Source organism: Budorcas taxicolor, chromosome 5 (assembly GCF_023091745.1).
Source record: "Budorcas taxicolor isolate Tak-1 chromosome 5, Takin1.1, whole genome shotgun sequence".
NCBI lineage: Eukaryota > Metazoa > Chordata > Mammalia > Artiodactyla > Bovidae > Budorcas > Budorcas taxicolor.
The window spans coordinates 140,683,145-140,755,233 of NC_068914.1; the positions used below are offsets into that span (position 1 = coordinate 140,683,145).

Genomic DNA, 72,089 nt, shown 5'->3' on the forward strand with positions numbered 1-72,089 from the left:
ATCACATGGATGGCATCCTATATTGCAAGAAATAGAACTGTGCTTTCTTGAGCTGACTGGGCTCCTAAAGAGGAAGGAGAATGAAGCCAATGATGCCCTATTTATTATTCCAGAATTTACCAATCAGATTAAGTCACCCTCTCCAAAGACACAGGAGATGTCCTAAACTTCTTGCCACCTAAGATGTATTCATGCCCTAGTGTCACCGTAACAAATCACCACAAATACAGTTGCTGGAAACACACATTCATTCTCTTAAAGCTCTGGAGGTCAAAAGTGCAAAATCCATTTCACAGAGCTAAAGTCAGGTGTTGGTTGGGCTGGCTCCTTGTGGAGGCCCTCAGGGGAGAATCTGTATTCTTGCCTTTTTCAGCTTCTATAACCACCTCTTCTTCTTGACTCATGGCTTCTTCCTCCATCTCCAAAGCTCATTACTCCCATCGGTGCTTCTGTCATCCCATCACCTTCTTCTCTGACTCTGAGCCGTCTTGTACCCATCTTATAAGGACCCCTGTGACTACCTTGGGACACCCAGGTAATCCAGAACCACCTCCCTACCTCAGGATCCTTAACTCAAGCACATCTAGAACATCCTTTTTTGCTGTAGAAGGTAACATATTCACAGGGTGTGGGGGTCAGGATGTGGACATGCTTTGTTGTCGTTTGGTCGCTAAGTTGTGTCTGACTCTTGCGATCTCAGGGACTGCAGTCCACCAGGCTCCTATGCCCTTGGGATTTCCCAGGCAAGGAGACTGGAGTGGGGAGCCATTTCCGACTCCAGTGGACATGTTTGGGAACCATTATTCAGTCTGTGACAGAAGTTTCATTTCCCTCTTATGCCAACTAACTTTGTTTGCTCCCAGGGACACTGGTAGGAAAGAGATTTTGCTCATGAAAAAGTTCCAAAAGAGTTCTCTATTAATTAAATTAATGGTTTAGTGCCATTCAGTATCCAAGGCTAAGTTTTCATTCATTTTTCTATTACTTTTCATTATGCCTATCCATGCAGTCCATATAGCATATCAGAGGATTATCAATGAGATTAAGTAAGTAAAGTCACTCAGTCGTGTCCGACTCTTTGTGACCCCGTGGACTGCAGCCCACCAGGCTCCTCAGTCCATGGGATTCTCCAGGCAAGAATACTGAAGTGGGTTGCCATTTCCTTCTCCAGGGGATCTTCCTGACCCAGGGATCGAACCCAGGTCTCCCGCATTGTAGACAGACGCTTTACCGTCTGAGCCACCAGGGAAGTCCTCAATGAGATTAAATAACAAAATTATACTAGTCTAATAATAACATGCAAAAGGAAACTTGGAAATAATCATCAGGGAAATGCAATCAAAACCACAATGAAATATCACCTCACACCTGTTAGCACAGCTTTTACCAAAAAGACAAAAAGTAACAAGCATTGGTAAGGATATAGAATTCAAACCCTTATGAACGGTTGGTATGAATGTAAACTGGTACAGCCACTACGGGAAACAGTGTGGAAGTTCCTCAAGAAATTAAAAATAAAGCTAGCATATGATCTAGTAATTTCATTCAGGTATTTATCTGAAGGAAACAAAACACTAACCTGAAAAGATATATGCACTTGATGTTTACTGCAATATTACTGACAACAGCCAAGACATGGGAGCAACATAAGGGTCCACCAACGGATGAATGAATTTTTTAAAATGGAAGATAAACAGACTATTAAGCTAAGTGAAATAAGCCAGACAAATACCATATGATCTCACTCACATGTAGAATTGTTTTTAACGAATTTATAGACAGAAGAGACTGGTGGTTGCCAAGGTGGGGGGTTGGGTGAAAGGTGTGAAGATAGTCAAAGTTACAGTCTTCCAAAGATAAGTCTTAAGGGTGTGTATATGACACAGTGACTATAGTTAATAATTGTTGCTTTTTAGTTGATAGGTCATGTCCAGTTCTTTTGCATCCCCGTGGACTGTAGCCTGCCAGGCTCCTCTGTCTGTGGGATTTCCCAGGCAAGAATACTGGAGTGGGTTGCCTTCTCCAGGGGATCTTCTCGACCCGGGGATCTTCTCGACCCAGGGATCGAACCCGTGTCTCCTGCATTGTCAGGCGGATTCTTTACCACTGAGTTGCCAGGGAAACCCATAGTTAACACTGTATAGCATATTTGAAAGCTGCTAAGAGAATAGATCTTAAATGTTTCATCTTGAGAAAAAAAATTTTGCAACTACGTGTGGCAATGGATGTTACCTAGACTTATTGTGGTGTTCATTTCACAATATATACAAGTATCACATCATTAGGTTGTACACCTGAAACTAATACGTCATATGAATTATACCTCAGTAAAATAAGAACATCGAAGTTTTTCTTATAACCAAGTTTTTCATAGTCTTTCTTCTCAGAGTCATGATTTTAATAAACCAAGAAGACCTAAAAAAAAAAAAAGAAAGAAACTTCAATACAATAACATAATGCTAATAATGTTGAGGGGGAAAAAAATTTTAACATAAACCTCTTCCCTTTACTAAATTTCTAGGATGAAATTAACATCCAAAAAATGAAATCAAAATCATGATATTAAAGTTCAAAGAAAGTAAAGCTCAGTATAAAATTATCTTGCTTTTATGAGTTAAAATTCAAAGAGATTAAAGTCCAAAATTCATCCCCCCCATCTTGCTGTTCTGCTCTCAGCTGGAGAGGATTTCAATGCCTGAGTGGAGTCAGAGATCATCTAGCAATTTAACAATTCATTGACCAGAGACGTATTAATACCTGAATGTTTCGATATTCACTTACATAACAAACACCAGCCACAGGTGTTCGTTTCTGCAAAAATCCCCCAGTCAATAATGTGTTAAGCTGCATCTCTTTGGAATGGGGACAGTTCTTACAGGGCCTCTCAATGAGAAAATAATAACAATACCAGCCGAGTCTGTGATGTACCTTCTTTCCCTAAAGATAGATTTAGTAGAACATACAGAAGGACCCAGGTGGTGCTAGTGGTAGAGGATCCGCTGCCAACTGCCAATGCAGGAGGCGTAAGAGACATAGTTTCGATCCCTGGGTAGGAAGACTCCCTGGAGGGCATGGCAACCCACTCCATTATTCTTGCCTGGAGAATCCCACGCATAGCGGAACCTGGCGGGCTACTGTCTAGAGGGTCACAAAGAGTCAGACACGGCTGAAGCAACTTGGCACGCACGCACCAAAGGACTACGGTACTAGCTCCACACCCTATTCAGAAAACAAGCCACTTCCTTGCAGGTATCTCAAACAAAAGACATACCCAGAACCAGTACTCCGGATTGTCAAAGACTGTTGGAGAGATTGCAGCTTCACTGAGTTCCTGGTTGATTGATACCAAGAGTCCAGATGCTGTGGTCTGTGCATCCAAATCTATTCAGGAGAAATCTCCTAGCGACGGGTTCATTTCTGCCGTAAGCACCTTGCATGTACATATGTGGCAGCTCCACCTATGTACACGGTCTCCTCTCTCCAGCCAGGTATTCGCAGGGATGTTGTCTTGCAAAGTTTAGAAATGTGCAGGAGCAACACCTCAGTCATCAGATTTTATTGAAGCAGCTGTTCTTTCCCACTCAGATATTCAAAACCTTTTCATTTTCACAGCCTTTTTCATCTTGAGGTGCCTGCACCACAGGGCTGAGGGGAAGGTGAACCCTGTCTAACAGAGCTCCCACAATAACCAGTGAACAATTCTCTTCCCGCACTGCAACGGCTCTTTCCATAGCCTCTTTTTGTGGAATCCTTAGAGGCTTCCCCAGACTCAGTGGGTAAAGAATCCCCCTGCAATGCAGGGGACACAGGAGACATGGGTTCGATCCCTGCATTGGGAAGATCCCCTGGAGGAGGGCATGGCTACCCACTCCAGTATTCCTGCCTGGAGAATCCCGCAGACAGAGGAGTCTGGCAGACTACAGTCCATGGGGTCACAAAGAGTCAGGCACGATGGAGTGACTACACAGGTAAACCATTACCTGGGGAGGATTTCTCTATCGTATCTAAATAACTAGTTTCTAGTAGCCTTGAGGACAAAAATAGAGGGAATAATTCTTGGGCCACAGGAATTCAAACTAGGTCCATCCACCCACCCTCTTTTGCCCTTGAAGATGGTTCAAAACAACATAAAAGCAGAATTTAAAGTAGAGCTGTTTGTTTATCTTACCTGCCTAGGCCTAGCACTAGCACATTGAAAACTAATCTCTCACTAATGCTCTGTAGTCCAGAGAGTAGCCAGCTGCCCTGCAGTTTAAAAAATGGCAAATATTTTCCCACTCCTTTAATATCTAAAAGGACAGTGGATGAAGGGACTGTTTCTTTCTCCTTATAATTGAATCCTTGCCCCAGCTGTAACTGCTTATTAAGGCCTCTTCAGCTTGCTGGCCCCTGCTAAGTTCCTCTCCTGGTTCCTGTGCCCCTGCCAAGGCCACTTACAACCTCTGAGTGCCTTTTCCAAGGTCTTTTTCCCCAGCCACAGCTCTTAAAAGCCAACTGCACCATCAGAAAAAAAAACAACTACCTGGTCCAATATATGCCTACACAAACTGCCAAGAGCAAAATGTCCTTGGAGAACAGACTAGTGACAGCCAAGGGTGAGGGGGTTGGGGGAAGGATGGAGTAGAAGGTTAGGGTTAGCAGATGTAAGCATATATATATATATATATATATATATATATATATATATATATATATATGGAATTGAATGGAAAAACAACAAGGTCCTACTGCATAGCACAGGGAACTATATTCAGTATCCTGTGATAAACCACAATGGAAAAGAATATAAATAAAGAATGTATAGGGACTTCCCTGGCAATCCAGCGGTTAAAAGACTTTGCCTTCCAATGAAGGAAGCTTGGGTTCTATCCCTCGTGGAGGAGTGAAGATCCCACATGCCTCACAGCAAAAAAGGAAAACATAAAACAGAAGCAATATTGTAACAAATTCAATAAAGACTTTAAAAATATGGCCCATATAAAAATCTTATGTACATATATATGTATACATATTTGTTGCTATTGTTCAGTTGCTAAGTCAGGTCCGGCTCTTTGGGACCCCATGGACTGTAGGACTCCAGGCTTCCCTGTTCTTCACTGTCTCCTGGAGTTTGCCCAAACTTATGTCCATTGAGTCAGTGATGCCATTCAACCATTTCATCCTCTGTCACCTCCTCCTCCTCCTACTTTCTTTTTTTTTTTTTAAATACCCCTTTTAATGGCTCAGTGCTTATTTCAGATATGTGGAGCTGTATTTTTTGCACATCTTTGAAAATTAGGCAAAGTAGTTAACGCTACAATGACCGTGATGATACAACCCTGGCTCAGGGAACAGATTTAGCTTTAAGTCTTCAAGAATAAAAAGCTGACACTCCTCATCTCATCTATATAGTCTTATACTATGTACATATTAACAATCTAATTCAATGGAAAAAAAAGGACAGAAACTTCATAAAACTATTTAAAAACTCAGGGCATAAAAGTGTAAAGAGACAAAACATTTAATGTACAATCTATTCCATTTGGCAGTGTGTAAATTATACTCAGATAAAAACTTATCTACAGATAGAATATAACAAAAGGAAAACGTGATTTGAGAAGTGATCTCAGGTCCATAGCTCTTCAGTTCTTCCAAATTTGTAGATCAGAGTGCTAAAAAATATAAGTGCATTTTGAAAAAACACAGCTAGTCCTGGATAACATCAGTATTCTGGGTAACATAGGCACCAAAGAGAATCCACATGGAAGCAATCAGTGACCCAAACATCAACATGAAACCAATGAAGAGCCAAACTCGAGCACCTGTTCTTCCTAAACAGCCGCTCTCGTAACTGTCACCTCTCACCTGAGCGTTGGACACAGCGTTTATCATGAAGAAAGCCAATGTGGAAAACACACCACATGTGTGAAAGGCATGGTTCAGCTGCTCTGGCTTCGGATACACTACAGCTGCGCCGATCATTATCCACCAACCGGTAAAAAACAATATGCCTGCAACCAGAGAGGCCACAGCGTTTCTTCTCTCACTCCAGTCAATGCACTCACATTCCGGCCAACGGAAATTGTCTAGGAAGCCCGCCATTTTCACCACTTAAGCATGTATTTTTCATTAAATACTATATTCCGGCTTCCCCGACGCCCACGCCGACCCCCCGGACGCACACGCAGAGGCGGAGGCGGCCACGCCGCGGCCGAGCCGGCGTCCTCCGCGCCACCTCAGCCCCCTCTCCTCCTACTTTCAATCTTTCCCAGCATCAGGGTATTTCCCAATGAGTCAGCTCTTCACATCAGGTGACCAAGGTGTGTGTGCGTAACTGAATCATTTTGCTGTAGAGACGTAATGAAACACCAACACTGTAAATCAATGTTCAATTAAAACAAACAAACAATCACGATGTCCTGCACACACTCAAGAACGAGACCCCAGGACCAACACCAATCTTTAGCCACTCCGGAAGCCTTGATCACTCCACATGTTTTCATTTGCTTCTCCCTGACTGTTCTTATTTCTCACATATCAGTTTTCTAGTCAGTGCCTCAAACGTGGGAACACTGAAGGGGCATCCAGTAGAAAGCACCCTTCCTCCTTTTCTGAGTTCAACGCAAATTTAAAAAATGAGATAACAGAATGGAAGAAGAAAACCAAATGACCACTTAACTCCTGATAAAGCTGGGTTGCAGGATTCGGTTTACTATGAGAGAAGAGCTTCCTGACGCCAAGTCCTAGAGCAGGATCCAGCAACTCTGATTAAAGTACACTTGTCTTGATGGGAATGGGAGGGTCAGCTGCTCCCAGAGCAGACCTCATGCTGGCTGGTGCTGAAGAGGGAAGGGGACCAGAATGAGCTGAGCAAGCTTACTTTACTCCCCACAAATGTGCCAATTAAACCATGCCCTCCTTCAGTTCAGGGCAGAGTTAAGAAAGGGACCCCCAAAAAGCCAGGTGTCACACTAATGCAACTCCCTTCACCCACAAGGCTGTGTTTAAATTTTCTTTTAAATAGAAGCTGCTACATGGTGGGCTGTGGATGCTACAGTTATAATCTGGAAGTCTAAAGTTTAGATTTCTCTGGCAGCATAAGGAAATGATTTCCTACTCTTTCAAATAGTTTTCTGTGCCTTTATGAAAACACTTGCACTTAAAACACAATTCACAATTTGTAGCAACATTTAAATACAAGTTTTGCAACCCAATGTTCATTGCAGCACTATTCACAACAGCCAGGACATGGGAGAAACCTAAAGGTCCATCAGCAGAGGAATGGATAAAGAAGACGTGGTCCATATATACAGTGGAATATTACTCAGCCCTAAAAAGGAATGGAATTGGGTCATTTGTAGAGACATGGGTGGACCTAGAGACTGTCATACAAAGTGGAGAAAGAAAGAAAAACACATATCCTATACTAATACATGTATGTGGAATCTAGAAAAATGGTATGCAGTTCAGTTCAGTCCTTCAGTCGTGTCCAACTCTTTGACACCCCATGGACCACAGCATGCCAGGCTTCTCTGTCCATCACCAACTCCTGGAGCCTACTCAAACTCATCAAGTTGGTGATGCCATCCAACCGTCTCATCCTCTGTCGTCCCCTTCTGCCGCCTTCAATCTCTCCCAGCATCAGGGTCTTTTGAAATGAGTCAGTTCTTCATATCAGGTGGCCAAAGTATTGGGGTTTCAGCTTCAGCATCAGTCCTTCCAATGAACATTCAGGGCTGAATTCCTTTAGGATGGACTAGTTGGATCTGCTTGCAGTCCAAGGGACTCTCAAGAGTCTTCTCCAACACCACAGTTCAAAAGCATCAATTTTTTGGTGCCCAGTTTTCTTTAGAGTCCAACTCGTACATCCATACACCAAAAAATGGTATAGATGATCTTATTTGCAAAGTAGAAATAGAGATAGTCATTGAAAACAAACATATGGACACTAAGGGACGAAGGGGATGGGGGGATGAATTGGGAGACTGGGGCTGACACACATACGCTGCTATGTATAAAACTGAGAACTAAAGAGAACCTACTTTACAGAACAGGGAGCTCTGCTTGGTGCTCTGTGGTGACCTAAATGGGAGGGAAGGAAATTCCAAAAAGACGGGCTATATATATATTTACAGCTGATTCATTCTGCCATACAGCAGGGGAAAAAAATATTGTAAAGCAACTACAATCCAAAACAAATTAATTTTAAGAAAGATTTAAATACAAGTTTTTCTCAGTTACAGACACAAATGTCTTTAGCCTTCTCAGCTTCCCTCCATTACCTCTCCTGTCCTTTCTTTTTGCACCTACCACGAAGCGATGAGGGTACACTGCAATGCCTGCTTTGACAAAACCAACTAGAGTCACTCCCCACTTCCAGATTTGAATGAAGTGGCCACACCACATGCTGTGAAGTTAATTTCCCAAATGGTCACAGAGTGGCCAGATTCTGCCACCTGGGAGATCAGAGGACTGAAGTCTTCCTAGGGTGAACTTTGGCCAAGGGAAAGGGAAGCGGGAGGAAGCGGGCTAACAGATGCCCTCTCCTTGCTCTTTTTCTTGGACTCCCCTGAGGAGTAGCTTCTTCCTGCAACCTTTCTGAAGAATTCCTGAGTTCCGAGCAAATACCCCGAATGAAAGACCTGCTATTCAAAGACTGCTTTGCATCCTCCCATCCGTTTCCCCTCACTCTGACCACCTGAAACCACTCAGGCTGTTTAGGGTCATCTTGCTCTTGCCTTTGCCCAGAGGACTAGCCTCGGCTTCCTGCAACCAGTCTGCCACAGATCCAGTGCTTACTGAGTGTTCCTTAGGGAAGCAAAGAGAAGACTGTTGTTGCTGCTGTTGTTTAGCCGTAAAGTCATGTCCAACTCTTTGCAACCCCATGAACTATAGCCCACCAGGCTCCTCTGTTCATGGGATTTTCCAGGCAAGAATACTGGAATGGGTTGCCATTTCCTTCTCCAAGGAATCTTCCCAACTCAGGGATTGAACTCACATCTCCTGCACTGCAGGGGAATTCTTTACCACTCAGCCACCTGGGAAGCCCTATAGAGATGACATTACATATTACAGAGAAAAACCTTCCTTTGAAATATTCCTTGAGTTTCTTTCCTCAAAAACTCCACAGCTTAGGGTTTACCCATCTCTACTTCCTCTCCTCGTCAAGATACTAATAATATTTTCTTCCTCATTCTCTGGTGGGTAAAACAATTCGGTCTCCTCTCAGCATTTTAATTCTCCTCACTGCCAATCACCCTGCTTACTTCAACAAAGGCCCTCTAGTGAGCAGAGTACACAAAGCATTCATTCTTCCTTGTGGACAAGAAGCGAGGTATTGCCAGGACACCCTTTTAAAACATTTTCCCCACGTCACACAGGCATAAAGCAAAATTCCAACCCAGCAAAGAGCGGAGGGAAGATAAATCTATGTCAGAGTGAAGCCAGCGTGGGTCTAGGTAGGGACCAGTTTGCAGTGGTGTCCGGTGAAGGGAAAACTTCAGATCAGGAGCATCACTCTTGATGCAGAGCAGATGTGACCTCAAACTGGGTTCAAGTGAGGCCACACCACCTGTGAGCAGGAGGTGGGAAAGGCTTTTCAGTAATATCACTGGCAGTGGGCACGGTTTAATTTAATACTCAGTAAATCTTATACTCGATAAACATCACGGGACTTCCCTAGTGAGAATTCGCCTGCCAATGCAGGGGACACAGGTTCGATTCCTGGTCTGGGAGGATTCCACATGCCGAGGGGCAACTAAGTCCATGAGCCACAACTACTGAGCCCATGTCGTGCAACTACTGAAGCCCGTGCACCCTAGAGCCCGTGTTCTGCAACAAGACAAGCCACCACAATGAGAAGCACGCCCATGGCAACTCGAGAGTAGCCCCAACTTGTCGCTACTAGAAAATGCCTGCTCCCAGCAATGAAGACACAAATAAATAAACTAAAAAATAAACATCCTGTTAAGTTTGCAGCCATAGAACTGATCCCAGTGGCAATGATTCTGAAAATGGACAAATAGATACCCTGCCCACAGTTGAAGGTTGAGGGACCAGGAAACCAAGTAGTTCCCTACTCAATATTTTCTCGTTATGCTTAAGAATAATACATTTTCAAAAAAAAAAAAAAGAATAATACATTTTCTATTGCCCCTGTAACAAATTACCACGAACTTGGTGGCTGGAAACAACACAAATTTAGTCTCTTGTTAGCAGTCTGACACCCATCTCATTGGGCCGACATCAAGGTGTTGATGGGGGAAATCCTCTTTTTAAAAATAAAATAAATGATTATTTATTTAACGTGGCTGCACCAGGTCTTAGTTGCGGTATGCAGGATCTTTAGTTGCAGCATGCAAACTCTTAGTTGAGGCATGTGGGATCTAATTCCAAGACCAGGACTGGAACCTGGGCCCCCTGTATTGGGAGGATGGAGTCTTATCTACTGGACTACCAGGGAAGTCCTGAGAATTCCTTTTCCTTGCCTTTTCCAGCTTCCAGAGACTGCTGCATTCCTTGGCTCATGACCCTCCCTCCATCCTCACAGCCAATGAGAGCAAATTGAATCCTCTCATCACTTCACTCTGACCTCGTCTGCCTTCCTCTTCCACTTTTTGGGACCCTTGTGATGACACTGGGCCCACCTGGATCACCCAAAATAATCTTCCTACTTGAAGGTCAGCAAAATAGCAAACTTAATTCCACCTGCAACCTGATCTCCCTTTTGCCATGTGACAAAACATAGGCACAGAATCTGGGGGTTAGGATGCGTGCATCTCTGGGGAGTCACCACTCTACCTACCACGTGGTGAGAAGTACTGTGGAGAAAAACAGAGCAAGGATGCGAAAGAGGGAGGGACCACTCTTTCACTGTCATGTAACCTCTGACCACAGCTGGAAAGGTTCTGTTTTTCCTTTAAGGATTCATTTGATCATACTGAGCCCACCTGTAAAATCCAAGCTCTTCTCCCCATCTCAAGATCCATAACACTAATCATGAAACATGAAGACCCTTTTACCACTTAAGGTAACATGTTTTTAGGTTCCAAGGGTTAGAATATATTTTCATGCATGCCAAGTCACTGCATTCACAACTCTCTGCATCCCTATGGACTGTAGTCTGACAGGCTCCATCCATGGGATTCTCCAGTCATGAATACTGGAATAGTTGCCATGCCCTCCTCCAGAGGGTATTCCCAACCCAGGGATTGAACCCAAGTCTCTTATGTCTCCTGCAGGCAGGTTCTTTACCACTAGCACCACTTGGGAAATCCATAGACCAACCATTATTCTCCATGCCACATCTTATCTGTGATGGAATTTTCTAGGTTTGTCAATGACTGTGAAATTTCCAACTTGTGCTGCAAAAGGTCAAAAGCACTTACAGAGAATTCAACGGGTAGGTACGACTATTTCAATATAATCAAAAAACAGAAGTTAAAATTTCTTACTATTAGCTCCCTAGAATGCAAAAATGTGTGCATCTTGACTCAGAAGTGAAGGAGCAGTATGCCTCCATCAATACCAAGGTACAACAGAGTGGTATTAGCTCAAGGAATCTCCTAGTGTTGCCTCTGTGTAGCCAGCACATTGTGTCACACCAAGCCCCCAGCAACAACTGATCCATCTCTTTATTTCTGCTTTCTGAGAAAGTTACCTAAGTGGAACCATATGATCTGCAGATCGTATTTGGATCTGGCTCCTTTCACATAGCAAAATGCATTTGAGATTCACCCGTTACTGTATCTATCAATAGTTTTTTCCATTTTTATTGCTGAGTAGTATTTCATTGCATACATGTGCCACAGTGTATCCATTCAATTGTTGATGGACATTTGGGTTTCCAGTTTGGGTGATTATGAATGAAGCTGCAATAAACAATCGTGTACAGTCTTTTTGTGTGAACTTAAGTGTTCATTTCGCTTGGGTGAACACCTAGGATTACTGGGTTATATGGTAAGTGTATGTTCACCTCTATACGAAACGGCCAAATTCTTTCCCAAAGTGACTGTACTGTTTTGCCCTCCTACTAGGAATGTATGAGAGCTCCAGTTGTTCAACACCCCTGCCAGCATGTAGTATTGTCAGTTTTTTGTTTTGTTTCAGTTTGATTTGGGTTGGGTTTATAGCCGTTCTAACAGCCGTGTGGTATTATTTCACTGTGGTTTTAATTTACAATTTCATTATTACTAATGATGTCCAACCAGTCCATTCTGAAGGAGATCAGCCCTGGGATTTCTTTGGAAGGAATGATCCTGAAGCTGAAACTCCAGTACTTTGGCCACCTCATGCAAAGAGTTGACTCATTGGAAAAGACTCTGATGCTGGGGGAGATTGGGGGCAGGAGGAGAAGGGGACCACAGACGATGAGATGGCTGGATGGCATCACTGACTCAATGGATGTGAGTCTGAGTGAACTCCAGGAGTTGGTGATGGACAGGGAGGCCTGGTGTCCTGCGATTCATGAGGTTGCAGAGTCGGACACGACTGAGTGACTGAACTGAACTAATGATATTGAGAATATTTTCATACATTTATTCACCATTCATGAAGTACCTGTTCAAAATCTTTTGCCCAGTTTTAATTGCATTGTTTTCCTTTTGGAAGTTTTTAAAGTTCTCATATATTATACATATGTCTTCTGTCAGGTATGTGATTTGAAAATATTTCTATTAGCCTGTGGCTTGTCTTTTCATTCTCTTAACAGTGTCTTTCACACAATAAAAGTTGTTAATTTTTATGAAGTTCAACTGTGAATTTTTTCCTTCATGGATCATTCCTTCAGTGTCATATTTAAGAATTCTTTCCCTCATCCAAAGTCACAGTGATTTTCCACCTATGTTTTCTTTAGAAGTTTTATAGTTTTAAATTTTACATTTAGATCTGTGATCCATTTTGAAATGATTTTTGCACAAGATAAAAGGTATTATTGGTTGCAGGGTTTTTTTCCTCCTTCTCTACTTCCTCTTCCTCCTTCCCCATTTTCTTCCCCCTCATCTTTTTTTTCCCATATGGTTGTTACTTGTTCCAACACCATTGCAAAGACCATCCTTCCTACATTAAACTGGATTTCCTTTTTGGTTAAAAACAGGTTGACAATACATGGATGGATCTATTTCTGGACTGTGTATTCTGTCCCACTGGTCTTTGTGTCTATCCTTTTAATATACATCACTCTCCCAATTACTTTAGCTTTGGTTAACAGGTAAATCTATTTTTTTAATCCAAAAATCTCCACCACTTGAAACATGTCATCTTGAGCAAGTTACACAACTTCTCAGAACTACAGTTTTCTTAACTGTAAAAACAGGATCTTCGCAGGAACTCTGTGAAACTGACAAGGCATGGTGGGCAAGGTGGTGGATGTTGCTCATTTTGTTTGTCCAGCTCTCCTCCTTTCTTCCAGGGTCAGCCCCTCTGCCTTTTATGGAACAGCTCTTCCTACTCACTTTAGAATACATACCCCAAGCATAGTAACACCAGCCTATACATCATGTTTCCCAATCATCTTCCTCCATGCCTTAGTGCCTTTGTGGATTGTGTTCAGCCCTATGGACTATCCTTCTACATTTTTGTTTGTTGGGTTTTGACCAGGCAAATTCCTACCAATCCTCCAATACATAAAATCACATTTCCTCAGCCAAACCTTTGCAGTTATCTTTTCCCATTGTATACTCTCACAGAAGGTTGTTCAAATTTATTTTATTGTTCATAATTCATTATACTGTGGTTTCACACACACAGTTCAGTTCAGTCGCTCAGTCATGTCCAGCTCTTTGTGACCCCATGAATTGCAGCATGCCAGGCCTCCCTGTCCATCACCAACTTCTGGAGTTCACTCAAACTCATGTCCATCGAGTCGGTGATGCCATCCAGCCATCCCATCGTCTGTCATCCCCTTCTCTTCCTGCCCCTAATCCCTCCCAGAATCAGGGTCTTTTCCAATGAGTCAACTCTTCACATGAGGTGGCCAAAGTATTGGAGTTTTAACTGTAGCATCAGTCCTTCCAAAGAACACCCAGGGCTGATCGCCTTTAGAATGGACTGGCTGGATCTCCTTGCAGTCCAAGGGACTCTCAAGAGTCTTCTCCAACACCACAGTTCAAAAGCATCAATTCTTTGGCACTCAGCCTTCTTCACAGTCCAACTCTCACATCCATACATGACCACAGGAAAAACCATAGCCTTGACTAGACGGACCTTTGTTGGCAAAGTAATGTCTCTGCTTTTCAATATGCTATCTAGGTTGGTCATAACTTTCCTTCCAAGGAGTAAGCGTCTTTTAATTTCATGGCTGCAATCACCACCTGGAGTGATTTTGGAGCACAGCCCAAAAAAATAAAGTCTGACAGTGTTTCCTCCTCTATTTCCCATGAAGTGATGGGATCAGATGCCATGATCTTAGTTTTCTGAATGTTGAGCTTTAAGCCAACTTCTTCACTCTCCTCTTTCACTTTCATCAAGAGGCTTTTTAGTTCCTCTTCACTTTCTGCCATAAGGGTGGTGTCATCTGCATATCTGAGGTTATTGATATTTCTCCCTGCAATCTTGATTCCAGCTTGTGCTTCTTCCAGCCCAGTGTTTCTCATGATGTACTCTTCACACACACACACACACAAACACCATACACTTCTGAGTTCCTAGAGGGCTTAAATAATGTGTGTGTGTGTGTGTGTGTGTGTGTGTGTGTTTTACCTAATGCCTAGCATACAGTAGGTGCTCAACACATTTTCTTAAAGATTTATGCATTTATTTATGGCTGTGCTGGGTCTCTGTTGCTGTGTGGCCTTTCTCTAGCTGTAGTGAATGGGGGCTACTCTCCAGCTGTGGTGTGCAGGCTTCTCATTGCAGTGACTTCTCTTGTTGCAGAGCACAGGCTTTAGGGTGCATGGGCTCCTGTACCTGCAATGCATGGGCTTAACAGTTGTGGCTCGTGGGCTCTAGAGAACTGGTTACATAGCTGTGGCCCACAGATCTAGCTGTCCCATGGCACGTGCAATCCTCCCAAACTAGGGATGGAACCTGTGTCTCTGGCATTGCCAGGTGGGTTCTCTACCACTGAGTCACCAGGGGAGCCCTCAATAAGTTTTTATTGCAACCTAAAAGGAAAGGAGGAGAAAAGGAAAACTGACATAATAGAACTCCTTCTCAGATAGATATTTGCCTGAACTTTGTACGAATGGGCCTCCTTGCACCATGTGTGAGCACCATGGACGTGTTATTTTAGCTCTGTTAATGACTCAATCATATGGCCACAGAATAGATTATGCCAAGCACTAATGAAGCTATATCACACCAGCATGGCCTGGTTCTCATGGTGGCTCAGCCGGTTAAGAATCTGCCTGCAATGCAGGAGACCTGGGTTTGACCCCTGGGTTGGGAAGATCCCCTGGAAAAAGGAATGGTAACCCACTCCAGTATCCTTGCCTGGAGAATCCCATGGAGAGAGGAGCCTGGTGGGCTATAGCCCATGGGGTGGCAGAGAGTTGGACACGACTGAGGGACCCGACTGAAGCACTTTCATTGAGTTTAGGAATGAGGCACTGGCCCTAGGAAGCAGGTCTAACACACCAGCCACGAAGAAAACATGCTTCAAATTCTGAGCATGGGCCACGTTGTATCAGATTATTAAGCAGTGTTACAATACGCCCCCCTCATTTCTGAATTGTTCTCCCTGTTCCTCAAGTAAAGAATAATGTGTAGCCTCCAACCAGAACAGAACCAAGGAAAACAAATACAATGCTCCAGCTGCTAAAACTGAATGCAGGAATGTCTATGAATATACTATGCAAATTAAGAGAGAGCAAGGACTGACGGGAATAGATGCAGAGGCAGAACAGGGAACAGGTAGGGGAGGGATATATTTTGAAAAGTTGCCACCCACTCTTTGGGACCCCATGGACTATACAGTCCATGGAATTCTCCAGGCCAGAATACTGGAGTGGGTAGCCATTCCCTTCTCCAGGGCACCTTCCCAACCCAGGGATCGAACCCAGGTCTCCTGAATTGCAGGCGAATTCTTTACCAGCTGAGCCACAAGGGGTTTGGTTGCCAGAGAAGTCAGCTGTGTGACCAGATGGTTGGAATCTTCAGTCACACTCCCCTGACCTATGGGGGAGGGGAGAGGCTCCCCTCTAACCCTCCAACCCCAGACTGAATCAATCACCAGTGGCCAATCATGTAATCAATCATGCCCTTGTAATGAGGTCTCCATAAAACCCCCAAAAGATAGGATTCAGAGACCATCCGGGTTGGTGAACACATGCAGATTTGGGGAGAGGAGCATGCTGGCAGAGGGTGTGGAAGCTCCACCCCCTTTCCCCGACCTTGTCCCCTCTCTTCCATTCGGCTGATCCTGAGTTACATCCTTTTATAATAAACAGGCAACCTGGTAAGTGAACTGTTTCCCTGAGTTCTGTGAGCCGCTCTAGCAAATTAATGGAATCCAAGATGGAGTAGGAGGAGAAGGGGACAACAGAGGATAAGATGGTTGGATGGCATCACCGACTTGATGGACACGAGTTTGGGTAAACTCTGGGAACTGGTGATGGACAGGGAGGCCTGGCGTGCTGCGATCCATGGGGTCGCAAAGAGTCGGACACGACTGAGCAACTGATCTGAAGATGGGATAAGATAGATGTCCTCTCCTTGCTCTTTTTCCTGGACTCCCCTGAAGAGTAGCTTCTTCCTGCATCCTTTCTGAAGAATTCCTGCTGCTGATCGCAAAGAGTCGGACACGACTGAGCAACTGAACTGAAGATGGGATAAGATAGATGTCCTCTCCTTGCTCTTTTTCCTGGACTCCCCTGAAGAGTAGCTTCTTCCTGCATCCTTTCTGAAGAATTCCTGCTGCTGATCGCAAAGAGTCGGACACGACTGAGCAACTGAACTGAAGATAGGATAAGATAGATGTCCTCTCCTTGCTCTTTTTCCTGGACTCCCCTGAAGAGTAGCTTCTTCCTGCATCCTTTCTGAAGAATTCCTGCTGCTGCTGCTGCTGCTGCTAAGTCGCTTCTGTCATGTCCGACTCCATGAGACCCCATAGACGGCAGCCCACCAGGCTCCCCAATCCCTGGGATTCTCTAGGCAAGAATACTGGAGTGGGTTGCCATTTCTTTCTCCAGTGCATGAAAGTGAAAAGTCAAAGTGAAGTCGCTCAGTCGTGTCCGACTCTTTGCAACCCCATGGACTGCAGCCTACCAGGCTCCTCCATCCATGGGATTTTCCAGGCAAGAGTATTGGAGTGGGGTGCCATTGCCTTCTCCAGAAGAATTCCTGAGTCCTGAGCAAACCACCCCTAGTGAAAGACCTGCTCTTCAAAGACTGCTTTGCATCCTCCCATTCCTTTCCCCTCACTCTGACCACCGAAACCACTCAGGCTGTTTAGGGTTATCTTGCTCTTGCCTTTGCCTAGAGGACCAGCTCAAGGCTTCCTGCAACCAGTCTGCCACAGATCCTGTGCTTACTGAGTGTTCCTTAGGGAAGCAAAGAGAAGACTGTTGTTGCTGCTGTTTAGAAACTAAGTCGTGTCCAGTTCTTTGAAATCCCATGGACTGCAGCCCACCAGACTCTTCTATCCATGGGATTTTCCAGGCAAGAATACTGGAGTGGGTTGCCATTTCCTTCTCCAGGGATCTTCCCAACTCAGGAATGGAAACTGTATGTCCTGCATTGGCAGGCAGATTCTTTACCACTGAGTCAACAGAGAAGCCCTTAATAATATTAATTATATTATTACACGATGCTATAATGTTATTAAATTATATACAATGCATAATAAAATGTTGTACACTATATATTTAAATCAGAGTGAAAGTGTGTCCAACTCTATGACCCCATGGACTGTAGTTCGCCAGGCTCCTCTGTTCACGGGATTTCCCAGACAAGAATACTGGAGTGGGTTGCCATTTCCTCCTCTGGGGAATTTTCCCAACCCAGGGATCAAACCTACGTCTCCTGCATTGGCAGGCAGATTCTTTACCAATGAGCCACCTTGGAAGCTCAGAGGCAGGCCCACAGTTCTTCCTATCTCAAGTCAATCAATCAAGCAGCCAACCAATCTCCTTGTTTGGGCCCTTCTCTGTTTCTCCTACCTTCATCCCTTAAGAAGGGGCTTCCAAATCTTAAAATGTCCGGTGGTAAGCGTAGCCTGCCCCTCAAAGTGTCTACTAATCATAGCCAAGCAGCATCCCTGGTTTTCCTTCTTCCCAAAGCCACTTTCTAAAGTGATACCATTCTTTCCATCTTGCCGGAGGAAAGACAGGTACAGAGAAACAGTGGTATTCCTGTAGACATTCCAAGCTCTGTTTCTGTGTCCAGTGAAACAATTATCAAGGATTCAGCAATATCATTTTTCCGTAGGCAGCAAGATACTGCTGGCCAGAAATATTTAATCACAAGACCGTCTTCCAATCTGGCAGAAAGTGAAAGAGAATGATTGGGGATCACGTGTCACCCTGAGCCAGTTGGCCTTGTTCATATTGAGATTATTTACAAGAACAACAAAAAAAAACCTCTAAAGACAGCCTAAGAGTCAGCAGGACCTAAATTTGAGCTTTTTTCAGCGGTTTAATGTGACCTCGAGCCATAGCTCCCAGAATCCGCTTTCTCATCGATAAAGCTACTTCTCAGAATTTCATCAGGATTAAAAGAAATCATGAGGATAAGTGTCTTAACACACAGTTTCATAAATGTTGGCCACTGTTATTATTTAACTTTAGAGAGAAAACATCTGCTTATCAGACTACTGGGGGCTTTTTCCTGCACGCAGGTTGAGCAAAATGCAACCCAGGCACTTTAGGGAGGTGTAAAACAAAACCTAACATTTGAACTCGTTTTTAATATTTCTTCCCACTGTAAACTGGGAATAATCCTATGTGACTATTAAAGTTGAGTTGGTAGAAAAAAGTATGGAAGTTTGCAACAAATGGTCCAGGCTATAGCCTAATATTTATTCAGTTGCTTGCATTTTAGGTGTATTTTTTCCAAAAGAGGGGAAAGAGTGGTAAGACATAATTCATAAGCAAGAATTTTCAGGTAATACTGGGCACACCAGCCCTTCCACATGCAGGGGGAGAAAGGCTGAAGGCCACTGCCTTAAGGGACCTTGGCATTTGCAGTTGTGTTATGACTTCTAATTCCCTGTTCACGTCAGATTTAGAAGGAACTTTGGAAATGCCAACCCATTTTTAAGGAAACAGAGATTGTGATGTTGTTAGCACATCTGGTTCAGAGGAAAGCTGTGTTATTATATAGCTATATTCTCATGTTTATAATCCATGTAAACAATAGTTAAACGTCCTCTAATCTAAGAGGTGTGAAATTACCTACCCAACTTCAAGGCGAAAAGTTTACATGATGAGGCAGCTGCTACTGTGTGATTACATGAAGCTCAGAGTAAGTTAAGAAAATATAAATTTCCCCCTTTAGAAACTTTTAGCACATAAAATTATCTTTTCTCAGCAAAGTACTCCAAGATGTATTTTTAAAATACTGTTTACAGTTGCTATCCAGTAGTGGATACATTTTGAATCCTGGTTAGACAATCACATGTAACAAAAGTTCCCTTCCTTGAAAATGTCTGCAGGAGTTCTGAAAAGGTGGTCTAACTTCACTTTACTGTAACACTGATACTGTTTTCCCATTCCAGTTTTCACTTTGTTTCTTTTTAAGACACTACCCATCTTCTCAATCTCCCAAGCTTTCAGGCTACTGGACAAGAGCAGAATGCAAATGACTCAATAACTACCTATTTAAATAACAACTATATAACTGGAGTTGAGCAGAAGTGTCCTGGGAAAAAAGCAAAACCAATGATCCTGTGTAAGATCAACGTGTATTCCCCTCATTCAGAAGCTCTCCCCATAATCTGTCCCCACCTGCCAAGCCAACTTTATCTCTTTGTATGCCCCGGAACCCCCGCCTCCCCAAATCCATCTCTCTCATAGCTACCAATCAGAATCGATTCCTTCCTCAAAACTCCTCAAGGACTTCTATATCAGTTAAGCTTTGCATTTGGCAGTTAGTAACAGAGCCCAGAAATAAGAGTGGCTTAAACAAGATAAAAGCTTCTTTTCTTTTAAAGGAATTCTGGAGATAAGCGAAGCAGAGCTGGTATGGCATCGCCTAGAGTTCCTGTATCTTTCTGCTCCACAATGCACCTTCTATCCTCAGGAACAAAGGATGCCTCAAGTTGCATCCATCTTATCCACCTTCTAGGCAGCCAGAAGGCGACAGATAGGCAATATGTCAAACTTCTTTTCAAACACCTTCGGGGCCTAACACAGTCCAGCATACTTCATGAGCCCTCTTTAAATAACTGCCCGATCCACAAATGAATTAATTTGGCAGCGGTACAGAGGTAGGACGATTTATCAGTCACAAAACCTCAGTAGATTGTAACAGTATACCCAGGGCACCATATTAGAAACTATAAGGTATAATTGTAACTCTTTAAAATGCTTTAAAATCTCTCTATAACTGGTTTACCACAGCACCTAAAATCCCCAGGTAGAGAATTATTCTGGGGTTTTCTTTACTTTTGTAATTGAAGTATAGTTCATTTTATGTTAGTTTCAAGTCAACAGCAAAGTGATTCAGATATGTATCTTTCTGTTGATGTTTAGTCACCAAATCGTGTCTCTTTTTCAACCCATGGACTATAGCCCACCAGGCTCCTGTGTGTGTGTGTCAAAGTGAAAGTGTTAGTTGCTCAGTCATGTCAGACTCTTTGGGACCCCATGGACTGTAGCCCGCCAGGCTCCTGTGTCCATGGGATTCTCCCGCCAAGAATACTGAAGTAGGCTGCCATTTCTTACTCCAGGGGATCATTCCGACCCACAGATCGAAGCTGGGTCTCCTGCATTGTAGGCAGAATCTTTACTATCTGAGCCACCAGGGAAGCTCAATATATGTAGAGGAAGAGAGAGAGAGATTTATACTGTTAAGACACTATAATTCCAGTAAAATCCACTGTATTATGCTGATGGAGCTGGGAGAGTTCAAAGAAGTATAAGTCAACTTCTAACAGGGGCTTCCCAGGTGGTGCTAGTGGTAAAGAACCTGCCTGCCAACATAGGCAACATAAGAGACGGGGGTTTGATCCTTGGGTTGGGAAGATCCCCTGGAGGAGGGCATGGCAACCCACTCCAGTATTCATGCCTGGAGAATCCCATGGACAGAGGAGCCTAGTGGGCTACGGTCCGTAGGGTTGTAAAGAGTCAAACATGACTGAATCGACTTAGCACACCTGCACAACTTTTAACACACGGAAACTTACAGCATACACACACACACACGTACTCAACACTATCCACAGAAGCTTACAGCACACACACACACACACACACACACACACACACACACACTCAACACTATCCAGCAGCCTAGAAATGCCAAAGCCAGGAGACATTGCAGAGAAGGATAAAAGTCTACAAACACCTTTTGGTAAAGTTGTGACTCAAGTGATTTGTTAGTGCCCTAAAAAGGCCAGAGCAGTTGAGGAAAAGGAGAAAGCCGGCCCCAGAGCTGGTCAGAGAAGTTGCCTGGTGACTGTGCTGAAGGGCCCAGGTTCCCTGAGTGCAGCAGGGGAGACTGGGGGGCTCCAGAAAACTGGTGACAGGCGACCCCAGAGACGAGCAGAAAGTACAAGTAAAAACCATCTTTTGCACACTGCAGACCAAGCATAGTGCAGGTGTTATACAGGAAGGGCTGGGTCCAGGAGCTCTGGGTTTCAGCCCTGCCTCAGCCACCAGCTGACTGCGTAAACTTGGACCACTGACAACCTCTCTGGACCTCGGTGTTCTCAGAGAAGTATGGGCTAGACAAGCTAAGCATTAATGAGCATTAAAATGATCATTACTTGATACTAACATTAGCATATTATATGATAATAATATAACTTGATACTGACACTTGTGCTTCAGTCAATCCAGAAGAGGTTATTTAAGTATGAGAATGGGGACTTCCCTGGTGATCCAGTGGCTAAGACTGCGCATCCAAGGCAGCAGGCCTGGGAAAAAAGATTCCACATGCTGCAACTAAAGATTCCACATGCTGCAATGAAGATCGAAGATTCTGCGTGCCACAGCTAAGACCTGGGGCAGCCAAATAAATATTTTTGTTAAAGAAAGAAAGTACAAGAGTGAATAAAGGAGTGAGAGTAGGTTAGACCTGGGAAAACAGGAGATGGGGCCACTGTGTGGAAGAAATGTGGCACACCAGAGGAACCTCTTCTGCTCTGCTCCGAAGAGCTGGAGACGTTGTTCTAGAGGTGAGCTTAGAACATACTCTAGTGAGCACAGGAAGGCCTTTTCTCATGTGCAAGGCTTGCAGCGTTGTAGCATTATAGAAGGATGTAGAATAATAATGTAGAATAATAGCATTGTAGAATAATGCTTGTAGCCTTATTCCAGAGTAAAAATATAATCCTAAAAAAGCAAACACACACACAGCGATTATTTTTACGTGGACCTTGTTCTAAGTCCTTCGCATTATTTTTTTTCACAGAAAGGTGTTAAAAATCATCGATAGAGAGGAAAAGCAAGAAACAGAATTAAGGTACATCACCGGTTTGGCTCAGGGCCTGGCACTCAGCAGGTACAAATCATGGTTTTACACTGTTGACAGACAAAAGGTCTTATGGAGACAGTCCCCTTCTCCTACCACATAATTCCACTCTACATTCTGCAGTGTCCTTGGTCTCCATTTACATACAACTCACGTTCCCACGGTTGCACGTTTCCATCGGAAGATGTTAATGGGATTCACAGCTCTTCTCATGTATATAACCCCAACCCTGGGCCCCAGGCCTCTAGAGCCAGGGAAGGATGAGCTAGAGATAAGAGTTTTGTTCCCTCCTTCTCACTTTCCATCAGCAGTTCTCTCTTTTGAGTGAAGATGTGTTTTATTTCACTGGCAGAGAGGAGGAAGAGAGGTAAAAAGCAGAAGAGAGGAAGGAAACAGAAGACAAGCTGTGGGAGGTATTTCAGGTCTGGGTTTTGGCTGCAGCTAACACTTAGGGCTATTATTTTTCAGAAATATGGAAGCCTAACACCAAAGACTGAAGCAGAAACGACTGTGATTGGGGCTGTTACTTAGACTAGTTCCGAAAGAACCCAAGTTGGGAGCTGAGATCATGAATAAACTGTGAGGAATCCATTTGCTAATACCTGTGAAAGCTTAATGGCCACAGACCAATGCTACGTTATTAGACCAGTTTAACCAGCAGAGGTCTCTGTTTTACTGATCTTCAATTGAAGGCAGGGCAGGGGAAACAATCCTGGGAGTTGTCCATTTCTATTATCCCTCTTTTGAAGTCTCTTTTCAAAAACAAATATGTAAATAAGGAATCACTTGGCCAAAGTATCTGTGAACACTGGATCTGGGTGCTCAGTCCAGATGAGCAACAGATAAATAAATAAAATGCTGGCATATGGAATCACTGAAGAAGTGATTCCATATTCATCCCTAGCTGTTCACTAGCTTAGAAGCTTCACACCAACTGTACCAGCAGAGGGTAAAGCATGGATTGGCCCATAAAACAACACGCACAACTCATCGTGACAATGAAGAGAATGCAAGCTGAACCCCCAGAAGGTGGAGTGGAAGGGGGTCAGTTAGTTGATCACCCAACACCAGGCCATAGCACTTGCTTGGGTCCTTTTCAAAACCAGAAACAAATTGGTTGTGACCAGCATGTGCTCTGATGGTACGAGGACTTCACATCTCTTTTACTTACTGACATCAAAGCTTTAAAACCTTGTTTACATTGTGTGTGTTGAGCAGTGGGCTTCCCCAGTGGCTCAGTGGTAAAGAATCTACCTGCAGTACAGGAGACCTGGGTTCAATCCTTGGGTCCAGAAGATCCCCTGGAAGAGCATGGCAACCTCCTCCAGTATTCCTGCCTGGAGAATTCCATGAATAGAGGAGTCTGGTGGGCTATGGTCTGCCGGGTCACAAAGTCAGACATGACTGAAGTGACTTAGCAAGCATGCTGAACACCCTCTCAAATAAATACAAAGGTGTGAGCCTGCAATTTTTTCCCCCCACACCTACTGGAACAATCCCAGTATGAGATTAAGGGTTTTGACTAGAATGAGACAAAAGGAGGAAGTGAGAGAGTTTCACTGAAGCTTAAATGAAGTCTCTCTCTTCTGTTATCCAATGGTTCTCCATCGCTCTTGACGTAAAGTCCAAAATTAAAAGGCGATCACCATGTGGACTTGCCTATCACTCCAGTCCAAGCCCTTAGCCCTGCCGTCCCATTGGCTACATACTTGCCACAAACACCTTCTTTCACATCATCAAAAGCCTTCCTGGATTTGGGGCCTTGGGCAGGGCTCTGCCTGGACCACTCTTCTTTCAGCTGGCCCCCACCACTAGGTGAGACCCTGTGTTCCAAACAGCATCCTACAGGGCAGCCACTAAACACAGGGGGCTGCAGAAGCACACACACAGGGATGGATTTCTAAAGGCTTGTTTCTTTTTGGCGAATACAAGGCGGCCTGGGGAAAGTGTATGGACTTCTGCTTCCAGTCTGATCCCTCAACTGGACACCTCTGTGCAGAGCTCAGACTGTCGAAGCACAGAGCAGAAGCTCTGAAGTCCCTTCATAGCACTTCTTGTTCAGAACACTCACAGGTAACTGTGGTTGCGATTCCTTATCCTAACTTCCTCTAGCTTCATGACAGCGAGGCTCCTATCTATCATGTTGAAGACACAAAGCTTGGCCCTTAGAAGAGGCTCCATGATATTCAGCCAGCAGTGAAGCAGTGTTTGGAACCACCAAGCAACCATTACATTGTACCTTCACATGCCTTTTTCTGCTAAAATAATAAGTGTTCAGTGTTCAGGGGACTTCCAGCACAGGGGAAGCAGGTTCCATCTTGGGTAGAGGAACTAAGATCCTGCATGCTGCACCACAACGAAGACCAGATGCAGCCAAATAAATTAATTAAAAAAATACTCTTTTGCTATATTTAAAATGGATAACCAACAAGGACCTACTTTAGAGCACATGGAACTCTGCTCGATGTTATGTGGCAGCCTGGATGGGAGGGGAGTTTGGAGGAGAATAGATACATGTGTATATGTGGCTGAGTCCCTTCACTATTCTCCTAAAACTATCACAACATTGTTTGTTAATCAGCTATACCCCAATACAAAATAAAAAGGTTAAACAAATAAATAAATAAATGTTCAGTGTTCAGCCTGCACTCTTGAACTACCATTTTCCTTCAACTCCGGTGAATATATGGTTTGTGGCCAAAAAATCAAGACTGTAGCTTCCTGGAAAATAACCTGATCCACAGGGATGGAAAGCGTGATCTGGACTAGGAAACAGGAATCTCTGAATTGTAAGCCAGAAGGAACCTATAAATCATCATGTTTAACTTTTCCACTTTACAGGAAGTCATGGATTCAACTGTCCTCATCTGTCTAATGAAGACTGAACTCGGTGATCTCCCATCCCAGGTATTGTGAGATTTCTAAGTTCTGCCCCAGGTCAGTCCCATGGAGAGTGACAGCTCAAGACTGGTCTACTCACTTGAAATTTAAAACGATCTCCCCAGCACTAGGTGCTAAGTAACTAAACTACGGCAGGGAGTTGATCTGTTGAATTTCAGACAGAATCCATAACTGCCAAAGTTCAAGGAATGTGAGGTTTGGGATAATATTACCAGTGGGATCCCATGTGGCAAAAAGATGGAATAGGCTCAATTTTCCATGGCTTGTTAAGTTACCCCTGAGTTAATAGGAATGATATTTATACCTCGCTGATGTGCCCTGGAAGCAAAACCATATACCCAAACTCACACACTTCTCATAACTCATTCACGGATTTAACAATATCTGAAACTAAATAGAAAAATGGAGAAGACACGAATTCTAGAAATGCCTTGTTCCCTGCTAATGTCTGAAAAGAGACTGCATGAGACAAAGAGAAACTTTTTTTTTTTTACAAATTTACTCCACATTCAAGAATTATAAGGATAGTTATTCTTCAAATTGGCCATCTCTTCATGTTTTTGCTCTTGTTAAAATCCATTCTAAAAAATACAACCAATAATGAAACGTCCACAGCAAAATCGCTTCATAATTCTCATTCTCAAAAACTGAAGAGGTAATCTTCCATAGACATGAGTCTATCACGTGTGCGTGTCTGTGCGTCAGTGGCTCAGTCGTGTCAGACTCTTTGCAACCCCTTGGACTGTAGCCCCCCAGGCTCCTCTGTCCATGGGGATTCTCCAGGCAAGAATACTTGAGTGGGCTGCCATTCCCTTCTCCGGGGGATCTTCCCAGCCCAGGGATCAAACCCTGGTCTCCTGCATTACAGACAGATTCTTTACTGTCTGAGCTACCAGGTATTTAAAAAATATTTTTACAAAAATGGGATCATACTATAAATATTTTTCTGTGCCAGGTTTAATATTATAAATTTCCCTATTCATACAAACAAAGCTACCTGGGGTGTTTTAGTAGCTGTAATCTGTGTCTTTTTTGTATATTCTATAGTTGGTTCAATCAAATAATCTTGCAATCCTATATCAAAGGGGAGGTTGTTTGGTTGTTTACTTTTTTGGTTTCCTTTTGAAGCTTAATATAGAACTTAACAACAATCATTCTGGTAAATATATATTTAGTCACACAAGGCATGTGTGCTAAGTCGCTTCAGTCATGTCCCACTCTTTGTGACTCTATGGACTGCTGCCCACCAGGCTCCTCTGTCCATGGGATGCTCCAGGCAAGAACACTGGAGTGGGTTGCCATGCCCTCCTCCACAGGATCTTCCTGACCCAGAGATCAAACCCAAGTCTCCTATGTCTCCCACATTAGCAGGCAGGTTCCTCACCAGTGTACCCCCTGGGAAGCCCATATTTAGTCACACATATGATTATTTCTATAAAGTAAATGTGTAGAACTGCTGAATCAAAGACTACACCTACAGTAGATAACATAAAATGCAATATGTATGTGTGTACATGTGTGTGTAGGAAGGATTTAACCCTTTATTCACATGATTAGCTAAAACCTAATATTTATTCCATAATATTCTCTACTAGTGGTGCTAGTGGTAAAGAACCTGCCTGCCAATGCAGGAGACATAAGAGATCTGGGTTTGATCCCTGGGTTGAGAAGGTCCCCTGGAGAAGGGCATGGCAACCCACTCCAGGATTCTTGCCTGGAGAATCCATGGACAGAGGAGCCAGGCAGGCTATGGTCCACAGGGTCACACAGAGTCAGACACGACTGAAGTGATTTAGCACAGCACAGCACATTCTCTTCTGATTTGACATTTCGTATTTATCATATAATGAATTCTGCTTGAACCTTTTTACAACAATCGAGAAAGTAAACGGAAAGCCAGAATAAGGCAACAATTTTGAAGAAACTCAGATTATCCAATGATATACAGCCATTAAAACCAGGAATGAGGAATTCCCTGGTGGTTTAATGATTAGGACTCTGTGCTCTCACTGCCCAGGGCTGCAGGTTCAGTCCCTGGCTGGGGAGCTAAGATCCTGCAAGCTACAAGGTGGTGTGTCCAAAAAAAAAAAAAGCAAGAATGAATGAAATGTGTTGACAAAGGTCATTGCACCTACTTCTATGGGCAAAGTAAGGTGATGCCAAAAGCCAAAAATTAGATAGTTTGGATGAGAGGGATTTCTCACTCTACTTGAAAGGTGGTCATGGCTTCCACAAATGCAAATTCCTTGCTTCTTGATCTTCAGTGAAGCTGGGGAAAAAAATCACTCAGCTTTGGACAAAAGGGAGGGAAGCAAATGTCAAAATCTCAAAGAATAATGGTCAACTTTGCATCTACGAGATGCTAACTGTAACTCTATTTACCCAAACTTACCTGTTCTGTATATGACATATCCTAACAGTCTCAATTACAACTGAGCATGTTTTTTAAGAGTCTCTTGTATTTCCTTTTCTGAAAATTGTGGTCACATACTTTGCTTACTTTTCTACTTTGTTTGCTTTTTCTTGTTGATCTGTAGAAATTATTTATCAGGGAAACGAGGTCTTTGATATATAGGCTGCCAACATTTTTTCCAGTTTGCCATTGTCTTTTGTATGGGTGTGAGTGTTACTGACTTAGTACCACAAACAAATCTATACCAGGTCCTTTCCAAGATAATAAATGATGACCCTAAATGGAGGATCCTGGTAGGCAACAGTCCATTGGGTCACTAAGAGTCAGACACGAGTGAGCGACTTCACTTTCCCTTTTCACTTTCATGCACTGGAGAAGGAAATGGCAACCCACTCTAGTGTTCTTGCCTGGAGAATCCCAGGGACGGGGGAGCCTGGTGGGCTTCCGTCTATGGGGTTGCACAGAGTTGCACACGACTGACGCGACTTAGCAGCAGCAGCAAACCTCCCCAGTGGCTTAGACAGTAAAGAATCTGCCTGCAGTGAGGGAGACCCAGGTTCAACCCCTGGGTCAGGAAGATCCCCTGGAGAAGGGAATAGCTATCCATTCCAGTATTCTTTTTCTTTTTTTTTAAGTTCTACCACTTTATTGCTGCCAACCCATCTCCCTCCACCCTCATGCACACATGCTCAGTCATGTAACCCCATGGACTGCAGCCCGCCAGGCTCCTCCATCCATGGACTTTTCCAGGCCAGAATATTGGAGTGGGTTGCCATTTCCTTCTCCCACTCCAGTATTCTTGAATGGAGAATTCCATGGACAGAGGAGCCTGGCAGGCTATAGTCCATGGGGTCACAAACAGTTGGACATGACTTAAGTGACTAACACACTTTTCAAACTAAACAAATGCCTTTTTGTTTTGTTTTGGCCTGGCCTCGGTTTGTGGTTTGAAGGATCTCACTTATCCCGTCAGGGACTGAACACAGGCTATGGCAGTGAAAGCTAACTCTAACCACTAGGCTACCAGGGAACTCCCACATTAAACTCTTACCGTTTCAACAAGTTTTTGCAATATATTCATTTTGTTCATTAAATTACCACCCTCCTCTAAAATCATTTGTTCTTCTTAAGGGTAACAATAGCAGTCATTAAAAATGAGAAAATAAATTGACAAGGTTAGTATAGTGCTGGTTGTGGTTACTTGAGAATCCAAAATAAGAACTGGGTGTCCTGGGGAATTCCCTGGTGGTCCAGTGGTAGGATTCCAAGCTTCCACTGCAGGGGGCATGCGTTTGATCCCTGGTCAAGGAACTAAGATCCTGCATGCCACATGCTATGGACCACAAAAAAAAAAAAAAAAAACTGGCTGTCCTTATTAATTGTATATATTAATACAATGATTATTATTTATTATATACCAGGTACTGTGCTAAATACTGCACACACATTATGCCACCAAACAGTATTAATAATCCTTTGAGGGAACTGTAAGCATCCTCACTATATAGCTAAAGAAATAGAAACTATAAAAGGTCAAAGTGTTAGTCACTCAGTCATGATCAGCTCTTTGTGACTCCATGGACTGTAGCCTGCCAGGCTCCTCTGGCCATGGAATTCTCCAGGCAAGAATACTGGAGTGGGCTGCCATCCCTTTCTCCAGGGGATCTTTCTAACCCAGGGATTAAACCCAGGTCTCCTGCATTGCAGGCGGATTCTTTACCACCTGACCCACCAGGGAAGGTGAAATTACTTCCAAAATGGCCTTGCAGGGAGTAAGTAGGGTAACTCTACCCTGAAGAGTCTCATTTCAGAGCCTCAAAAAAGATGGGATCCAGAATCTTATGAGATTCCTTTAGGTGGGACACGGATGAACTTAAAATTTCTTCCAGGGGCCTCCCTGCTGGCTCAGCAGTCAAGAATCTGCCTGCCAATGCAGGAGACATGGGTTCCACCCCTGGTCTGGTAACACCCCACATGCCGGGGAACAGCTAAGCCCATGCACAACAACTACTGAGCCTGCGCCCTAGAGCCGGGGACCGTAACTACTGAAACCCAAATGGTCTCTGGCCTGTGCTCTGAAACAGAAGCCAGCGCAATGAGAAGTCTCTGGAATGGGAAGCCTGTGCACAACTAGAGAGTCGTCCCCTATCACCACTAGAGAAAATCCCACACAGCTACAAAGACCCAGCACAGCCAAATTAAATAATTTTTTTAAAAAATTAAAAAACAATTAACTTAAAAAAAAATAAAATTCTTCCAGGATGGTGGTCTCTCCTTATCCAGATTTTCAATGTTCTCCGTTTCAGTTAATTTCAGTTAACTGGGGTCCAGATATAGTCCATGAAAAACTCTGGTAGTAATTCACAGATTTAAATTGCAGAACCTTCTGAGTACCATGATGAAATCTCTCAATGGTCTGGGCCCCATCCCACCCAGGACAAAAATCATCCCACTGTCTAGCATAGCTACTCCTTAGTTTAGGAAAAAACCGTGTATACAGGGTTCAGAAGTATCTTCAGACTCAGACATCCACTAGGATAAGGGGGGAACCACTGGAGTTGCATATTTATTTACTATTATAGTTAATTATTGGAGTAGGAAATGGCAGCCCACTCCAGTATTGTTGCCTGGAAAAGCCCATGGACAGAGGAGGCTGGCAGGCTACAATCCATGGAGTTGCAAAGAGTCAGACAGACTGAAAGGGAGGGTGCACACACAGTTAATTACAATGTAACATAAGACTTCCCATCTTAACCACTTCTAAGCATACAGTTCAGTGAAGTCCATTCACACTGTTGTGCAGCTACCACCACCAAGTCACTGTCTTTTGACCTTCTATGGTGAGCTTTCCACACAGAACACTTTTATGTCACTGGATTTCTGAATAAGAAGGCAAAGCCAGAATAATGTAATGATTTTTGGGAAACTCAGGTTATAGATTTTATATGTTATGTCATACTTAGAAAGACAATCCTCATTCCAAGATTATATTTTAAAAATTCTCTGAGATCTCTTCTGGTATGTCTATGGCTTCATTAAAAAAAAAAAATCACTTTTTAATCCTTCAGGAATTTATCTGGTATGAAGCAGGAGAAAAAGATCCCACTTTATTTATATTTTAACGCAATAGGAATTATATTTGCAACTAGACAAAATTCATTTTAAATCCATTGGGTGGGGGAGAAAAGGCAAGGAAAAGAAGCCAGGAAAATTCTGGAAAAAAAAAGAAGAAGAAGTATAAAAGTACTGGTTGGGGTGTGGAGGATTAGTGTTATGAGTAATTGTAACTATTCTAAATTTACAGTAATTAAAGTAAAATAGCTCTCAGTGTTTAAACTGATTGAACTATGGAATGAAATAGAATGAGAAGAACTTAGAATATAGTGCAAAGGTATAAATTTTTTGCCATCTTTATCATGTTGAGTATTCCTACCCCAAAATACGGCACATCTTTTCATTTGTTCAAATCTTCTGATAGAGATACAATCTTAGAATGAGAACACTTTCATCTCCCCATCATCCTCCTCTCTGCTGATAAGGGCTAGTGAAAAGTTACTAATGGAGATTTCATTTGGAGTCTAAATGTTTTTTTTCAGAGTCATTTCTAACATATTGAATTTCTCAGTTTCTCTACATAATGTGGAAAGCTGTGAGCAAGTCTGATTTCATCAGACAGTGCATGCTCAGTCGTGTCTGACTCTTCCGGCCCCCATGGACTATAGCCCACCAGGATCCTCTGTCCATAGGATTTTCCAGGCCAGAATGCTGGAGTGGGTTGCCATTTCTTCCTCCAGGGGACCTCCCAGGGATCAAACCTGAGGCTCCTGAATCTCCTGCACTGGCAGGTGGATTCTTTTAGCACTGAGCCACAGAATTGTACCATATTTCCATAGTCTGGGCTCAAAACCAATACTACGCATTAGAGATTAAACAGTAGGTGTCGGGTGCTGGCAGATTTCTTTAAGGGTCCCTGAAGCCACTCTGGGCCTTGATTTAACTTGGGAAGTGAGAATGACAGCTAGATATTACCACCTACTCTTCAGGATTAACAGCCACCGATCTCAAAGATGGGGCTTCAAGTTACCAGGAGTGTTGGTCTAGAACAGCAATGTCCAAATGAAAACATGATGAGTCACATCTATAAACTAAAACTGTCGGGTATCCACACACAAAAAAGGTAAAAAGAAAGAGATGAAATTAAATTTAATATTTTAACTCAATAACCAAAAATATGATTATTTCAACATGCAATAAATATAAAAATTATTAATGAGATATTTAACACTTTTTATACTAATTCTTGGAAGCCCTGAGTGTATTTCACATTTATAGCACACCTCAACTTGGACTAGTCACATTCACGTGCTCAACAATCACATATGGCTTTTGGCTACCACATGGATAACATAACACTAGAAGATGGTAACGAGGGAGTTCCCTGGTGGTCCAGAGGTTAAGATTTTCCCTTTCAACGCAGGGGGTGCAGGTTCCATCTCTCATTGGGGAGCTAAGACCCACATGCCTTTTGGCCATAAAACAAAAGCAATATTGTGGCAAATCCAAAAAAAACCTTTTAAAACTGTCCATACTTAAAAGAAAAAAAAGAAGAAAGAAAATGGTAATGAATGAGAAAAATTGCTTAGTTTAGTAGAAATCCAGAAACTCTAAGATGGGAAATACACTATCTCAAACGTCTGGAACAGACTTAAAAAATCACTAGTTAGTCCTAATATTCACTTGCTATTAGAATCTTTGCCACGATGTCCCTATTAAAGGGCCATGGAGACTAGTGCTTGACCAGCACTTCCAGGAACGAGATCACTGCTTTCTAACGCTAACCTGTCTATTGGGGTGAGGTGGGGGGAGGCATTTTAACATCAAAAATTCCTTGCTAAGGGCACAAGGAGATTGGTTGATGGTGGTCTGAAGAGCTCAGGTGGTTTGGGCTAACCTTAAGGGGTCAGGGAGGTTAGGAAGTATTGGGGAAGTTTAGTAGTTAAAAAAAAAATGGACTGTAGGTTGGCCAGAATAGGAACTGTTATACTGAAGGCTGGGGCTGGATAGCTGGTTAAAATCATCAGGTACACTGCCACAAAAATAACAGGGAAAACAACTGTATATATGCTAACTTCATTCATCTGAAAATACAGTAATTTGGAGAATAACCCGAATTATCATTTCAAAAACTTTGAAACTTTCAAAATTTTCACAATAAAACACAACTGGGATATAAATTAATGAAGGAGATCATTTGTATTAGACCTGTATTACAAATAACAGTATCCTACATGGTAAAGAAAGAATTCACTTCAGATTCAAAAACCAAAAGCCATTTCAGTTTCAATCTCTATCTCGATTACAACATTTTCCTTATTCAAAAACACCCTAGAAATCAGAGACAGAAAGCAATTTTTCCCCCACAAATTCAGTAAAAACTGACACTGCTTGAATCTTGAGGGGTTCCGACTGGATGACCTTTGAAATAATACATTTTTGCTATAGACGTTACTTCTTCGGTTTCTTACCACTGCCCACCCGCCCACCCAGCCTCCTAGGAAATGAAACGGTCTACTTTTCCCGGCCACCTTCACCTCCCCGTTCCCCGCCCTTCCCGATGCTTCCCCAAGGCAGGGGAAAGGTGCGTCTTCTCTAGGGCTCCCGCCAGCGCCTCCCAGTCCCACTGGCCAGCAGCCGGGGAAACGACGCGCCCTGGACATCCATTAACGTTTTTATACTACACTGTGCCCCGCAGCCCGACCGTCTCCAGATTGTTTACAGCGGCCCCACGCCCCCCGACCCGCGCGCACACTGTCAACCGCTCTTAGGAGGAAAATTTGGGACTAGAAACTCGGCCCACCAACCCACCTCGGTCCCGCCTACACAAAACCGGCTACAACACCCCACCTCCGGCCGCCGAAGTAGCTTTCATCACACGATCTGGGGTGCAGTATTTCTTTTTTCCCCCGAGAAAACAAGCGTCCCAAGGAAAAAAAAATTCAAACTACCCTCGCGGGCCAATGGGAAAGAAGAGAGAGGAGGGAGGAGCCAGCGGGGCGGGGCGGGCGCCAGGGCTGGTACCGCAGGGGATGCGTAAAAACACGGCGGGCGCACGGTTTGGGGTTTTTTTTTTTTCCTCCAAAACTAGCTAAAAGCCCGAGACTCCGCCCGAAGCTGCAGCCTCTCGGATCCACCTTAAATCTTCAGTGGACTCGGCGCCGGGGTCAGTGGGCGCAGCCAATGCCAATCAAGTTTACAACCACCAGCACGGGAGGGAGAAAAAAAAAGGAGGAAAAAAAAATAATCTGCAAGTTCTCGGGTCTGCACACACACTCGCGGGGAGGCACGCACACATGTCCACAAGCACACAAAAGACAGGAGCGGGTGGGGGCCGGGTGCCAAAGAGGGAAGGGGGACGTGTCCGCAGATCTCTCGCTCGACGCGAAGCGCCCGTGGCCCCGTGCGCTCCGGGAAGGCGCGCGGGAAGCGCGGCCCGGCCCGAGCGCCATGATGGTGGCCGCGGTTCGGAGCCCATTTTTTTCTGGCGGGGGAGCTGCAATGATGCAATCCCCCGGCCCCGCGGTCCCCCGGCTGCGCGCCCTTCTCCCGGCCTTTTCTTCGCCTTCCTTTTGAGGCGCGTCGATGTTTCGCGCCCAGCCCGCCTCTACTCCTTTTTGTACTTTTCACTTACTGATTCCTGCCTCCCTCTTATGTGTGTTCCCACGCGCGACAGGCCCAGTACGCGGACAGCACCACCATCCCCTGCCCCCCACTCCACGGGGCCTCGAATTGACGTGTGAAGGCGACACTTTCGGTTCTGCGGGGTCCCGGCTGGCGCTGACCCCACCCTGCCCCACCCCCACGCAAGCTGGGATACAAGCGGTGCCACCGCCCCCATGCCGACACCCGGGGGAAGGGAGGGTCAAGCGTGACCGTGGACCCTCTTGCCCTCCCCCACGGCGCAGGATTTTTACCTTAATTTTGGCCGGGAGGGAGGGGAGCGAGCATAGGGTGTGGCCCAGGTGAAAGACTGGGCAAACTTAAAAAAAAACTCATAGTCTGGAAAACAGATAGCAGATCGTAGATGAGCTTTTAAAACACTTTTCTTCCCAATCAGAAAAAGCTTCAGAAGAACAAGTGTCTACGCTAACAAGGGTGAAGATGAAATGGCGAAGGCAACGTTCCTCGGCATCCGGGAAAGGTCCCGGCGCGCGGCCGGTGGGCGCACCGTGGCCTGAAAGGCCGCGCGCGCCCCGCTCCCCTTCTGTAGATTTCCACGGTCCCCTTCGTCTCCAATCACGCCCCTGGACCCACAGTTTCCTAGTTTTTCCCTGCCCTGCCCTGATCCCCTTCACTGGGCAGCGGGGATGGGACCGGGGGACTTGGCAGAGCGGGTGTAAGCGAGGAAGCGACCCCCGCGAGCGGCAGCGGCGCTCGGCCCCTTTAGCGCGCGGCTGCGGCCCTCCTGGGCCGCCGGCGAGCCGAGAAGCCTTTCGAAATGCGCGGGGCTGCGGATCATTGGAGCCTGGGGTGGGGGTGGGAGCGGACTGCTGCCTTGGAGGGTCCACGAATTCGGAAAGGTTCTCCCATCCGCTCACATCTCCCCAGCGCCCTGGAGTTGACGGGGTACTGATAGGCAGGGTCTGATTGTGGAGAGGAAGGGGGGTTTTCGCTTCTTTCTGAGCCCAGAGGGGAGATGATGAGAGAGGCAAGTTTCGGAGAAACCGCCCAGCCCAGCTGCGCGGGCCGAGGCGTAGCCGCCCTTCACGGCCTGCGGGTGCCCGGGGCGCGGGAACTGCGCGCAGCGATCCGGGAGGTGCGGGAGCAGCCGGTAGCAGATGAGGAGCTAGACTTGATAGTCTTTTCTTGCCGAGGCTCCGGTCAGCCCGACCCCGCAACTGCCGCGGCGGGCGATCGTAGGGCTGCGGCTCAGGGCTGAGAGACTACGGCGCGGTGGCCCGAGTAGCGGGGTGGGGGGTGCCTGGGCCGACGGCCGCATCCCCTCGGAGCGACGCCCGCGGCGGGCCAGGCAGTCCGGGGTTGGGGAGAGGACGGTCACAATCTCAGGGACACGTTCAGAGGCTTGACGCAGAACGGGCGAAGGACCGACACGATGACTTTAGGGGCTGCGTTCCTGTGAACGTGCCTGGCGCGGCGAGCATCCACTTCTTTCTGGCCCTGTACTCCTAAAACGCAATCTCTAAAAATTCGGATTAACGATGCCTCCTGGGGAAAGAAACGGGGGTGGGGGGCAGAAGCAGCTTTTAGAAGAGGATTTTTGCCCCTCATCTGTTAGAAACACGTTTTAAACTACTCTTTTTGGCTCAGAGAGACTTTATTTCATTATTTCCTGACTCTCCACTCTTTCCTCCCCATTTTGAATTGTTTTTCTTGCTTTCTCAGTCTCTTCCTGAAAAACACCCTGCCTTCGTGTTTTGAATAGAATCACAAAAACACTTTTAGTCTTTAATTAAAATAATACCCCAACTTGGAAGATGTGGCCCAGCCACCAAAGGACCTATTTTTCCCTTCCCGGCAGTCGCAGACAGACAATCCTTTTTTTTTTTGGATAAGCAATTTCGGGTCAAAATAAGCTGAAATTATCTTAATTTATTGCCCCCTTTGAGGTGCAATAAATTAAATGCAACTATTCAAGAGAAACTATTTAATCCAAATCCAGATTTTTGCGATTTAACCATTTGCAGATTCCTAGAAAAAATAATTTACTTTTACACCTTAGCCACATTTTCTGAGAATTTTAAATTAGAGGGATCATCTTAGTAAATTTTACTTTAAGATGCTGTTTAACTTTTTTTCTTATTTAAATAAAAAATAACTTTGCTATGTGGATATGGGACCCCCAAACCCTCAGATTGGGTATTCAGATTAACCAGTTTTAGGTTGTGTAGAGTGTAACCAGGAAATGTAGAAGTTGAGGAATTGGTGTGTGATGGCCAGTTCAATTTGAAGGATACCTGTTCTATCTAAATTAGTGTGGAATGCACACCCCCTTCTAAAGGACCTATATACCTGAATATTTTGGAAGAGAGGTGTAGCTTAAGAGCGTCTGAACAACTGCTCTAGCTCCTTACAACATTGTGTGTGTAAATACAGAATTTAGAGAAGTCACCATGTTAGTTTCATTTTCAATCCTGCAAGTGTGTGATCAGTCTACACTTATGTAAGAATTTTTGGTTTTGACACATTCATATTCTAGAAGATATAAAATATTACCATCTTATTAATATGAAAATGTGACTTTCCCACTTTCCACTTCTAAAGTTTTGTCCACCCATATAGAACTAAGTGGAAAAGCGTGACTACTACATTCGGTCCTACATAAACATCATCTGAGTGGTAGGCCTGAGTTATCTAGGTATTTGCCACTTCGTATTACATTTGTGGAAATGACTAGAATGCTAAGTCGAACACCTCAAGCTTAGTAAGGTATATTTACATACAGTTCAACTCAACGAATAGCTCTGGAAGTTTTCTTTATTGATTACTTGATGTGTAACAATAATTGGCATCTTTTTCACACATTACAAAAAATTATACTTGGCTCAGTATGCAACCTTTTAAGCATAGCCATATTATTTAACAGAAGAACAGAAGGGGAAAAACCTACTCTACCCGATACAGCATTTACAAATGCACAAAACATGCCACTTTGGCTTGTATATTGTCTAGATTAAAAAAAAAAAATCTTTTTAACATAAATAAGTTAGTATAATTTTCAGTGTCTTTACAGAGTTATGTACACAGGTACACTTCAAATGGTTTTGTTTCATACACATACACAGGCAATGTAAAAATACTGTTTAAAGATGTAGTATCCATTTCGCCAACCCACGGGTGCTTTTCTCTATATGCACTTTCCTTTAAAAATACCACTATCCTTTGGACAAATTAAGAAACAGAATGAGAAGCTGTAAATTAAAAATTATTTCATTATTTTTTATGTCAAGTTACTTACAGATCTTTAAAAATATCCAAGGATTTAGAATTATTTTGTCTGTGTCTACACACACCCTGAAGTGAAAAGAAAATTAAGAAATGTTCTCAAAATTCTGATAAAAATTAAATGGTCAATTCTGTGCATTCAGAACACTCCCCACATACATGCCAGAGTGCCCAGAGGTACCTGGAGTGATTACCAGACTGATGAATACTGGTAAATTCCAACTGTAAGGGAGACTAGTGGGGAGCACTGAGCTTTTTGTTGTTGTTGTTGTTTTTAAAAAAAAGCCATTTGCTACCATATAACGGAATCATCAGAGCTCCCAAATGAGAAAAAAAACTTCATGTAAAAATAAATAGCAATTATCTGCAGCCAGTGTTCAAATTTGGGTGACTTTTTAAATGAAGTATCCGTTTTCATTGAAAGGGACATTACATCTTTAAAGAAAATAATTCAAACCCTTCCCCCAAACTGCTTCTCTTCATGCAAGTCAAATATTTTTGTCCTTGCTCTAAATCGAAGCAAGCTCTTAATACCCACCCCATGCCAATTCCTCAGTACCCCCCGGCCCTCCCTTCCCCAAAGTTTATGTGCTACATAAAAAGTAAAAACTATATACACAGGTAGTACAATGAAGCAAATAAGGAAAAACCTAATTGCACAATGCTACATCCAACGCTTTTAGAGGCAGATGATTTAAGAGTGCCTAAAACTTTAGTGTTATTAAGTCTGTTGCTGTTCAGTGCTTGTAAAGGATGTCCATTCTTGGAGTCAGCGATATGTATTCCAAATTTTTAATTTATATCTTCCTTGCTTCATCAAGCAGTAATGTATCTGATAAACAAGGAAACATACTCATAGTTCTGCAAAAGAAACAAGGAGAAAAGAATTAGAAGAAAAGGCACTAGAAAAACATTGCCAATATATTACTGGAATTATTTTGTTAGTTTTAGCTGGGAAATACCTGAGCAATGGGAAAGAACGAACATACTAAGAGCTGGTGACTAGAGTCATCTCCATCCAACATTTCTCTCACTGGCTTTTCACTCTCCCCTGTGCTATAGGCTTTTGTCTAGAACAGCAGTATTCAACAGAGGGTAATTTTGCTGCCTGCCCTCGCCACCCTCCCACCCCCAGGGGGACATTTGGCAATGGCTGGAGACATTTTTGGTTGTCACACTGGGTATGACTGGAGAGGTTTCTACTGGCATGTGCTTCAAGAGATCAGGGATGCTGCCAGAACATTCTACAATGCCCGGGACAGCCTCCCTCAACAAAGAATTATTCGGCCCCAAATGTCAGCAGTGCAGAGGTTGAGAAACCCTGGTCTAGAGAATTGGGGTCAAAGATACTGAGAAAGAATAGACATGGGAAAATTCAGAAACCAATAACACTTAAGAGTAGCAGAATTTTCTGTTTGAAAAATAACTGGCAATGATATTTATAAAGGCTCTCCAAAGAAAATTCTATTCACTTTTTTTTTTTCTCAAAATCTTCTAGTCTTAGTCATATGTAGAAATATACACTCGAATGCCTATGAATAGGTCCTTACTACGATTTCCTGTATTCTCTGAACTGGCAATATTTACTAACAAGTGCTTCTCGGTAGGTGAGAATGGAGCCAGATCAAAATTCAACAGGTCTGATTTGCTCATCTGACGACTTATGCCACAAGTCACAAACCAAGAGCCGCAGGTGTTAGGGTTACTTCAGAAATCATTTTCATCCAATTTACCTACTTCATATATATAAGCTGTGACGTAGAGGTTTCATAGCACTGTTTTATATAAGCTCTGAAAAATATCACATATATGTAGCCAAGTCCTATATATGACACTGATTTAAAAACAACAAACTTGAACCTCACCTTCATCCTTCTTTTAAAATTTTTACAAATGAGGATTTTAAAAGTTAGTGTAAACAATTCTTAGGATCTCTTTATATGCTAGGCTAGTGAGAGTGCAGAGAGAAAGAAGGACATAGTTATTCTAAGTTTACAAACTATGAATATGTGTAGTTTGATCCTTAAGACCAATCCATGTAAAGCTGGGGGCTGATTATTCAAATTAGCTTTTCATGTTGATCATATTTTAGTGAATGGCAAAAATCTCCACTTCTAATGTTGGGGGTACACCTACTCCTGCCAGCCCCGATAACTACTCTCCATTTCCTCTATAAGCACCCAGCTTCTCCTGTTATAGCATGATTAGCATACACATGCTGACGTGTTCCTGGATTGCTTACTCTGGCAGAGTCACTTCTGCTTTGCAACTTCAGTGTTATCAGAAATTCCGCAGGAACCTTAGTATTTTTGAGCCTTCCATTTCAGTTTTATTTTTTTAAACACACAGGTTCCTTCTCCATCCTCCAAACTTATCAGAAGCCAGAGAGTGTGAGAGCATATGAAAATGATAAAGACAAAAGCAAGTCATATATTTCTGTCACATTTATAAATATTTGATTATCCAGATATGAACCACTTTTTCAGTGAGGAAAAGTGCCTCACTTTTCCCTCAAAGTTTTAATTAAGTCATTTATTTGCCATTTTTGCCCATGTAGAGCTCAAAATCTGTTACTGAGTCAACATGGTCCTCTGGGAGATGAATTCTCATGAAGTGGGATGGAGGCAGACCCCTGCTCTTGGTCAGATGGAAAAAGAACCTATTGTTCTGGACATGTTTTGATGGCACCTTCAGGGAACTGACCTTCCTACTCACGGAGCCTTGGTTACAAGAACTTGCCTGGGACACTTGCTCTGATCAGTTGGTGCTTCAAAGGAAAATAATCTCAGGAGGTGAAAACTGGGGAGAACTATAGTACCTCCCCACTGATTCCCAGTCTTCCCCATTCCTACCTTTTTGTCCTCCCAAAGCATAAAACAAAAGCCCCCAAGTTTTCATCTGCCAGCCCCCACTGAGATCGGGTTATCTTGGGGCTTGAAAGCCCACGAGTTCCTGCAACCCAACTGGGGTGTCACTTATTTGCTCCAAGTCATCAACCCACCGAGTGGTTTACGTCTGACGCCTTCTGAGGCCAGGCTTCTTGGGCGTCTGCTCCACTGAACCGGCGTTGGGGGAACCGTCTGAAACATTTTCTTCTGTTCTGTTGGCTCTTTTGTTTTGAGGAGAGGAATCTAAGGGCAAGAGGGAATTTTAAAAAAGAACACACACAAACAATCTTTATTAGAAAAAAACAATGGCCGACAGAAGTGAGCCCAAGAGTCAAGGGACAAAAAACCCACTACCTCCACCCACAATCTTGGGTCCGTCATTCCCAGTGGCCTTTAAGGGCACAAAATGAAGTTGTTTTCACATAACAGAAAGTGTATTTTCTACGCTTCAAAGCTCTCTCTCCAAAGCGAAGAAGGAGGCAGTTGATAAACATCCCAACGTTGTCACATACCTACCGCTGTCTAGCTGGGAGGAGCCGCGATGTTTTCAGTTAGAGAAATGATCAGATAACACAATCTCAAGCTTCTGACTTAAAAGTCATAAACAGACAACCAGGCAACTAAATAAATAGCATGTACTCATGTACCTCAAAGTAGGAAAGTGCGCTCCCCCCACCTCCGCCCCAAAAGCTAAGTCAGAACGCGCTGAGAAGAAAAGCTGCGGTTAAAGACCCTCCAGCAGGGAAAGGAGCGCGGCAGACAGAGACAGACATTTTAGGCATCGGAAAGGGTCATTACCATCTGCGGCAGGTCGCTTCCTTATCCCAGGGCACTGCTCCGCTAACCCGGTCTGGCTGTCCGGGGCATCAGTCTTCTGATCGACCAAATGCGTGTCCTCTGGGTTTGCCTGAGACCCAAGTAAAGGCACCGCCGGGCGGGCCCCGCTGGCATCCTGGCCTTCCTGCGCCGGCACCTTGCAGGCGCCTTTGGGTGGCCGCGGGGGTCTGTAGTAGAACTCGGGCAGGTTGCCCTTTTCTACCTCCTGCCACTCGTACTTGCCCTCCAGGGGCTTGTGATTCTGAAAATCAAAATTCCACTTGCGCTGGCTGGCCTCTTCCATGTCTCTGCAATGCTTCTCCAAGTCCCGGGTTAACTCTTCGTGATTGACCGGGCCAAAGAGGTTTCTGCAAGCCGAGGGCTTGGGGTACTCCGCCTGTCTGGCGTCCATCCGCTCCAGGCTCGGGCTCCCGTTAGACACTCGCACGTTTGACATCTTCCTCCCAGGGGGTGGGGTGGGGGTGGGGGGTCTCGGCGACTGAGGCTCTTGCGCGCGCTCTCTCTCTCTCGCCAAACAAAACCGAACAAAACAAAACGCCCCGACCCAGCCCGAGCCCCTCTTTATAAGCCCTGCGCCGGCCCCTGGAGCCAAGAGAAACAAACGCGAGCCGAGTCAGCGCCCGAGCGTCTAGGCGCGCACGGGGCTGGGGGAGGGGGCGAGGGGCAGCCCCCCGGGGCCAGGCAGCCCCGATCCCGGCCGATCAAGCGGGAGGGCGGGGAGCGGAGGGGAGGGGAGCCGAGCGCCGCCGAGACAGGAGGGGGCAGAGCCGCTCGGAGTCCGGGCCGCCGCGAGCCCGCGGGTCCCGCCGCCCGAGCGCCCTCTCCAAACCTTGCGGGCGTCGCGGAGTCGCGGAGCGGCGAGAGAGTGAGCCCGGAGGAAAGCGGGGAGGAAGGAAAAAAAACACCCCCGAAAAGACGAGCCCCCTTTTTGGAGTTGCCCAATATGGCGGTGGAAGGGAGGCTGACGAAGGAGAAGATGATTGACACCGCGAGTCTATTTAAACAGAGGAGGAGATCATTGGTCGCGGCGCCGGGAGCCGCCCCGCCGAGGCTGGCGAGCTCGGCCTTAAGGTGGCCCCGCCGCGCCTCCCCGCCTCCCGAGCGCGCCGCCGCCGCCGCCGCCGCCGAGCGCGCGGCCGGGACCCGGGGCTGGTCGCGTGACTGCGGGAGGCGCACGGCTTGCCAGCAGACCTGCTCCGGCTGGCCTAGGAGAAATTACAAATAAGACAAACGAGCTCGCCAAACAGCCGGGGAGGGGCCTGGGCAGCGGGGCCGGCCGGCGGGTGTTCTGATCCCGGGCGCTGCGCGGACCCGCGCGCCACTGCTCCGGAGCCCCGACCTCCCCGGCTCCTCGCCCGGGAAAGCGGGGGAGAGTTCCAAGGTGCTCGGCCGCCGGTGGTGGTACCCTTGGCTGGCGATCTTGTTTTCGCTGCACTCGCCGAGCGGGGGATGGGGGGACGCAGGGTGGGAGCTCGGCCCCCTAGCTGGGCTCTCCCCCGGGGGCCCCCAATCGCTCACACGGCGGGGGAGGCGGGGAGCCCTCGGCCTGGGTGCCTTAAGCTGGGGGTGAGCAGTGGTTAGTTCAGCCTTAACCTAGAAGTTTGCTATTTCTAGGGGAGGCTAGGGGCTTAGGGGAGAAGCCTAGGAGGACGTCTCTCTGTAAATTACCCTGGAATAGATGCAGTCTTTATCATGTATTCTGAACCCAAGGTCTCTCTCAATAAAAAATAAGAAAGGATTGCAAGATCAAAAAGTCAACTGATCTCCCAAGTCCCTAATAAACTTTGTAGCTGTCTCAGACACATTTAGTTTAAAAAAAAAAAAAAAAAGGCGCGGTTAGATCCCTGGCCCAGGTTCTTGCCTCCCAAGTACAGTTCACTGACGTGGGCTGCGTGTGGGAACTCGTCTCCTCTTTGTATTTTTCAATTCTTTGCCGGGTTGTAGCAGTTTCCTCTACCTGAGTCCAGCCGCCAAACACAACAGCTTCTTCCTTCCTCCACCCTTCTCTCCCACCAGACTCAGCTTCTTGGAACCCACCCAGAACACCATTCAGATTCAAGTGAGTGACGCTTTTAAAGGGCGGCGGGTCTTATAAGAGTGAAAGGAATCGGAAAGTCCGGATTGCGAAGTGATTTCTAAAGCAACCACAACCGTGTCCTCACGTCTGAGATTGTTCGGTTGGTCAGAAAGTTCGTTCGGAGTTTTCCAGAAGATCCTACGGAAAAGCCCAAACGAGCTTTTTGGTCAACCCAGTATTTCGGCATTTCTCTGCTCCCCTTTGCAACTTGACATTTACCTAACAGTGTGCTCCTGAGCAAGGTGATGGAAGTTAAAACAGGATGGACAGGCTGTTACATTTGAAACAAAGGGTCTTTAACTGCCCTCCCTATCCTCCTTTTGTTCTGGATCAAAGTTACACATTTTACTGGAAAGTAATCTCCGGTTCTAACAGTGCCCAACAGCAATTGTGCACAACAGTTTTCTTAGGCATCTATGCTACAGGTGAGTTTGACATTTAACTTGTTTTCTTAATCCACATAGTATTTGCCCACTTTGTGTGCCTTCCTTGCTTCAGACACTCCAGAATGTAGGAGTTAGGAGGAACCTTGGAAACCCTGTGGTTCAACCTTCTCTTTTAACCATTGAGGAAACTGAGACTCAAGAGAGGTTTCTCTGGGTATCACCCAGAGTGATTCTCCTATCTATAGTCTGCAGGTCCTCCTGTCCTATAAATGATTCAAAATGGCTCCTTCTCATGCTCTGGGCTGCTTGCAGCTGTTTCCTTGATGTGGCCTGTGGTCCCTGATATTTAAATAGGACTGTCACTGGCCTTTGGTATGACCTTGCACTTAATATGACTAAAATGCAGATTCCAAAGGGGCAGGGTGAGACCCAGAGAGCAGCGAGAGAGACAGTGCTTTCAAAGGCCAGACTTCCTACCTGATGGAGAGAAAATATTTCATCTGGCATCTAAGTAAAAGGTCTCATTTTCTTTCTTTATTTTAGGTCGAATGCCCCCACTTAATTTACTGAATTGGAGAAGATGGAGAAGAGGGACAGAAAAATTAGGGTAGGTCTCAATACCCTACTCCTGAAATTATAGATTATTGTTGTTGAAATCTTTACACAGTTGTTGGACTACACCAAAATTCTGTATTCTATATGAACATAAATTCAGATGCATAAGTGCACAACTACCACATCTATGTAAATGGAGACATTCTAGAGTATTACACCTTGCCACAGATGTTTGATTTTATTCGTGGAATTAATATCTTCCAGAAAAGTAAAAAATGGATATTTTCATCCCCTACGCACCCTGAATATTTCTTTAACTAGTATGTAGGACCACCATTTTGTCGCTTTGTTAATCTTGAAAACCAAACGAGTCACAGTGACGCCACCTTAAGACGTCTGGCTGCCAGCAGAAAGGCTGTGCTTACTCCGACCTTGCTATGATCTAAAGTGTTTTGTTTACAGTCAAGGCACCGGAGAACTGCGGGGCAAATAGTGAGAGGGCAGGCGTCTGCTGTAGTAGCGACGAAGCGTGAAAAAAAATACGACAGAGTCCCCGAGGGAAGAGAACCCGGAGCTGTGAGCGCCATCCTCCTGTGGAAAGTAGGCGGCGGCTTTAAAAGACTGAGCCCGGGAGAATTTCCAACAAACAGCCTAAAGGCGGAGCCTGGGGAGAAGACAGAAAGTTACACTCGCGCTGCTCTGAAAAAGGGGACTCGGCTGCCCCCAAGACCCAGAATCTCGTCCTGGGTGATGTTTTTGTTGTCAGTTTCCCTCTTGGTAGTTTTCTCCTTAGAGCTGAGAAGTGGCCCATAAGCCACCCAAGATTTGTGTGTGTCCTTTAACAGCTTAGGAGAGAGACGAAGACCAATTTTACTTAAAAGAAAACACCTGTGTGGTAGCCGAATGTCCCGGCGGAGCGGCTGAGCCATCTCGCCTCCCAGGTGCAGTTCCTCGCAGGGGGAAGTCAAGCAGCCCCCAAAACTTCTGCGAAGGCGCACGCTTCCTGGCCCCATGGCCCCTCCCACCTCGAGCACAAGATTTTAATCCTTCCTCGAGGATGTTTACGGTGAGGCGACGCTCGCTCAATTTCAGTATGCTACTAAACCGACATATTTTTAGAGTTTGGAAATTTCACAGTCTGTTTCTGACCCTTTTTATTCAATTTAATAAATACTTATTGAGCATCTTCTATTAATTTGCTTATTCTTTCTTTCTACAAATATTTATTGAGTGCCTTGATATCCGAGACTCTGGGAATACAGAGGTAAACAGGAAGATTTACACTAGGATGACCGCTTACCCTCTAGTAGGGGAGAGGAGACCGAAAATACACAATAATACATGGGTGAAATATACATACCGCGGAAGGAAGTGATACATGCTATGGAGAATAACACTAAGAGAGGGAAAGAGAGCGTTGTGAGGTCCCAGTGTGACTAGTGTGGTCCAGGAAGGCTTCATTGAGGGAGTGCCCTTGGAGAGATGCTCTGAGGACTCCAGAGAGAGCAGCCATGTAGTGTCCCCATAAAGGGAACAGCAGAGGACTTCCCTGGTGGTCCAGCGGTTAAGACTTCTCCTTCCAATGCAGGGGGTGGGGGTTCCATCCGTGGTGGGAGAGCTAAGATCCTAGGTGCCTCCTGACAAAAACAATAACACTAAAACATAGAAGCAATATTGTAACAAATTCAAAAGACTTTTAAAAAAAATTTTTAAAACTGGAGGATGGAGAGGAACAGCAAACACAAAAGTTCTGAAGTGTGATTTTGTCTTCAAGGAACAAAGGGGAGAGAGGAGGGAGTAACAGCAGCAGCATCTGCTCAAACAAAGCGAGGTAGGCCTATGCAGGATTTTAATCCACGACTGAAGGACAGGGGAGGCCACTGAAGCAGTAGGAGGTTCTAAGCACTGGAATGATGTCCTCTCACCATGGGCAAGGTATTCCCCAAGATGGTATTCTCAGCAGTGTGGAGAATGGAAGGATGAGGAAGTCACAATTCTTGCCTTTTAGGGAGTATTCATCCTAGGCTTCCCTGGTGGCTCAGATGGTAAAGAATCTGCCTGCCATGCAGGGGACCGGGGTTCAATTTCTGGGTCAGGAAGATCCCTTGGAGAAGGGAATGGCTACCCACTCCAGTATTCTTCCTTGGAGAATCCCAAGGACAGAGAAGCCTGGAGGGCTACTGTCCATGGGGCCGCAGAGTCAGACAACGACTGAGCGACTAACACTTTCATCTTAGATAAGGAGACCACCCTCTGCACAGAAACTCCATAGATAGAAGGCAAAATATGGAAGAACTTTGTTCAAAGATGGAGTACAAAGGAGAGAGAAAGAGGAAGCTGTCAAGGGGGTGATATGAGTCAGATCTTGAAGAATGAGAAAGTGCCCTTGGAGAGATGCTCTGAGGACTCCAGAGAGAGCATGAAAACTATAAAGATGTATTGGCAGGGGTGGTAATTGGGGATTGGGATCAGACAGTGGCAGGCATGGGGGTAACATGCTAGTGAAAAAGTCTGCTTTATTCAGTAAGCAAAGGAGCTTTTGGTGAAGAGAATAACATGATCACTGTTCAAACATGTTTCCTGACCAAGAGCAAGCCTGTGCCCTGAGAAACAGAGTCTAGGGACAGAGCCAAATGAAAGCTGGGTGGACAGTCCCATTATGGTCTTAATGGAAAGGGAACTGAGTTTTGCACAGAGCACAGATGTGAGGCAAAAGGGTAGAAGCGTGAGCCACGAGACCAGAGAAAGAGGGCTTGGAACAGAGAACAGGAGGCTGTCTGGTGTGAGGTACTGAGTTACAAAGGCCTAGCTGCAGATACTTTGTATGCAGTGATCACCACCTTGACCAGGAGTGGAGGTAACAGTTAAGGGACCCAAGCTGCATAGATGTGGAGTCTAGAAATGGAGACAGATGTACAGAACAAACTAACAAGGGGGGGGGGGTGGGATGAACTGGGAGATTGCGATTGACATATATACACTATTGATACCATATATAAAATAGATAACTAATAAGAACCTACCTATAGCTTAGGGAGCCCTACTCAGTACTCTGTGGTGACCTAAATGGCAAAGAAATCCAAAAAAGAGGGGATATGTGTATACGTGTAGCTGATTCCGTTTGCTGTACAGTTGAAGACAACATTGTAAAGCAACTATACACCAATAAAATTTTTAAGTTATTTATTTGGCTGTGCAGGGTCTCAGTTGTGATACTAGGGAATCTTTGATCTTTAGTTGCAGCCTCAGGATCTAGTTCTCTGACCAGAGATTGAACCTGGGCCCTCTGCACTGGGAGCATGGAGTCTTAGCCCAAGGACCACCAAGGAAGTACCTCTAATAAAAATTAAATAAAAAAATTTGGGACTATGCACTCCCAATGCAGGAGGCCCAGGTTTGATCCCTGGTCCGGGAACTAGACCCCAAATGCCACAACTAACAGTTTGTATACTCCAACTGAAAGTTCTCTTGGGCCACATCAATACATGTTTTTTTAATTAATTAAAAAATTAAAGGGCCCCAAGCTGTCTTGGACAGTCAGATGTTTGGGTTCAGAAATGGCATCTGACAGGAGAGTATAGGGTGGTTGTGATGAGCATGGAGGCACTGACATAGGGAGGTGACTTTGAAGGCTGATTGCAGTTGCTCAAGCAAGAGGTGTGTGTGTGCCAAGTCGCTTCAGTCGTGTATGACTCTTTGTGACCCTATGGGCTGTAGCCCACGAGGCTCCTCTGTCCTGGGATTCTCCAGGCAAGAATATTGAAGTGGGGCTGCCATGCCCTCCTCCAGGGGATCTTTCTAACCCAGGGACTGAACCCACGTCTCTTGCATCTCCTGCACTGGCAGGTGGATTCTTTACCACTAGTGCCACCTGGGCAGCCCTAAGCAAGAGATACAAGGGCCTTAAGCTGTGGTGCAGAGGAAGGAATGGAAAACAAGGAATGAATGTGGGTTTGCTTAGGTAGTCAGAACAGATACGAGGGCTGGTGAAAGATGGAGAAATGGGGGATGACTTTAAGGGTAATTGAGAGAATGGTGCCATTAAATAAGGGAAGTAGCACAAAGGGAGGAGGCAGCAGAGATGGCTTGCTGTCCACCAAATTCCATTCTCTCCTTCTTCCTCAGTATCAGAATTGTAACCAGGCATACAGCTGCCCAGCTACGTTAAATTTCCCACCCTCCTTTGTAGCTGGATGTGGTCTGACGATAGGTATTTTCCAGCAGAATGTAGGAAAAAGTGATATGTGTCTTCCAGCCTAGTGTATAAAACCTATCACATGACCCCTCCCCTTCTGCTTCTCTCTCCCCCCTCCCATGGACTGTTAAGGTGAATATTACTGCAACCTTGGAAGCCACACGTTAAAGATGATAGAGCCGCCATCAATGACTTGACCCAAGAGAAGAAAATGAATTTCTACTTTGTTGAACCATGTTAGTTTGGGTCGATTTGTTATAACATTTTATAGTCAGTCTTAACTAATACAGGAGGGCAGAAAGAGAAGGGGGGTAACAGAGGATGGAATGGTTGGATAGTATCACTGACTCAATGGACATGAGTTTCAGCAAACTCCGGGAAATAGTGAAGGACAGGGAAACCTGGTGTGCTGCGGTGCATGGGTCACAAAGAGTCGGACATGACTTAGCGACTGAACAACAACAACTAATACAAATGGGAAAGTCTGGGAGACAAAGAATAGGGAAGATTGAGAATTTGATTTGTTACAGTCAGTATATATATTGAAATGAACTATATCCTTGAGGGAAAAAAGAATAAGAGGTTATGTTCCTTAAGAGGGTAACAGAGGGACTTCCCTGGTGGTCCAGTGGTTAAGAATCTGCCTGCCAATGCAGGGGACATGGGTTCAATCCCTGGTCCAGGAGGATCCCACAGGCCTCGGGGCAACTAAGACCATGCGCCACAACTACTGATCCTATGTGCTGCGACTATTGAAGCCTACATGCCTAGAGCCCACGCTCTGCAACTAGAGAGTAGCCCCCATTTGCCGCAGCTAGAGAAAACCATCACACAGCCATGGGGATTCAACTCAACCAAATAATAATAGTTAACTTTTAAAAAAAGGCATTATAATCCCTGCCCCACACAAAAATGGGTAACACAGATAATACTGGAGACATGAATCTGACACCTAATGTAAAGGTATGGTACGGTTGGCAGGACTCTCTGAGACCTGTCTGTATTTACAAACATGCCAAAAGAAATCATATGACCAGGTCAGATCCCACAAGAAATTTTCAAAAGTATGGGAAAAGTATATGCGGAATGTTCTCCATATTTTTCATCACAGTTGACCTGTGCAACACTCTTTTCTTCACTGCCCCACGCAACCTTCTCAGAGAGTTTGCTCCCTTAGCCTTTTCTGCTAAGGGGTTATATGACATTGTTCCCATTTTGCTTCTTGAAGATAACCAGAGAGGGGAGAGTCAGTAGCTATCTGATTTAAACTTGGCTGACCAAATCTTCTCTCCTGGATATTCGAAATCAGGTCTCAAAAACTTCAATTAGTAAACTATAAGTTAGAGATGCATAAGGTAATACAGATTCAGAATTGAAAGCACAGTTTTAAGAAAGCTATCTTTGGCCCATATGTGACGGAGATGGAGATAAAGATTGCCTGCAGTGTCAGAAGAAAGAAAGGGACATTCAAAGTGAGGAGAACAGAGAGCACAGATTTTCACATTTATTTACTTATTTGGCTGTACTGGTTCTTCATTGTGGCATGAAGGCTCTTTAGTTGTGGCATGTGGGATCTAGCTCCCTGACCAAGGGTTGAATCCCAGGCCCTTTGCATTAGCAGTGCAGAGTCTTAGCCACTGGATCACCAGGGAAGTCCTGAGACCCCGGGTTTTAGAGAGACAAATAACACTGAGCACCCTAAACTCTCCAGTTTCTGGATCCTGTAACTCGGGAGGTCCAATTACTTGGATTTCAGTTCCGTGGGACAGCCTGTGTCTGTAAAACAATTCCATTTTGCTCCAAGCTAGTTTGTTACTGGTTTCTATTAGTAGAACCCAAGACATCCCTGATTAATACTTTACATATTTGAAAGCAGCTTCTTTGATTTCATCACATTTGACCCTCGTAAGACCACCATGGCAAGACAAATACCATTATCCTCTCTTGCAGATGAGGCCCGGAGATTAAGAAGACTGAGTGTTCCAAAGCCACAAAAAGGTGCAGGCAAGGCGCTAGGAACAGAGTGCCTGCCCTTTGGAAGCTGAGTCCAGAGTCCACTGTGATGACCCTTGTAGATGATGCAATGACTTAGTGAGTTTGTAAATTATATCACTGAAGTTTCATTGGCTTAGTTTACCTACTGTTCATCAATAGAAGGTTCTGGAGAAAAGGAGATTCGAATTTCTGAAAAGAAAAATAGCATCTTTGAAAGAAACGACTCAAAAAGGTTTAAAACTGAGCTAGGTCAGACTTTAGAGGAAAAAAAATTCATGAGGCATTTTTAATTAGAGAAAAAAATTCTCATTTTTAAGTAAAATATAGTAAGAAAATGCAGTATTGCTGGTTTCATAAGAAGGGGAAATGGCAAACTCTGGTTTCACGACCTTAAGTTCCATGACTGAAACATAAATGGACAACTTCTGTGAGTAGAATATGTAATTTGGAACAAAAAACATATTCACCACCAACTCACCATTTTCAACTACATTCACTGAGAAGATATGAAGGAGAAAACCTCTCTCAATGACCACCTCAGTCTTCAATTTACACAAACAGACAGCTAAAAAAATACTGGAAAGTGCTCATTTTCTGTTCCTGACCACTCTCTGAATAACTGTTCACATGAATATTTGTTCATTCCTTCATTCATTAAATTTTTAATGAGCTCTTACCAGATGCCAGACCCTCTGGGGACATAGCAGAAAACAAAGACAGCCACGGTCCTGCTTAATGGAATGGAGTTAATACTCAAGTGTGGAAGGCAGGCAATACACAAATAAGTAAGCATAGGGTGTCATGCCATTAAAGGTGCTCAACTAGTGTCATTGAGGGTGCAGAGAGCAATGAAGACAGGTGCTATATTAGGAAGGACTCTTTGATTAAATGACATTTGAACAGAGACCTCAATGAAATGAGGGCATGGACTACATAATTTTCTGTGTTCCAGGCAGAGGAAATAGCAAATCCAAGAGCCCCGGGGAATGTGCCTGGGATGCTGAAGAACAATAAACGGACTTGCAAGTTAGAGTATGTAGGGGCTGGGAGGTAGGAGATGAGATCAGAAAGAAACTAGAGGCCTGGATCATGTATACTTTATAAGATATGATAAAGACTTTCAATATTATTCCAATTGAGGTAAGCCATCTTTGAGCGGGGAGTTTTGATTTGACTTTGGCTAATTTTGATCACTTTGCTGCGTGGGAAGTTCTTCAAAGAAGCCTGAGAGAAGTAGGGAGACCACTGCAGTAATCCAAAGAGGTCATGCTGGTTCAGACGAGGGTGGTAGCAATGTATGTGGAAAAAAGGCTAGAGTTATGATATGTGGGTTTTAAAATTTTTATCTTATTTTTAGTTGGAGGATAATTATTTTACAACATTGTAAAATATTGTTTCTGCCATATATCAACGTGAATCTGCCATAGGTATACATATATCCTCACCCCACCCCCACCTGCTTTGAGCCACCTACCCTCCTCCCTTCCGATCTCACCCCTCTAGTTTCTGATAGAGCATTGGCTTTGGGTTTCCTTCATCATACAGCAAATTCCTGCTGGCTATCTATTTAACATATGGTGATGCGTATGTTTCCATGCTACTCTCTCAAATCACTCCCCCCCTCCTTCCACCACTGTGTCCAAAAGTCTGTCCTTTATGTCGTCTCCTTTGCTGCCCTGCAAATAGGATGGTCAGTACCGTGTTTTTAGATTCTATATATATGAGTTAATATATAATATTTGTGTTTCTCTGACTTACTTCCCTCTGTATAATAGGTTCTAAGTTCATCTACCTCTTTGGAACTGATTCAAATGTGTTCCTTTTTATAGCTGAGTAATATTCCAATGTGTGTATGTATTACAATTTCTATACCCATTCATCTGTCAATGGACAGACATGTTTTTAACGATATAGCCAGCAAACTTGCCAAATGATTGAAAATGTAGAGTGTATGGGAAAGAAAAGTCCATAATGACCCCTAGGCTTTTTGGCCTAAGCAACTGAAGAAGGTTTGGCCATATACTGAAATGGGGTTGACAAATGAGGGAGGAACAAATTTTGCTTCGAGTGTGCTAAGTGTGAGACAGACATGGACATCCAAGTGGAGACATTGAGTAAGCAGTTGTATATACGAGTCTGGAAGTCAGGCGAGAGAGGTTTGTGTTGGAGACACAAATTTGTAAATTTTCAGCATTTAAATGATATTAAAGCCTTGGGACTAGATAAGATCATGAAGGGAGCGAGTTTAGATAGAGAAGAGGCCTGAGCATTATAATTTTTAGAAATAAAAACGATGGGAAGTCTCTAAACAGAAGAGAATATAAAGGAGCCACTGATGGAGTACAGGAGAGCCAAGAGAGAGGTGACTCAGAAGCCAAGTAAAACAAAGTATTTCAAGGACGAGAGAGATCGAATGGTTCAAATGTTGCTGGTAAGTCAAGTAAGATGAGGACTGAAAACTGACTATTGGATTTGGCCATGAAGGTCACTGGTGATCTTGATAAGAATAGCTCTGGCCAAGTGGAGGATATGAAAGCCTGGCAGGAGTAAACTAAAAGGTAAGTCATGTAATGTCCCTGCATGCTGTATACCCACATGAACAAAATATGCACACACATACCTCATCTAAATAGAGGGTGCCTAGGTTCTAATAGCAGGAGGCCAGTGTGGCAGCAGGCCTGGGATGGGGCCTGGGCACTGGCAGATAGGGGGCTAAGCATGTAAAGAAGGTGCCACCCACTGACCACCTTTGCTTGTTTCACTGTATGGTTTCACATCCTATCATTCCTTCAGTGTGTTTTCTTAACTTTCCAGAGAATTGTCATGTTGATAAATTACCTTAAACTTCTTGGAAAGGAATTGCTTTAGGAGGCTGTGCTAAGAGAATTAGCACTGACTGAGCTGTGCTTGTGAATCTCATATTTCACCCGGCTAATGTTCTGCTTAGAAAATCATTGCTTTATTGTAAATTCCTAGCATAATAAAAGGACATTGAGTTGTGTTTCTATTCTTGACAAAAAGCCTTTTCTGACGTTGTCATAATGGTATTTTTCTCCGAACCTCAATAATCTGCTTAAGATCTTCCTGTATCAGTGAACCAATTACATCTCTAGTATCTAATGCAATTTGCAATTTGTTGCCTTTTTCCTTAACTTGGGATTTGATTTTCCGACCTAAATGTTTCAGAGTGGTTTTCCATCTGGCTTCCTTCACCAAAGAAACAGAAACATCCAGAATAGTTAGGCCCTCTGTCGCCACATGAGGACAGAAGAGGGTAAGTAATAAGAATTCCCCCGCAGAGCATTCATGAAGCAGGAATGTAACTGACCTGCTGAGCTGCTGAAACAGCACAGGAGGGCAGCACAAGGCCAGAACTCTCGGCCCCAATCTGGCAAACAGTCCAGACCATAAGCATACTTACAGCCTACGTTCTAAATGCATACAGCAGAGTCTTAAACCCCACCAAATTTAACCGAAATGTAAATCTGCATAGACTCTACCTATTGAACGTTTTCAGATCATTTTCATAAATTCAGTTCAGTTCAGTTCAATTCAGTTCAGTTCAGTCGCTCAGTCGTGTCCGACTCTTTGTGACCTCATGAACTGCAGCACGCCAGGCCTCCCTGTCCATCACCAGTTCCCGGAGTTCACTCAAACTCACGTCCATCGAGTTGGTAATGCCATCCAGCCATCTCATCCTCAGTCGTCCCCTTCTCCTCCTGCCCCCAATCCCTCCCAGCATCAGAGTCTTTTCCAATGAGTCAACTCTTCGCATGAGGTGGCCAAAGTACTGGAGTTTCAGCTTCAGCATCATTCCCTCCAAATTTAACTGAACTGTAAATCTGCATAGACTCTACTTATTGAACATTTTCAGATCATTTTCATACATTACTCACATAATAATTTGAATTTAATGTTAATGTAGTTTATCATAGCAGAGTGTTTTTAATAATTGTCTGCACGGTCAAAGTAAGTATTATAGCTCTTAACAAGTGAGTAAGTAGAAATGAAGGAAAAGGTGGGGACTTCCCTGGTGGTCCAGTGGCTAAAACTCTGCGCTCCCAATGTGGGGAGCCCAGGGTTTAATCCCTAGTCTGGGAACTAGATCCCACATACTACAACTGAGGGTTTGCATGTTGCAACTAAAGATCTGGTGTGCAGCAACAAAGATCAAAGATCCCACATGCAACATTTAAGACCCAGCCCAGCCAAATAAGTAAATAAATACATATTTTAAAAAAGATAAAAGGAATTTGTCTCTGGTCACATGCAACTGGTGAAAAATAATCCAAGCCTGATCCTTTTCCACTAAACTACTCTTCAGACAGACACACCCTCATCCCTTTAAACACATATAGACACATACACTGCCTCCATGACATATTCACCTTGACTTCAGATATAAATATATGGCTTTCTCTTTCCTCAGGATTGCTTTGGTAATTCTGGGTCTTTTATGGTTTCATGTAAATTTTGAAATTATTTGTTCTAGTTCTGTGAAAAATGTCATGGATAACTTGATAGGGAATCACATTAAATCTACAGATTGCTTTGGATAGTATGGCCATTCTTAACAATATCTTTCAATACAAGAGCATGAGACACTGGAGCAGACTTTTAATTTCGATGAAACTGCTTTCAGTTGGAATCAAATGTCCTCAATGACCTATATGTCCAAGGAGAAAGCACACGTCCCCGGGTTAAAGGTTCTAAAGCAGTACTGTCTGGCAGAAATATGAGAAACATGTGCAGTTTTAAACTTTTAAGTAGCTATATTTTCAAAAAGTAACGTAAAAAGAAACAGGTGAACTATTTCAACATATAATCAACATAAAAACTATTAATTAGATATTCAACATTATATTTTCATAGCAAATTTGGAAAACTCAGCAGTGGCCACAGAACTGGAAAAGGTCAGTTTTCATTCCAATTCCAAAGAAAAGCAATGCAAAGAATGATCAAACTACTGCAAAACTGCACTCATCTCACACGCTAGTAAAGTAATGCTCAAAATTCTCCAAGCCAGGCTTCAGCAATACGTGAACCGTGAACTTCCAGATGTTCAAGCTGGTTTTAGAAAAGGCAGAGGAACCAGAGATCACATTGCCAACATCTGCTGGATCATCGAAAAAGGAAGAGAGTTCCAGAAAAACATCTACTTCTGCTTTATTGACTATGCCAAGCCTTTGACTGTGAGGATCACAATAAACTGTGGAAAATTCTGAAAGAGATGGGAATACCAGACCACCTGACCTGCCTCTTGAGAAACCTGTATGCAGGTGAGGAAGCAACAGTTAGAACTGGACATGGAACAACAGACTGGTTCCAAATAGGAAAAGGAGTACGTCAAGGTTGTATATTGTCACCCTGCTTATTTAACTTATATGCAGAGTACATCATGAGGAACGCTGGGTTGGAGGAAGCACAACATGAAATCAAGATTGCCGGGAGAAATATCAGTAACCTCAGATATGCAGATGACACCACCCTTATGGCAGAAAGTGAAGAGGAACTAAAAAGCCTCTTGATGAAAGTGAAAGAGGAGAGTGAAAAAGTTGGCTTAAAGCTCAACATTCAGAAAACGAAGATCATGGCATCCGGTCCCATCACTTCATGGGAAATAAATGGGGAAACAATGGAAACAGTGTGAGACTTTATTTTTTGGGCTCCAAAATCACTGCAGATGGTGACTGCAGCCATGAAATTAAAAGACGCTTACTCCTTGGAAGGAAAGTTATGACCAACCTAGATAGCCATATTCAAAAGCAGAGACATTACTTTGCCAACAAAGGTCCATCTAGTCAAGGCTACGGTTTTTCCAGTAGTGTAGTCATGTATGGATGTGAGAGCTGGACTGTGAAGAAGGCTGAGCACTGAAGAATTGATGCTTTTGAACTGTGGTGTTGGAGAAGACTCTTGAGAGTCCCTTGGACTGCAAGGAGATCCAACCAGTCCTTTCTGAAGGAGATCAGCCCTGGGTATTCTTTGGAAGGACTTATGCTAAAGCTGAAACTCCAATACTTTGGCCACCTCATGTGAAGAGTTGACTCATTGGAAAAGACTCTGATGCTGGGAGGGATTGGGGGCAGGAGGAGAAGAGGACGACAGAGGATAAGATGGCTGGATGGCATCACCGACTCGATGGACATGAGTTTGAGTGAACTCCAGGATTTGGTGATGGACAGGGAGGCCTGGCATGCTGCAGTTCATGGGGTCACAAAGAGTCAGACACGACTGAGCAACTGAACTGAAGTCTTTGAAATTTGGTATGTATCTTATACTTACATCACATCTCAGTTTGGATTGGTACATTTAAATGCTCAAGAATGGAACTTCCCTGGTGGTCCAGTAGTTAAGACTTCACTTTCCAATACAGCAGGTGCAGGTTTGATCCCTGGTTGGAGAGGTAAGATCCCACATGCCTTGAAGCCAAAAAACCAGAACATAAACAACAGAAGCAATATTATAACAAATTCAATAAAGGCTTAAAAAATGGTCCACATTAAAAAACATCTTAAAAAATGCTCAAGAGCCTCACATAGACAAAACAGACAATATAGCTCTAAAAGACTACTGTGATGTTGAGAACACCAGAGGAAATTTAATTGTGATGGTATTTTTCATTAGCCTAGTAACTTTTATGGTCCTCAGGTAACAAAACTGCATAGGTTTTGAGTGGTCTGTTCCTAAGCTTGTATTTTCTGTAAGTCCTGTTATTTCTAGTGTGCTGTTTAAAAAAAATACTTTTTTTTTTTTGGTCTGTATATACATACTTTCCTACCCTTCCTCCCAGCTAGAGGTAGTCATATGACATAGTTCTGAGCAATGAGATGTGAGGGGAAGTCTGTTAAGTCATATGGGAAAGATTTTTCACTCTGATAACGGAGGACACAAAGAGAAAGCATTTTTCTCTTTTCTTTTTTCCTTCCCTCTATCCCTTCCTTTCTCTTTGAACATTTCATATGAGAACATGATGTTCGGTGCTATGGCAGCCATCCTGAGACTGTGACAGAAGACTACTAAGTTGAGGACGGCAGAACAGAAAGATGTAAATGCAATACAGAAGCCAGCCGGGCAAAGATGAGGATGGCAGAGAGCCTAGGGTGGAGTTCTCTAGCTGTCGCAAGAGTATTGTAGCAGAGATGATGTCTTTAATGGGCACTGCTAAATATTCACAACCAAAGTTCACCCTTTTTTCTCCCATATGCCCCTACCCCCCCTTGCTAATGATTCCCTTCCATCTGCCTGCAATATTCTTTCTTCAGGTGTGACAAGTGTACTAGAATTACTCCCAACACATGAAAGAGTGCAGGGCTAGAAGCAGCAGTTCTCTGGCAGTCCCTTGTTCACCAATAAAGATTCACGCACAAACACTGCAATTTGGCTGTAACATGTTTAATACTTTTAAAATTATGTCATGAAAAAAATTCTATCACTCAGTTAATAAGAAAGATTGAAAGTGAAAGTCGCTCAGTTGTGTCTGACTTTTGCGGCCCCGTGGACTATAAAGATCATGGAATTCTCCAGGCCAGAATACTGCAGTGGGTAGCTGTTCCCTTCTCCAGAGGATCTTCCCAACCCAGGAATTGAACCCAGGTCTCCTGCATTGCAGGCAGATTCCTTACCAGCTGAGCCACAAGGGAAGCAATAAGTAAGATTATATTGTATTGATTCAACAAATTTGGGGTAATTGGGAATGCATAGAAGATTCCTTGTTCAGCAGTTCCTTATGTTGGGGTCACAATAATTCAAGAACCCACGTTTACATAAATGTGACTACAAAAGGCAGCAGTTTTTTCACTGCCTTACAATGTCAAGATAATTACAGTAGAGCATGCTCAGAATGCTGCTAAATAAATAATACGGATAGCTTTTTTATTTCATGGATAACGTTTTTAGCTACTGACTGGAAATTCTGGAAGTCTATTTCCTGAGTTGCATGACAAACTGAATGGGTAACCAATTCACTGGTGGGTTTCTTTTCCTCATTAAAAGATTTTTTTTCAGTGAACAAAGATGAAAGTTTTATTTGACCAGTTACTGGTCTTACACTAACGTTTTCATCACATGTAAATAAACCAGTAGTCTCAAAGGATTGGTAGCTCTGTATCAACTCTTCATCCAATTTCCATTCTCTATTTCCATTAGCACCATCTCATCATGTGCAATAAAAGCATTCAGTTTCTTTTACAGTTGTTGACTGCCTTGACAAAGTAAGCAGTGTTTATGAGTCAGTCTTAATCACCTTAATAAGTGAACAAAGAATCAGTTCAGCTTATCTACATTTCTTTTCCTTCACGAAAAAAACGTCAATTCAATCCTGCTTAGAAAACTGGCTATCACCTTACCTCAACCAAATGAGTGCAACCTTAGATAATGGAGCAGGACTTTTAAGTTCCTTCTGACTTTGGTACCAATTGTTGCCTTAAAAATATCCAAATTGCTACATTTACTACATTTTACTATCACGTCAAACATGAGAAAAATCTAGAGGTTAATTTTTTAAGGTTAAGGCTCTCTGAGAACCATGGTGGAAGTACCCAGAGCCTTGAAAATTTGGCTCCATTTGCACACATGTACATACTTTTCCCTTACTTAATTTCACGACCTAAAAATCTCACCTTCCTTTTGTAGAAAGTTTCTTCTATTACAAATTAAAGTCTTCAAATTCATTATTTGAAACCTAACAAATAGTCCCATAAAACGTCCAAATTGTAAACATCAAACTCAAAGATACAGATGCTATTATCCAACTCAAAGATACAGATCTAGGTTTAGCTGAATCTACCAGCAACTGAAGGCCGTTTAGAGCACATTAAAATTCACCATTAGGAACTCTTTCATCAAAAATACGTTAAAAAAAAATTTAACTTGCCTTGTTTTCAAAAGGATCTAGCCATATCTATGATATAACCAAAGTTTCACCAGATCTTCTCATCTTGTATCATAGCCTTCTAACCCATTTGAAACTGATTTTGAAGGGAACTTAAAGCCATTTTTTAAAAATTTGCTTGTTGGTTGGTGCTTTTTCCGGCTATTGCTTCTAGAGTCACCAGTTTTTAGTTTCAAAATTTGCATGGCTGCCTTCTTGACTGCTGCAAGAGACATTCTTAATCATGGAGGTATTGCTCGAAATTTAAGTAAGATGGGCTTAAGGGTTAGGGTTATTTGCATCTTTTCCATTACAGAGTCCATATTTTTAACAAGCACCTAAATTCCACCTCCGCTTTGGGGCTTAGAGTTGCTGCTTACCAATTCTAAGAGTGGCGCTATCACGTTCATTACTCAGTACACGACAGATCTGACAAGACAACGGTTTCTGAGTGTTCAAGAGCTTTCATTACCGCTCGTATTTTCCCTGGTTTCAGGCTTACACTTAACCTGTCCTGGTATCAACCTCCCATCCGTGTCCGCGGCTTACAACTACACCCCAGAACGTGTCCTTACACGCCAGGCTCTCGAGGCGGGACCCAGCGGCCGTCCGAGGTAGAAAACAATGCCTAGCGCATGCGCAGTGGCGACAGGCGTGTAACCTGGTTTGCTAGCAGCCAATAGGATTTTTCGTACAGTAAAAAGTGGAAAAACAAGAATCTCCACACCGCTCTAAGGTGATACAGTGGTTGGTTTCTGTTTTTACATACTTCTGACTTTTGTTTCTGAGGAACTTGTGGGGCCTTCGAGGCGTCGCAAGAAGCCCTTCCTAGAAGGGAAAACAGCCGCTGGCGTGTTGCCTACTTCTAGCCTCGTTTGTTCTCGCCGTGGAGTCTTGATATTTTTAATTTGATTACAGCATTAAATCACTGCACTTGGTGGAGAGGAGGGGAGAAAAAACCCTACTCTCCGGTCTGGCTCAAACATCGCGAGATTTGCCTGCGCGAAGAGCAACCCCGCCCCCCACAACTGTATGCGATTGCGCATGCGCCTGACTAATTTTTTTTTTTTTTTTTAAGCGCGAAAACATTTTGAAACTTTTTGGTGAAAAACAGTCAAGCTAGTGTGACCCTCGAGAAAGGTCGGAGGATAATTTACGTTGACGCCGTGGAATCAAGCACACAACACTACTTTCTTCGAGATTTTGCAGTAACTACTCCACGTGCTCGTACGGTGGTTCCTCTTTTCCTTACTGTGCGTCTGCCGTGAATTCTCTGAGAATTCAGCGAATCGAATAATAAAGGAGTGGACATGGGAGAGTCGTTCAGGCTTTAAAACCAGAGTGATGGGCTTTATGTATTTGGAAAGATAACCCTGGGCGCGACAGAAGGAATAAATTTTTAAGGACCGTGAAAAAAAAATTTTTTTTTTTTTCCTGCAGACCAAGAGAGATTGTGAAGTAAGGTAATGCAGAGAGAAGGAGAAGATGGGAAAATAGAAGCGGTGAAGGAAGGCAGTAGCTACACAGCCCGGTGGAGAGGGGAAACTAGGAAAACAGCTCTTGGTAGTAGAGGAGTGTTCCCCAACACTACCTTTTTTTTTTTTTTTTGCACCAGGGACTAGTGTGGAAGACAGTTATTCCATGGTGGGTGGGGGACAGGGGATGGTTTCAGGATGAGTCAAGCTCATTACATTTATTGTAAACTTTATTTCTATCATGATGGCATCAACTCCACCTGAGATTATCCGGCATTAGAGCCTGAAGGTTGGGAACTCCTGCAGTAGAGAACGTTTCCCATCAGATAGTGTGAAGATGTTCGTGTTGGTAAACAGAAAGACAGAAATGCCCCCATATTTAGTTCCTCTTGAGTACGGTGGAAGTTGGGGAGTCCCTAAGTGTGTGGGCCAAGGAGGATTCTAGAAGCCAGAGTCCTGAGCAAGGACTGAGGTTGGGATGAGGAAGTAGAGGAGTTGGGAATTCTGGGAGCATCTTGGGAGAACTGACTAATCTGACTTCTTTCTCTCTCAGGATACTTGGGTCACCTGGGTGAGCATTCAGTTTCTTCCTGCAGTGTTCTGGCCCTCTGGGTCCCTTCAGTCACACCTCAGGCAGGATGCAGTGTGGATTTCATGGAGTGGAATGGTGGAACTGAGCTATCAAGACACCAGCTTGTTACAAAAGTACATACATTCTGCTTTTTAGCCTCCAGAGTCACTTGGTATGAGAGTCCATCTTGATATTGGCAGCAATCTCTAGTCAACTTTTGATTTTGAATATATTTTGATTTTTTATGTACTGTCTGGAGTACAAAGCAGAGGAATGATGCACTATGTGATTTTAGTCGACCAGCAAAGGAATTGCTTGTAGGTAAGCAATATAGCTTCATCTGTAAGAAACACTCAGTATAGAAAGCCACAGGACTTAAGTTAGCAGTGAAGGAGAAGGATCCAGGTATCAATCAATAGAATGGAAATGCTTCATTAAGAAAGGTCCAGTCCTGGTAGTCCCCTATCAGGAAGTTCTCCCTAGAGCAGTTCACTTCATTTTGGCAGCCTACAGTATAGCCTAGGAAACGGCAACCCACTCCAGTATTCTTGCCTGGAGAATTCCATGGACAAAGGAGCCTGGCAGGCTACTGTCCATGGGGTGACAGAGTTAGACATGACTGAGCAATTAACACTAGTGTAACCTAGTAACTGGGCCACATGTGTGTCATTCATGAAAATGTTCCGGAAAAAAAAAAAATCTACGCATGCAATAGAATAGGGTTTCTGCATTGATGCCTTCGTATTTTGGTTTTAGGGAGTGGGATCATCCAACTGTAAGAAGTGAGATCTCTCAGTACGGTGTTGCAGAAAGGGTATAGAATTGAGAATCAGACCTGGAGTTTGAAGCTAAGGTATGACAGTCTCTCTGTGTGACCTCTCTGAGTCTCGATTTTCCTGTGTGTCAAATTAGAACAGTAGTGTCTTCTTCATAGGATGACTGTAAAGATGAAACAAAATATTGTTGACAACTGCATGAGTTACTAGCATAACTTATAGTGTATATTTAATAAATAAGAGTTTCTGCCTTGAGCTTCTCACCATTTATGCCTGCCATCTCCTCACCAAAATGTGCATGCTCAATGTAGCATCTGTATTCAAAGAACCTGAGGCTAGATTCTTTACCTTGCCTGCACATTAGAATCATCTGGGGAGCTTTAGAAAGTCCTAGTGTCCAGGCTTCACCTTCAACAATTCAATCAGAATCTCTGGAAGTAGAACCCAGATATCAGTATTTTGTTAAAGCTCCTCATTCTGCTGCCAAGGTTGAGAACCACTGCTCTGACTACACAAGTGGTGCTGTCGGTACTTTCAAATGAGAATAGTGAGAATCAAGGCTGTGTTTGTTGCCTCTCAGTGAGTAGAGAATCACTTGGACAGGGAAGGATGGCATGTGTGGGTCACGAATTTGAATTTCTAAGAGAAAGGGCACTTTCTTTAGGTTTCTAGGGATATAAGTAATTCAGAAGTTGAAACCACCATACTACTGCTGTTATTGATGCCAGGATATTGTGGTTATTGGCAGGCTCGGCAGTGGAGAGTTCATGGAATTAAAAAAAAAACACACACTAAGATGTCAGTCATTTCCTCTGCCAGTCACTTCCTCCCCTTCCTTGTCCTTCCTGTTTATAATATTTGCCAATCTGTTAGAGAGTGTTGAGGGGAAGCACAAGAGCTCTGCTCCATCCCAGTGCCTCCAGCTGATTTGATCCACTTTATATCTGACTTTGTTGTTGTTGCTCAGTCGTGTGTGACTCTTTGCAACCCCATGAGCTACAGCAAGCCAGGCTTCCCTGTACTTCACTATCTCCTGGAGTTTGCTCAAGCTCATGTCCATTGAGTCAGTGATACCATCCAACCATCTCATCCTCCATCACCTTCTCCTTCCCTCAGTCTTTCCCAGCATCAGGGTCTTTTTCCAATGAGTCGGCTCTTTGCATCAGGTGACCAAAGTATTGGAGCTTCAGCATCAGTCCTTCCAATGGATGTTCAGGGTTGATTTCCTTTAGGATTGACTAGTTTGATCTCCTTGCTCTCCTTGAGCTGAGTCAAACTGACTGCCTCCTAAGAATTTGGGTCAGGATATTGAGAGACTGGGTCATATATTTTCTCCCCAGCTTTATGGAAGTATGACTGACAAATAAAGGTATACAATGTGATGTGATATATGTACATTGTAATGTACATTGTGATGACCACAGTCAAGCTAATAATACCCCATCTCACATAGTTACCATTTTTGCATGTGTGGTGAGAACACTTGAACTCTCAGTAAATTTCAGGTATACACTGTTATTAACTATAGTCAACATGATATATGTATATAAGGTCTTGAAAACTTGTTTATCTTATAATTGAAACTTTGTACCCTTGACCAGTATCTCTCTCTGTAGCGAAATCCCCCAGCCCTGTAACCACTATTCTACTCACTGTTACTATGAATTTAACTTTTTTAGATTCCACATATGAATGAGATCATTCAGTATCTGTCTTCCTGTGTCTGGCTTATCAGGATTTTCTTTTTTAAGGTTGAATAATTGTCCAGTATGTGTCGGTGTGAGGCAGGGAGGTGGGTATTTGTATATCACATTTTCTTTACTCATTCATCTGTCAACAGACATGTTGTTTCCACATATCTTGGCTATTGTGAATGATGCTTCTATGAACATGGGAATGCAGACATCTCTTCTAGACAGTGATTTTTATTTCCTTTAGGTATATACATAGAAGTGGACTTTCCAGGTGTCTAGTGGTAAAGAATCTGCCTGCCAACGCAGGAGACATAGGTTTGATCCCTGAGTTGGGAAGATCCCCGGGTTGGGAAGATCCCCTGGAGGAGGGCATGGCAGCCCACTCCAGGATTCTTGCCTGGAAAATTCCATGGACAAAGGAGCCTGAGGGGTTCCAGTTTATGGAGCTGCAAAGAGTCGGACTCGACTGAGCGACTAGACAACAGTATACCCAGAAGTAGGCTTGCTGCATCATATTGTAGTTCTGTTTTAATTGAGACTGGTTCATTTAGATAGAAGCATTGCAGTTGTAAGGTCGTGTAACTTGCAGAGAGCTAAGACCACCATTTGTGCATCAGTCATCAGAACAAGCTGATTGCAAAAAAGAAGCAGGTGAATGCTGCTAATTAAGAGAGAGAAAATGGGAGAGAATAGGTCTTGTAGCCTCAAGAGAGAAAGAGATGGAGTCGGTGGCTATCTCAGCTCTGACAGCTTTCTGTCCCTTACTTCAGTCCCATCTTTGGTCTCACTGCCACTTCCTGTTCTTGAGTTCCCTGCAGTTCTTCTTCAGTCTTTATAATAAATCCACCTCCACCCGAGTGGCTTTCTTTTTCCCCTTAGATAGCTCTCTAATGTGGCTAGTTGTGTTCTCCGTTTCCTCCTGCCCTTGGATTAATAAAACCACAATTTCCCACAACAGGAACACACACATATGCAGCAGGGACACTTACTTAACTCACTATTGCTCAAATATGTCAAGAAAAAGTAGTTCTCCTCGTTGCTTTCTAGAGTTTTCATGTAGGTATGTTATCTATTATTGCATAACAAAACTCCCCCAAACTTAGGAACTTAATAATAAGCATTATCTTATCATTTTTGTGGATAAGGAATTTGGGAACAGCTTAACCAGGTAGTTCTGGCCTGGGATCTCACAAAGTTGCAGTCAGGATGTTGTTTGTGACTTTCCTAGTGGTACAGTGGATAAGAATCCACCTGCCAGTGCAGGGAACATGAGTTCAATCCCTGGTCCAGGAAGATTCCAGAACGTAGAGTACGTGCGTGCTTAGTCACTTCAGTCATGTCCAACTCTCTGTGACCCCATGGACTATGACCAGCCAGCCTCCTCTGTCCATGGGATTCTCCAGGCAGGAATACTGGAGTGGGTTGCCGTATCCTTCTTCAGTGATAAAGTATGAAGTGAGTGAAGTGAAGTCGCTCAGTCGTGTCTGGCTCTTTGCAACTCCATGGACTGCAGCCTACCAGGCTCCTCCATCCATGGGATTCTCCAGGCAACAGTGCTGGAGTGGGGTGCCATTGCCTTCTCCACTGCAACGTAGAGTAACTAAGCCTGTATGCCACAACTACCGAGCCTGCACACCCTAGAGCCTGTGCTCTGCATAAGAGAAGCCACCGCAATGAGAAGCCTTTGCACTACAACTGGAAATTAGCCCTCCCTTGCTGCAACTAGGGAAAGCCCATGTGCAGCAGTGAAGGCCCAGCAGAACAGTGACAGCAAAAGGTGTCGTCTGGACTGCAGTCGCTTGACTAGGGCTGGAGGATCTGATACCGGGGTGGCTCACTGCCCAGTTGCTAGTTGGCGCTGGTTGGTGAGAAGCCTCAGTTTTCCATGCATGGACCTCCTTACAGTACAGCATTGGTGTCCTCATGACATGGTGGCTGGCTTCCCCAAGAATGAGTAATCCAAGAGGGAGAGAGCCAGGCAGAAACTGTCCTTCTGATGATCTAGCCACAAAAGTTACAGAGAATTACTTCTAACATCATTTTAACTGGAAACAGGTTGTAAGGATGGCCCGTGTTCAAGAGAAATATTGTTAGTTGTCATCATTTGAAGGGAGGCATATCAAAGAATTTGTGGACATATTTTAAAGCCACCCCAACTGTTTGATTACAGAAAAACCAACTAAGTGTCCAGTTCAGTCTCAAATATAGTTCAATCAATTTCATTATTTAAATGGTTTCTTTAAGTAGCATAAGTCTCCTTTGGATAAAAATGTGTCCTATTTCATAATGGCTCCTAAGGAGGTCCTGACATCTTCTCTGACGATAATGTCCATTTGTATGAAGGGTGGGGAGGGGTAACAGATACATTCCTGTGGACTCATGAGTAAGGGGTATTCCCTGGCTTCATTCTGGACCTAGTGTATTCACTGGCAGGGTTCTTGCATGATGCCCCTTGCTGGCCTGATCACTGGGGAACCTGCTGGCCTGTGATGCTGAAGCCTGGATCTCATGAATTCATGGCCCGTTTTTGGCTTCAGGCAAATCTCCCAGGGAGCAACAGCCTCTCCCTCTTAGAGACTCTGCTTCTCCTTGGCTCTTGCTATCGAGTCACTTCACCTGACCACAGCAGGCCCTATGGCTGTTAGTTTAGCATCCATGCTTCAAAGGAATAGGAAACGTTTGGGATGGTCAGCTGCTCTGTATGCCTGTGTACGCTGTAGAAAATTTGCCATTGGCCCAAATGGCCATGCAAAGTTCAGAACGAGGTGTGAGGGGCCTTGGCAGCTGTTTCCAGAGGGGAGCAAAAGCAGAGATCTCTTGCCCTGAGTGCTCCTCTCAACCTGGAGGTAACTTACTGTGGTACGCAGAATTAGGACACCTATAGATATTTACCCTAGTACTCAGATCCTGTGAATATGTTACCTTCCAGAGTAAAAGGGACTTTGTAGATATGACTAAGTTAAGGCCTTGAGAGAGGAGGTTATCCTGGATTATCTCGTGGATCCAGCCTAGTGACTTTCCAATCTGAGATCAGAGTCACAGGGAGTGACTCTGGAATGGCTAAAGTTACTCTCCATTACTCTCTGACTGTGGAGTAATGGTTAAAGAGATACAGGATGGTTGGTTTTGAAGATGGAGTAAGGGAGTTATGAGCCAAAGGATGGAAACAGATTCTCTCTCTGTAGTCTCCAGAAGAGAACACAGCCCTGCTGTCACCATATCTGAGCCCTAAGACCAATGTTGGATTTCTGACCTACAATACCATAAGACAACAGAGTTGTGCTATTTGAAGCCATTGTTTCCAGTAATTTGAAAGAGTCACCAAGAGGAAATGAATACTTTCACATCCTCCTCGGGCCTAGGAGTCAGGTCCAGTGACTGGCTGCTCTGTTCTCCTTTGTCTCTTTCTCTCTGAGCCTGAGATCTAGAGGGAGAGACTCTTACTCTCTGTGTGGCGTGTCCTTGTCCGCCACAGAGCAGAATTTATTACTTTCCATTTTTGCTCAGACAACAGGGTTGAAAGCACAGTGCGGTAAACACCCACAGACTCTTCACCTATATTCGCCCGTTGTTACTTTCCCTTTCTGATTATGTATGTACATATTATTTCTTATTTAACTATGTGTGGGTAACTTGAATTCATCTTGACCTTTCATCCTTAATTCTTCAACGTCTCCTAAGAAAACCCACCCATTAACTACAATTCCTTTCTCACACCTAATAGAAATAATGATTTCATGACACCACCTAATACAAATCACAAGACAAATTTCCCCAATTGTCCCCAAAATATTTTAGAGCTATTTTATATATTATATATTTTATATTTTAACTATTTATATATTTTAATTCTCCCTCATTAAGGTCTCATCAAATTATGTGCTTTGCAATTGGTTTTCTTTAGTCTCTTTAATCTGTCACAGCTCACCCTTCTCATTTTAAAACAATGACCTTCTGATAAGTCCAGACTAGTTCTCTTACAGAATATTCTATATTCTCAATTTGGTCGATTTTTTTCTTATAATGTCTTTGATTTGTTTCTCCAACCACTGCTCTTCCCACCTGTCTCCCCTCCCTGAGAGACACACTGTATAGAGGTTTGATTATATTCAGATAAATGTTTTTAGAAAGAATACTTCATTAGTAATGTTGGGCAGGTTACATTGCTTTACGGTAGGCACTAATTTCAGGTCGTCCTGCTGTAAGTCTGTTCATTCACATCCGACTCTGCGAACCTATGGACTGTGGCCCACCATTGTTAGTGATGCTAAATTTGGTTACTTGGTTAAGATGATGACCCCCCTCTCCCAGTCTCACCACTGAAAGTTTGTAAATAATCTGCGAACAACCTGTTCCCAACAACTTTTCATCTCATAGTTGTGGTCCTTGCCTGAATCATTACACTGGGGCCTGCAAAAGTGGTGTTCTAACTATTATATTCTGCATTTATTAGCTGGCATTCTTTTGTAAATAGAGCTTTCCTTTAAGAGAACTGTTTTAATGAATCTCAATGCATAATTGGATAGTGGTTTGCTTTCAGCTTTGTTTAAAGCAGTTGGAGAGCTCTTGTTTTTTTAAAAGGATGTGTTAACTCAAGTTAACTAATATCTCAATAGCATTCGCAATGTTTCCAGTTGTTTCTTTGCTTGGCTCCCAGGAGTTTTTTAAAATCCAAGCAATTCACCATGGTAGGATTTGAGGTAAGGTGGCTGAGAGGTTCACCAGTCTGTGGTATAAGGAAGGAAAAACTTCTAGATGGGAATCAAGAACCAGCATGATATTTTGACTGCAGCAGTTCACAGGAAGATCAGTTTGTGGAAGTTAAGGACCTAAAAATTAATTCCCATAGAACTGGCTTCAGCCTCTGGGACCCTTTGGAAAATGTTTGCCTGCCCCAGTCTGAAGGCCTACTCTATGGTACCAGACAATCTGAGCAAAGTCTTCTATATTTGGTTGATGACAAATAAAGGAATTTTGAGAATGGCTTTCAAAACAGTAGCTTGGATTTCAAGCCTATTGTCTTGCTGCACACTCCTGTTTTAAATTTCGGAAGCTGAATATTTATTCCTTCTTTTTTCCTCATCACTTTGGTAACTCTGAAGAGTGCCACATTCTCTATCCCCAAGGCCAATTGATTCCCCAGGCAGGCAGAGGAGAAAAAAAAATCACATAAGTTATTTTCAAAATATGACCCCAGTTACACAAATATTACAGGATTTTATGGGTTTGGATGGAAGACAACTGTCTTTTTTTTTCAAAAAGGCTGGCAATAAGTTTGGTGATTATAAATATTTTTAATAGAATTAGTATATTACATAGCATTTTATAGTATTAATATTTCAGATTATGATTCCTTATGAAATCATTTTTATTTTATGTGCAGTCATTCTAAAAAGAATGAATAATTTGATCTTTTTTTGCTCTCAAATGATTTAAAGCAGTCTTTCTGATTTCTTCTGTCAAAGGCCTATAGTACTGAATCACATCAGTCATATTAATGTTATTTTAAATGAATCCATTATTTATGATATAGAATAGTATAGTATAGTGTACCTGCTCTGCAGTCAGACTAAACAGTCCCAAGTCCTAGCTCCTGTACTAACTAGTGGTTGTGGGCATGTTACTTCTCCTCCCTGAGTTTCCTTGTCTGTAAAGCAGGAATGTTAATAACAGTACCTTCCTTATGGTTGGATGTGCTCAGTCGTGTCCAACTCTTTGCGGCCCCATGGATTGTAGCCTGCCAGGCTCCTCTGTCCATGGGGATTCTCCAGGCAAGAATACTGGAGTGGGTTGCCATGCCCTCCTCCAGGGGATCTTCTTGACCCAGGGATCCAACCCAGGTCTCCTGCACTGCAGGTGGAATCTCTGCCGTCTGAGCCACCATAATTTGCTGAGAAACATAATACATCACCCCAATCCCAGTGTTTTTTTTTTTTTTTACCAGTGTGATGAATGTTTTATTAAAAATACAATAATTTCTTTTATCAAGTCAGGCCAAACCTCCAAAAAGTCTATTAAATGAGAAAAATACAGTTACGTTTTTCTCTGGTTGGATAGGAGGGTTAAATGAGATCATGGCTCATGGTATATAATTAGCTGGTTCTGTTGTTGCTGTTATTATTATTCTTATTATTCACTAAGAGAAGAGAGATGATATTAAGTTACCATCTGACTAACTTTCTTAAGAATCTCTTCAAACACATGTCCAGCTTTCCTGATAAATTAATTTTCTGAAAGGGGCCAGTGTTAGAATTAACAGAGTTGAATTTCTCTGAGCCTTATACAGAAAAACTAGAATTAACTTGATTCTTATCCTAGAATAAAAGAAGTAAAAATGTCTTACGCTATGAACATTAAGCCAGGAAAGAGCTTCAATTTCATGAAATTATACTGGAGCTTCTCTATGCTACCTCTTTTCTTAACAGAATTTGCATTACTGCACATTGAAAGTCAGTATTTCTACCTGAACCCCCCCCCCCCATAGAAATACAGTATTCAGAATTGCCATTCTTAGAATTCTGAGTTAGAAACAAACAGGTTATGTGTATGTGTAAAGAGACAAATGAATAGATTCAGTTCCTAACTTGGGGTAGTCCAAATGTTATGCAAGGGATTGACCTTATTATTCAAATTTATTTTTATTTAAACTAATCCAGCAAGTCACATTAAACAATATTTATCTTTTCTCCTGTAAACTCATAAAGCATTCACAGTTGTTCCTAGTTCAGGTGTAGGTCTAGTGTATCTCCCACTTAAGACTGTTAGATCTAGATGAATGGCCTCATAAAAGTCAGAAGCCGCAATCTGAGAAGTACGTTTCCTGTCTTCTTCCACCCCCACCCCCCCACCCCCACCCTGCCTTCTGATGGCATGCCACAGTCGTTCTGTGAAGCTGGCGTTTTCATTCTGTTGCACCTAAATAGATTTTTAAGGAAAGAAGCAATGAAGGATGGAGGGAGTTACCGTCACAGTGTCCATACTAATTCCTAGAATACTTTCAAGATTTAGGGTCAGCAGCAATTCAGTAAAGAAGGGGCCCATTAGGTAAATTTGGCTCTGAAATGCTAATTGAAAGTCCTCCTCTGCAATTCAGTTCTGTTCCCTCTTCCTTTCTTTAGTCAGCAGGGTCCCATGGTGACTGATTCTGAACGCAGTCATCCCCTTCAGCAGTTACCTAGCACCATGGCAACCGGGACGTCAGCGAGGCAGGAAAGACCCTGCACAAAACAGCTCCTACCAGGCTTGCTCTCTGCCTCTTAACTCAGCCCTGCCTGAGGCCTAGGGATGGGGCTGAAGACATCTGAACATGCACACTCAAGAAACCTACATATTTCTGTGGTTGTGCCTGTGAGCATAGATATATGGGCATATGGCAAACTGTGTAATGAGAATTTCCTCTCCACCCTCAAAACATGGAGCATGTTTAAAGGGTGTAGCTGGATGGTGGGATGGGGGTGGGAAGATAGACATTTGATGATATGTAAAAATTATATTTGTGTTTATAAATAACAGTAAGTTGACAGTAGGGGAAGTTGGAGTCCTACTTATATATGGCCAGGTGTATATTTAGACACAAAACCTCAGGGAAATATTTTTTAAATGGTTCTATTTACTCGAGAGTGAAATAGACAAATGAGCGCTGAGGGGTTATAATGCTGTCCGTGGTGCTGAACGCTTGATTTTTGTCAGATGTGCCAAGGTGGCTCCGGAGGGAGCTTAGCGAGCACCTTGCCAACTTAGAGTACAGACGACCAGAAAGAAAGGGAGGGCCTGGGGAGAAAGCATTCTTTCCTTCCCTTCCAAGCAATTCTGCATGTCCAGGATAAAACGTTCAGATGAGAAATAAAAAAGAAAGTGGAGAAGGCTAGAGGTTTGGATGGTTGAATCTTCCCCTTTTCATATGGAGATTTTTGGTTAGAGCCAATCAGGTGGGAGATTTCTGCCTC

At 43.7% G+C, this 72,089-nt stretch overlaps 2 protein-coding genes and 1 long non-coding RNA gene across 3 annotated transcripts; 1 reads left to right on the forward strand and 2 right to left on the reverse strand.

The window, feature by feature from the left end:
- Window positions 1-5,534: 5,534 nt before the first annotated feature.
- LOC128048656 (transmembrane protein 50B-like) lies at window positions 5,535-6,172 on the reverse strand. Its single transcript, XM_052641082.1, is given in 2 exon segments — window positions 5,535-5,700; window positions 5,703-6,172. Coding segments are annotated over 2 exon segments (474 nt in total). The 5' UTR covers window positions 6,082-6,172; the 3' UTR covers window positions 5,535-5,605.
- A 31,164-nt stretch (window positions 6,173-37,336) lies between these two features.
- CDKN1B (cyclin dependent kinase inhibitor 1B) lies at window positions 37,337-42,504 on the reverse strand. The gene is made up of 3 exons (XM_052639972.1): window positions 41,509-42,504; window positions 40,824-40,953; window positions 37,337-38,683 (listed from the first exon to the last, which is right to left on the reverse strand). The coding sequence occupies exons 1-2, from the start codon at window positions 41,981-41,983 to the stop codon at window positions 40,832-40,834; spliced, it is 597 nt and encodes a 198-aa protein (XP_052495932.1). The 5' UTR covers window positions 41,984-42,504; the 3' UTR covers window positions 37,337-38,683; window positions 40,824-40,831.
- A 1,148-nt stretch (window positions 42,505-43,652) lies between these two features.
- Window positions 43,653-45,742, forward strand: LOC128048578 (uncharacterized). The gene is made up of 3 exons (XR_008199396.1): window positions 43,653-44,049; window positions 44,554-44,617; window positions 45,028-45,742. It is a non-coding gene; the product is annotated as an uncharacterized LOC128048578 (long non-coding RNA).
- The last annotated feature ends 26,347 nt before the right edge of the window (window positions 45,743-72,089 follow it).

Coding starts and splice junctions, on each gene's coding strand:
- CDKN1B (XM_052639972.1), bottom strand. CDS start 41,983: ATGTCAAACGTGCGAGTGTCTAACGGGAGCCCGAGCCTGGAGCGGATG. Junction 40,954..41,508: donor GAAGCGACCTGCCGCAGATG/GTAATGACCCTT, acceptor TCTTGCCCTTAG/ATTCCTCTCCTCAAAACAAA.